The following is a 72,089-nucleotide window of genomic DNA, read 5'->3' on the forward strand; positions in this document are numbered from 1 at the left end:
CCCTTGATCAGAATGGATGCGCTTGGGACACCCGTACACCTGTATGAAGTGTTTGCAGATTGCGTGAGCAGCAGACTCGGCAGTCTGGTCCCGCGTGGGCGTTACTGCGGCAAATTTAGTAAAGTGGTCTATCATCATTAAACAATGCTCATAGCCTTGGTGTGCTGGTCCAATTGTCAAGTAATATACTGCCAGTAGGTCCATGGGGCCAGAAGACCCCACCGTCTCTGTGGGAGCTCTTTGTTCTGGTGGTTTGACCAGCTCACAACTTCTGCATTGCTGACATACTTTCTCCACAATGTTCCTTAAGTGGGGATGATAAAATAGGCGCTGTAACCACTGGAAAGTTTTTTCTGACCCAAAGTGTGCTCCTTTCTCATGTGCTTCCTTAGCCACATGGTCTATCAAGGACGAGGGAATCACCGTCTGCCATACAAGACTGAGTTCTGTTTGCAGGAATACCTTCCGGTACAGGATACCATCCCACAACTGGAGCCTCTCCCACTGGCGTAGCATCTTCAGTACTTCAGGTGACATGGACCTCCTCTCGTGCCGATTGGGCATTTGTTCAGACACGACCCACCTTCTCAACTGAGCTAGCTCTGGATCCTCCTGCTGCAACCGGACCCACTCATCGCCGGGCTGCTCCAGCAAATTCACACAGGCCTCTTCCTGTTCAATTTCCCACACCGCTGCCACTGTCCTGGCAGTCTCTCCAAAACCTGGAACCTCCACATCTTCCAGTTCTTCATCCTGGCTGGGTGCTGGTTTGCGATAGCTTACTCGGGAGAGGGCATCCGCATGAACATTGTCAGCTCCTCTTTTATACGAAATTCTGTATCGGAACTTGGCCATTCGGGCTACCCAACGTTGTTCTAGGTAACCTAACTTGGCATTCTCGAGATGGGCCAACGGATTGTTATCAGTGCGTACATGACCTTCTGAGCCAGCCAGATATTCCACGAACTTCTCAGTCATTGCCCATACCAGCACCAACAACTCCAGGTTAAATGAACTGTAGTTTTCTGGATTCCTTTCCGAGTCATGCAAAGACCGACTGGCGTATGCGATGACACGCTCTTTCCCATCCTGCATCTGCGATAGTATGGACCCGAGGCCCTGCAGGCTCCCATCAGTGTGCAAGATGAACGGTTGTGTGAAGTCAGTGTAGGCCAGCACGGGGGCCTCCGTCAAAGCCTTCTTCAAAGCCAAGAATGCCTCCTCCTGATGCTTCCCCCACTGTATGTTCCTGTTTTTGGCGCAAGAGGGCACTCCCCTCAACAACTCCTTGAGTGGATTAGCAAGGCGGGTAAAGTCTTTTACGAAGCATCTGAAGTATCCTGTGAGTCCCAGGAACGCACGCACATCTTTCACAGTTTTTGGAGTTGGCCACTCTTGTACCGCAGCAATCTTCTCCTGGGAAGGCCTCACCCCCTCAGCGGAGACGTGTCCCAAGTATTCAATCTCGGTACAGAAGAGGTGACATTTCTGGGGTTTCACTTTCAAGCCATACTTCTGTAGCCGACTCAGAACTTGCTCTAGTCTCTGCAGATGCTCCTCAAAGGTGGGGGCAAAGACGATATCATCCAAGTAGATCAAAGTGGCTTCAAAGTTCAGGTCTCCCAGACATCTCTCCATGAGTTGCTGAAATGTTCCTGGGGCGTTTGCTAGGCCGAAGGCATCCGGATGGTCGAACTCACAAAGTCCTATCGGAAGGATGAAAGCCGTCTTGGCTCGGTCTTGCTCAGACATGGGCACCTGGCAGTAGCCGCTGGCCAAGTCTAACGTGGAGAAATATCTGGCATTCCCTAGTGCCGTCAGGGACTCCTCTATCCTGGGCAGTGGGTACGAGTCCCACACTGTGCAGGCGTTGAGCCGGCGATAGTCCACACAGAACCACAAGAACCCGTCTTTCTTTCTCACCAAGACTATAAGGGCAGCCCACGGGCTCTGACTCTCGCGTATAACTCCCTTCTTCAACATGTGTGACAGCATTCCCTTCACCTCCTGGTACATCTGTGGGGGTATTTGGTGGTACCGTTCCCGGATTGGTGCCGCATCCCCAGTGGGTATCTCGTGGGTGATGGCCGTGGTACGTCCAAAGTCATCTTCATCTTTGGCAAATCATGCAGAAATTTCCCCAATACGGCTTCCACCTGAGGTACCAGCTGCGGAGTAAGTTCTGAGAGCTCCGCCCTCATGCGTTCCAGTATCTGGCGCCCTTCTTGCAGTAATCTGGGGTCCGGAGCTGCCTCTGCTTTGACGGTCACCAGCCACGGATCTTCTGGCCTTGCTGTCAGCTGTACCGCCTCAGTTGGGACCAACTCGTCTGGGAGGCCCAGGACTTGAGCAACTTCTCTTCTAGGGGGCAAAGTTGTATCTGTCTCCCCCAAATTTATGCAGCGCACAAGGACAGTTCCATCCTGCATGGTAGCCAGGGACCGTGCGACCAATATTCCTGACGGCAGCTGGTCGGCTCTTCTGGGCTCAATTTGGACTTCGACCCCTTCCAGCGGGATGCCAGCTCATATAGGTAGGGGAAGCACCATCTGCCCAGGGGGCAACACTCGATTGACTGAGGCGGGGGCGATGACTTTGCCGAGTTCCTTTCCATCGCGGTATGCTTCCCGGACCTTGGCAGTCCGTATCAGTTGTTGAAAGACCCTTCTCTTGGGGGTTTGGTCTCTCCATTTTTGCAGGATCTGTTCTGGGGGCGCGTTGAAAACCAGGCTTCCGAGGTCTTTTAACATATTCATTCCCAGGGTCACGGTATGGTCTTTAGCTACCTCTCCATCCACCAGTACCACTCCTCTTCTCCTGAGATCTTTCCCGCAGACCTCTATGTTCAACCATACCACCCCTGTGACCGGGATGGGCAAGTGATTGGCCGCCATAAGTTTGATCACAGGGCCCCATTTGGGCCGTAGCGCCTCTGTGAAGTGACGGCGGAAATATCTCTCAGGCATGGTGGTCACTTGTGAGCTGGTGTCTATCAAGCACCGCACTGCTCTTCAATTGATTTCTGCTAAGACCAGAGGGCACGTGGAAACAAGGCTGTGGGGACTTATACTACTCCTCCTCTGTTCTTCACACTCTGAGCTGTGCCCCTCAAGCTCAGAGCCACCTAGTTTAAAGGAGGGCGCGGAGATGGTCGGCTCCGCTGGTGACACCATCAAGCAATGTGGCCGGATTCTCCACATTCTCCTCCTGGTAGTTTCACCCTCCCTTCGGGGGGCAGCTTCTCTGTCTCGCACCAGAGGGCTGGGCCCTTCTGCCAGAGTTCTTCTGGAGGCTGCCATTTCTTCATGGACCTGTCTAATCTTTATTCTCAGGTCCTCCACCCACTGGGGAATATTGCCTGCGGTGGTGGTTACCTCCCCACTCTGCACCTTTCCCACCAGCCCCGTCACTCCCTGTTCTTGTTCTCACACACATGCCTCACTGCCAACCTCAGAGAAAGTCATGTCTGGCTTTACTCACATGTGCTCTCGCAGTGCCTGTTTCATCATTGCGTCACGCAGTCCTGTCACCAGCTGATCTCTGAGCACCACATAGCAGTGTGAAGCTCTTGTAGGGCGTTCATGAATTGGGTCACGGTCTCCCCCTCCCATTGTACCTGGTGAAACAGTTGCATGCGAAGTTCCCCTACGTCAGTGGGGTCCCCATGCGTCTCCTCAAGTATGCGCAGCACTTTGTCCAGGGTATCTCTCTCCCGAGGGGACCTATGCATGACAAAATCCTGCGCCTCCCCCTCCAGGGCAATCAATGCAATTTCTGCCTCCAGGGCTGGTGTCATGGGATGCATCCGCATCATTCCCCGGATATGCTCTGTCCAACTCCACAGCATTACATTGTTCCCAGTGAACCTTGGCAAATTATTCAACATGGCTCCCAGGGAAATGCTAGACCTGGGAACTTCCCCAGCTGCTTGGTCTGCCCTGTCCGCGCTACCGTGTGACATCCTGCCGACTACGCCAAATGTAATAGTATGTAGGTACTGAGTATGTCACCACGGATCAGACAGACCAACAGTTGAGGGGTTTAATAACAGGAATCAGGTTCTCCTCGCAGGGAGGAAGCAATGGAAAATAACTAGTAATTAAACAGTGCAAAAATATGGATTCAAACATTGTAACAGAAGTAAGCAAGATTTCTTGAGAAAAGAACACTTATCAGTCAGATGAGGACTTGCTTGAGCGGTCGTCTTCTCCAATGTAGGCGCCGAGAAACAGTGGCACTTGTCGTCGCTCTGTTGTCCGTGGGCTGAGTAGTCTCTAGGAGCCTGCTGCCTGGGGTTTCGGGAGTTAATGTGGTATGCACAGGCTCTGAGTCTTTAGCTTTAACAGCACAGCCAGGAATCAGGGGCTCTGCACTGTTAAGTCTCTGTACCAGGAATCAGGGGCTCGGCACTGTTAAGTCACTGTACCAGGAATCACAGTCTCTGTACTGATACCGCGGGGACCAAGGGGTCGCAGTCTCTGCACGGGCTAATGTCTCTACACGGGTCTCAAAGCACCCCTCTCCAGTCACAGCAGAGTCCGCTTTCATGTACTCACAAGCTGCAGTCTTTCTGGGCAATCTCCCTGTATTTGTCCTCAGACCGGGAGCTCTCTCTCTCTTCCGGAGCGCAGCTGCACCCTGCTCTGACCGCTGCTCATGCTGCTCTCTGCCTTGCGCGCGTGCCTTTCCCGCTCTCTGCCCGGCTTCCTTCCTGTCCCAGTCTCCAAGTCTGCCCCCTGGGGAACCTGCAGCACAGCTCAATGGTTTCAGGCACAGAGCCGAGAAGGTAACCTCCCCCTGACTCTCCTTGTGTTTCACCTCCTTACAAACAATCCTTGTAACCTAAAGTCTAAATTTATGAGAGGTGGACCTGGATCTGTAAGGAAAACATGGTTCATCCATCTGGGCAATCAGATCCGCTAAATTGGGTCTAACAACCAATGTGGTGACCGATATCGCAGCCAGATCTCTCCCACATCCGGTTTATCACATTTATAGTCTAGATTTGTTATGTTGTTCTCTGTAAATCTGATGAAATGTACAAATGTTAAAACTTGTTACATCTGTTATATATCGGCACTAACTCTCTAAGCGCAAGGGAAGGGCGATCCTCCAGCCATGCTTTCCTAGAGGTTTCCACCACAGGGTTTTTTTCCTCTCCTGAGTGCTGGAGGGTGACTCTTCGTGAGTCCGGGGTTGTGCCATTTTTGGTGTCATGTGAATGTAAATAAAATTGAGAACGTTTGACACCTAATTACAATGCTTCGTGTATTTATTTTGTGTGCGTCTGTGTGATTCATTTTGTTTGGGAGTCGGGGTCCATCACATGTCACTGGGTCATAAAGCCGGACATCTGCCAGCCACAGTTTTGCGCCAGGTCTTGCTCCTTCTCTGCTGAATATCATCGAGCACAGAAGACAAGCAAGTGTGCACTCATCATTGGAATAAGGACTTATATTACAGCAGGATTACAAGCAGCTTCCTCGCCTCATTTACACAGTGAGTATTTTGGCCAGTATTTTACATCAGTATTTGTCAGCTAAAAAAGCAGACAGGAGCAAACACTGAGAAAAATAATAACTGAATGACTTTCACCTCTTCTGTGTTTTGGATCCACTCCTGGAGTCTGTTAACAAATACTGATGCAAAATATCGCCATGTATAAGTGCTGTAAATCCTTACTGACTTCATCATTACATCGATGACAGCGCTGCAGTCAGTAACTTAGCTCAGTGACTCTGCTTGAGTTGACATCATAAGCTGCTGAGTAGTGTTGAGCATTCCGATACCGCAAGTATCGGGTATCGGCCGATACTTGCGGGTATCGGAATTCGGATACCGAGATCCGATACTTTTGTGATATCAGGAATCGGTATCGGGATTAATATCAATGTGTAAAATAAAGAATTAAAATAAAAAATATTGCTATAGTCACCTCTCCGACGCAGCCTGGACCTTACCGAGGGAACCGGGAGCCTTCTTTGCTTAAAATGCGCGCGTTTACTGCCTTCCGTGACGTCACGGCTTCTGATTGGTCGCGTGCCGCCCATGTGACGGCGACGCGACCAATCACAACAAGCCGTGACGTAATTTCAAGTCCTGAATGCCTAATTCTAGGCATTCAGGATTTGAAAATTACGTCACGGCTTGTGATTGGTCGCGTGCCACCCATGTGACCGCGACGCGACCAATCACAAGCCGTGACGTAATTTTCAAATCCTGAATGCCTAGAATTAGGCATTCAGGACTTGAAATTACGTCACGGCTTGTTGTGATTGGTCGCGTCGCCGTCACATGGGCGGCACGCGACCAATCAGAAGCCGTGACGTCACGGAAGGCAGTAAATGCGCGCATTTTAAGCAAAGAAGGCTCCCGGTTCCCTCGGTAAGGTCCAGGCTGCGTCGGAGAGGTGAGTATAGCAATATTTTTTATTTTAATTCTTTATTTTACACAGTAATATGGATCCCAGGGCCTGAAGGAGAGTTTCCTCTCCTTCAGACCCTGGGAACCATCAGGGATACCGTCCGATACTTGAGTCCCATTGACTTGTATTGGTATCGGGTATCGGTATCGGATTAGATCCGATACTTTGCCGGTATCGGCCGATACTTTCCGATACCGATACTTTCAAGTATCGGACGGTATCGCTCAACACTACTGCTGAGCTCACTAATTGTCTGCAGCACTGTCAAGGTGAAGTCAGCGCTGAAGACAATAACAGATACCATGGGTGGCACCAGAGATTCAGCCCTGGAGCAGAGGGGAGTGTGTAAAGTACAGGGGAACAGAGATTTCACTTTCTGAATACCCTTCATAAAAAACGACACATTTCGAACCAGGACTAAGAACGTTGTAAAGTTTGAAACGCGTTGATTCTTATAGAAAGTGGTCACTTCAACCTTTTGCAAAGTTTGCATATTTTTTCCACTTTTTTAATGGATTAAATTAAAAAATTATGTTTTGGAAGCTGGATCCTTTACCATTCTTGGACTTGTTTACTTTTTTAATACTAAAAAAATTGAGGTGTGCTGAATTTTTGAAATCTTGCGAATTATATGTGTTTTATTTGTGGGATTTCCCCATACACTTTAATGAGATGCCGAATATTCGCATAGAAAAAAATCATATGGGCTTTTATTACATTTCAGCAGCAAAAGAATGGATGTAATCCACATGCACACATAACATTATCAATAAAGCATTATCAAAGCTCACAGCAAACAGGAAGTTTACAAAACAAAGTAATTTTAATTAAAAAATTATAAATTGGCGAACGCTTTCTGAATAAGTTCGCTCATCTCTAATGATGACACCAAAAAAATGGGACAATGCATATGGTCATTAATTTGCTTTGAGCAGCATATGGTTGACAAACAACGTTGACCTCTTTCAGGTAAGCCTTATAATTGAAAACCAAAAGTTGCCAAGACAATGAATACATTACTTCAGGCTTTTTCAGTTTGGGGATGGCTCAAATACTCCCTGAAAGTTCCACCTACCAAGACCTTACTTATCATTTTTATAAGTCTCCTGGTGGTACTGCTTGGAGGCATGATGAAGACATCTGAAGATGTTTGCCCTTATAGCAGAATTTGGGTTGGGTGTGTTAAGTTGACTGCTGTCTGGTTGCAACTAATGATGTCACAAAAGCAAATCACCTTTCACATTGTGGCCATTTCCCCCAGAACAAAAGTGGGGCAGTAGCTGTGGGTAGACCAGTTGCATTCAAACAATTCAATGAGGGGCGCCTCTGCTTCTTTGGTTTATGCAAATATAAGCATGAGTGTTCTGCCTCTGGCGCAGCACATGTAGTGATTAGATGTGTCTGACGATCATCAAAGTTGTGAATGAAACAAGATGCTCAAGTTCAACAAGTGGTGTTAATAGCCCCGATGGGGCCAAGGTTAGATCTTTACCCAAATTACATTTGGATTGACTTTTGTTTTTTTATACATTTCCTATTTACTACAGTTTACTAGTTCCCCCTTTTTTGAAAACTTGCAATCTTGCATATGCAAAAAACTATTGCAGCTTCCCTATTTTTGCTGCAGTAAAGATTTGGCATCAGGTGCTTGCCAACCTTAAAATCTGTTTCTGGTCAGACAACCTAAGTTTGGTGCAATATATTAACATTTGGTTTTAGGCCCTACTATGGCACTTAATCTTGTGTCGTCTGGAGAATAATATCTGGCTCTGTGCTCGATATGTTCCTGGGGGTTCCATCCAAAGGGCGCAAAGGAAAAATGCCAACATGAAAATTGCCTACAAGGATAGTTGCTCACACGGAAAACTGCCCAAATGGACAAAATAACAACATTTTATTAAAACAGTTTATTAACTGTTTCACAACATTCGCCGTACATGTGTGGCGCATGTCGGAAGCTTGTATATGGAGTGAGCTCCTGCAGTGAGCCTTGCCACGTACCAGGCAGGGGATAGCTGTGTATTAAAGGCAGGATCTGTCAACAACCATTAGCCTGATAATACAGTGGTGTCAATACAAAGGCATTTAACACACCCTGACGTGCACAAGTGCATCATGTTCTCCACCCATCAGTGCCCATGATGTGATCGCAGGTTACCGAAGGGTTGTCATGACAGCCGGAGGTCAGCTAATGACCCCGTGCCTGTCATTACGGAGCTCCTTTGAAACCAGGCTTCAAAGGAGACCATGATTTTATCTTCAAGTCCCCTAAGAGGACTAACAATAACAGTAAAAAGTGAAAAAAAAATGTTTTTAAAAAATATGAAAAAAACAAACGAAAACTTTAGGCTGTGTGCACATGCAGCGCCCCAGAGTCCTGGTCGTGCAGTATTGACGCTCTGCCACTAAGGGGAGTGATGGTACGTCTGATTGTACTAAAAGAGTTCACCTGACCAGGTTTCAAAGTCACACATTACACTTCACACTCCAGCCACCAGGGGGAGCAAAAGGTTCTATTTACTAGGCCACTCCTCACACTCTGGTAAAACTGGGGGTTGGATAGGAAGTTAGAGAGAAGCTCACTGGGTCTTGCCCAGGTAGCATCTAGTGAGAGGAGAGCGTTGCTTGGGAAGAGTCAGGGAGGTCCCTGTCAGGGGTGGGATCCTGACAGTGGCCTAGCAAGAGACAGATCGTTACGGAGCCGCGCCTGCACCTCATTGCGGCGGCATCCTAAGAAAGGACAAGATGCGGAGTATATTGTGGAGAAGTGAGAAACGAGATCACAGCACTAGGAGATAATACCGGGAGGAGTCGTGCCCTAAGATCGTGGCAACATCCTTCTGAGGCGCGTAGCCGGCGGCCGGAACGCCGAGGAAGTAACAGGCTCTATGCATTACTTTGAACTATGGCAGGGCAGTTAACTCTAGGTTGGCTGTCTCACCTTTTCACCTAAGCAGACAACGGAGGCAATTGTGGGAGAGGGGCGTCTCTAGGGTCCCTATAAAATAACTCCAGGCCTACCCCATCATACGGGTGCGTCCTAGCCATACCAACTGGGGGACGGAGAGAGAACATCAGAAACAGATACAAGAGTTGTGAGGACTATCCCGTGGTGCTCAGCAGGGAGGTACTACAACACACAGGCGCAAGTAGGAAGGCTATCGATTTCCACCTGTAAAGGGAACTCTGGATGTGCCTTCGGACCGGCCAGTCTCTGCTTGCCCTGTTAGCAGTGCTCTGGATTGTGGATGCCGAAGTCTACAGTAAAAGGTAGAGACTGCAACCCCGTGTCCTCGTCATTTACTGCGATCTACACCATCACCATCTACACCTCGTGGGAAGCCCTGGGGACATACTTCACCTGTGGGAAGTTACACCATCTAGCTGCCATTCCATCACCCCAGCGGACCCCTAGCAGCGTCGGTCATCCTGACCGAATACCACCGGTGGCGTCACGAACACTTGACAAACTCTCACCTACATTTTTAATTGGGCGCCCCTTAGCAGGGTCACGGACCGGGTCAGGCCACCGTGACAACCCCAGAACCGAGACCGAGGGACCCGGTACCGAGTACCCCACTGCCCTGCGTTTGGGGGCCGCGCCACACACGTTGCGTTTTTTTCACGTTTTTTCGCTATAAAAATGCGATAAAAAATGCATACATATGCATCCTATCATTTAGAATGCATTCTGCAATTTTTGTGCACATGATGCGCTTTTTTCCCAAAAAAAAACTTATCGCGGTAAAAAACGCAGCATGTTCATTAATTTTGCAATTTTTTTGCGCTTTTCCCGATATATAATGCATTGGGAAAGCTCCAGGAAAAAAAAACGTGGAAAAAACGTGCAAAAAACACGGTAAAAAAGCGAAAAAAAAAAACCATGCGGTTTTCTTGCAGAAAATGTCCGTCTTTCTTCAGGAATTTTCTGCAAGAAATTCTTATGTGTGCACATACCCTTAAAGTTCAAAACACTACCCTACTTACCAAATTGATGAGGGAAGGAGCACTCCTTCTCCCATCATTCCCCTGTCAGCGTTTGACGTCGCAGATGCCAACACTGACAGCGGGCGTGATGATGTCACCGCCCAGCACCCACTATCAGGACAAGAGCGGGAGCAGGGAGCACCGCTGGAACAAGGAGGAAGAGAGGTGAGTATTTATTTATTGTGTTTTTTTAAGGGGATGGTGCCTTGTACTACAGGATCTGCCTATGGGGGGTGCAGCCTTATACTTCAGGTTCTGCCTTAGGGGGGTGGTGCCTTATACTACAGGATCTGCCTATGGGGGGCTGCCTTATACACTACAGGATCTGCCTATGGGGGTGCTGCCTTATACACTACAGGATCTGCAGATGAGAGGGTGCTGCCTTATACACAACAGGATCTGCCTATGGGGGGCTGCCTTATATACTACAGGATCTACCTATGGGGGGTGCTGCCTTTTACACTACAGGATCTGCCTATGGGGGAGTGCTGCCTTATACTACAGTGTCTGCCTATGGGGGAGTGCTGCCTTATACACTACAGGATCCGCCTTTGGGGGGGTGCTGCCTTATACTACAGGATCTGCCTATTGGGGGGTGCTGCCTTATACACTACAGGATCTGCCTATGAGGGGATGCTGCTTAATACTACAGAGTCTGCCTATAGGGGTACTGTCTTGTACTATATTGAGGACTATCTGGCACATTATACTATATGGATGTTATCTATGGGCCATCATACAGTGTGGGGATTACAGAGAAGGGGACATCATGCAATGTTGGAGCCATCATACAGTTTGGAGTCTACTAAGGGGTCAGTATACTGTGTGGGTGGTACTATACACTGAGGGAGCATCATACTGTGTATACAGGAGCTGTACAGGGGGAGACTTGGGACATTATTAAATGTAAAGTGGGCACTTATTGTTATAGGGGAACTCGGGTTACTGTGACTATCAAAGGGGCACACAGGGCAATATTACTGGGGCAAAATATGGGCACTGTTTTCTAGGACACTTGCACCAAGCATTGCTATATTATAGAGGGGTGCTTTAGAATTTACACAGCAGGTGCAGTAAAAAAAACACATATAAAAATATGTGAGGTATTAGTTTATATTTTGGCCAAAATACGCAATCTCATAACCCACGGCACGGGTCCCCATGCGTACGAGTCCTGCTCTAACCAATACTAGCACAAAAACAGGATTCAGAGATCCTCCAAAAATTCAGAAAAATAGCAAAAAAAGCAGAGATGCCTACCTGCCTAGGCCTCCGAACAAATGCACTATATTTTTATGTGTGTTTTTTGCATTTTTTCGGGGTGCAGTTGGGCCCATTCTGTCTTGTAAACTGTGGTGTCTGTTTACATGGGATGCATCTTAATAGTGCTGGGCAGCCCGCCTGAGCTAATAGAAGGGCGTCACAAATAGGCTGTTAACCTGGATGCTGTGCACTCCCATTTGTGTGAACAGCGCCACATACAAGTCTCTTATGTGAAGTCATATGCCAAGCAGCCACCCCCTCCATTAACTTGGTAGGCTGTGAGTGGCTGCCTCATTGGTATTTCTGCACCTGTGTTGCCGCCATCTTAACCACATGGGTCCACTGCATCCTGATAGTGCATTTGTTTGGAGGCCTAGGCAGGTAAGCATCTCTGCCTTTTTTTGCTAATTTCCAGATGATGAATGACCAACCTAATGGCAGAAATATCCACAGATTGGATGTTCTTGGAGAGGGATCAGGAGTTTGAGCTTACGCTGTAGGCAAACCTTAGTCCCCCACTATCCTAGTATAGACAAATGTGGGAATAACTTATGCCTCCTGAAACCGGCTAAGCTGATGAATCTAATGGGATCCCACTTGAGTTGAAAATAGTGAGTTAAAAATAGTTTGGTCTGAAATAGATGCAGAGGTGGTAGAATGGGCACTCTGGGGTTGTGTTAAAACACCGCCAACTAAAAGCAGATAATAGACAGTTATTAAGACTTGATGGAGTTCACCATACAGACACTGGCTTTGGTATATTGGTCTTCAGTATGACCCGGAGCAGGCTGTCTTTTCGTTGGGTGAGGATCAGTGCCCAGTCTAGTTTTATCTGGCATGTTCCTTGGCATTCAGTAACAGAGATAGGTGTGATCACAAGAGTGAACTTGGACACTGGGAGTGATGTCAGCATAACTCTTCAGGCTGGGTGTTTTGTGATATGTTGAATATTGTTTGTTATCAATAATAATTAGTAAGGCTAGGACCGATCTCCATCTAATAAGAAAAAATATATAAGGTATCTTGTGTCATTATTTCCAAGGGAATGGGGCAAAAAAGTCTATTATTCATGTGTCTTGACAGTCTGGATGGCACTGCAGGGGTTAATGAAACTTCCCCAGACTGTAGAGCACTCTTCCCCATCCCAGCTTTGTGGTATTCTCCGATCCCTCCGGTTTTTGTAATGTCAGTTTAGCTGAAGGGGCTTCTTTCTTCTTTTCTGGCCAATGGGAAAAGTGCTGGTCCTCCTGAATAAGTAATTCCCCCTGTGTGGGGAATTCCCCCTCTTCCCCCCGGTAACGGGTCCCAGTGGCATGTTTTGCTGCCTTACCTTCTCTGATTATTTGATGTTTTTACTTTTTGGTACTGTTTTAATTGCTCAGTATTGTTGATTGTTTTGTTTGACAATCACAAAAGCAGTCTGGCACACCAGAAGCGGTGTCGGTGTAACGCTTCGGACTGGGTGTTTTGGGTTATGGTGAATATTATTTATTATCATTATTGCAAACGTTGTTGTGACCAATCTCCACCCAATAAAAGTAATTCTATGACATCTTGCGTCGTTATTTCCTGTTCAAATAATTTTTATTATAACTTTGAAATTTAATATTAGCATGTGGAAATAATCATATAGTCAGCTCGCAAGGGAATAGGGGTAAGGAGAGGGAGGGAGGTAGGGGGGATGGGTTTGGGGAAAGGTAACCTGTGATCATACTTATTCAAATAATTTTATTATATCTTTGAAATTTAATATTAGCATGTGGAGTCAGCTCACAAGGGAATAGGGGAAGGAGAGGGAGGGAGGTAGGGGGGTGGGTTTGGGGAAAGGTAAGAACAACATTGTGGACACGCTGTCCATTTTAAACAAAATTTGATAATGATTAACAATTGTTTAACAGATTAACATATAGTAACTAGTGTTGAGCATTCCGATACCGCAAGTATCGGGTATCGGCCGATACTTGCGGGTATCGGAATTCCGATACCGAGATCCGATACTTTTGTGGTATCGGGTATCGGTATCGAAACAACATTAATGTAAAAATGTGTAAAAGAGAGAATTAAAATAAAAAATATTGCTATACTCACCTCTCCGACGCAGCCTGGACCTCACCGAGGGAACCGGCAGCGTTGTTTGCTTAAAATTTGCGCGTTTACTTCCTTACGTGAAGTCCCGGCTTGTGATTGGTCGCGTGCCGCCCATGTGGCCGCGACGCGACCAATCACAGCAAGCCGTGACGTAATTTCAGGTCCTTCAGGATTTTAAAATTACGTTCTGGCTTATGATTGGTCGCGTCGTGGTCACATGGGCGACGCGACCAATCACAAGCCGTGACATCACAGGAGGCTGGACACGCGCGTGGAGCGCCCCCACACCGCCGCAGGGCCGAGGGGTACCCGGAGCCGGGCCTCTAGGTCTCAGTCCTGGGGTTGTCACGGTGGCTAGACCCGGTCCGTGGCCCTGTCTGTCAGTGGGGGACGTCCGGTGCAATGAGTGGTGTTGTAACGGTGCAGTTGTGGGGTGCAGGTCGCGGTAAATAACGAGGACACCAGGTTGCAGTCTCTTTACCTCTTTACTGGAGATCTCTGAGTCCTCAGTCCAGAATACGGTTCACCAGGCTGCGCAAGTCCGGCCGGTCCAATGGCACTTCCAGAGTTCTCTTCACAGGTGGAAATCGGTGCCTTCCTTCTTAGCGCTATGTGTTGTAGTCCTCCCCTGCTGTGCTTACGGAAAGTACCCCACAACTGTTGTGTCTGTTTCTTAAGTTCCCTCACAACTCGATTAAATGATGTTCTTCTAATCGTCCGTCCCTCCCTGATGTTACGGTTAGAACGGCACCCGTTTGTCGGGTAGGCCTGGAGTTCTTCCGGGACCCTAGAGACGCCCCTCTCCCGCAATTGCCTCCCAAGACTTCATAGGTGATATGTGGTAGACAGCCCGCCTTAAACTGACTGTCCTGCCGCTGTTTGGAGTATTGCTTGAAGCTGAATGTTATTCTACTCCCTCGGCGTTCCGGCCACCGGTAGTGCGCCTCAGTAGGGTGTTGCTTCGGTCTTACAGCACGACCCCTACTGGAATTCTCCTATTGCTTGATCTCGTTTCTCACTCAGCACAATCTATCTCGCTTCTAGTCCTTTCTTAGGGCACCGCCGCTATTCTGAGCAGGCACGGTCCCGTTACGTTCTTTCCAATGCCAAGCCTCTGCCAGGATCCCACCCCTGGCAGAGACCCTACTGTCTCTTCCTCCACAACACCCTCTGCCACTGAGTGTTGCTTCGTCCAATCCAGTCAGCTTTCTGATCTAACTTCCTGCCTGACCCCCGGTTTACCCACTATGGTGGGGAGTGGCCTAATGAATAGCACCCTTAGCTCCCCCCGGAGGCCCTGCTGTGAAATGTATTGGTGTCTGTGATACCTGATCAGATGAACTCCTTCAGTGCCATCGAACGCACCATGGCTCCCCATAGTGGCGGAGCCACAGTACTGCAACGACCAGGACTCTGGGGCGCTGCACGCGCATTTTAAAATGCGCGCGTGTCCTGCCTCCCGTGACGTCCCGGCTTGTGATTGGTCGCGTCGCCCATGTGGCCGCGACGCGACCAATCACAGCAAGCCGTGACGTAATTTTAGGTCCTTCAGGATTTTAAAATTACGTTCTGGCTTATGATTGGTCGCGACGCGATGCGACCAATCACAAGCCGTGACGTCACGGGAGGCTGGACACGCGCGCATTTTAAAATGTGCGCGTGTCCAGCCTCCCGTGACGTCACGGCTTGTGATTGGTCGCGTCGCCCATGTGACCGCGACGCGACCAATCACAAGCCAGAACATAATTTTTAAATCCTGAAGGAACTAAAATTACGTCACGGCTTGCTGTGATTGGTCGCGTCGCGGCCACATGGGCGGCACGCGACCAATCACAAGCCGGGACTTCACGTAAGGAAGTAAACGCGCGAATTTTAAGCAAACAACGCTGCCGGTTCCCTCGGTGAGGTCCAGGCTGCGTCGGAGAGGTGAGTATAGCAATATTTTTTATTTTAATTCTTTCTTTTACACATTAATATGGATCCCAGGGCCTGAAAGAGAGTTTCCTCTCCTTCAGACCCTGGGAACCATCAGGGATACCGTCCGATACTTGAGTCCCATTGACTTGTATTGGTATCGGGTATCGGTATCGGATTGGATCCGATACTTTGCCGGTATCGGCCGATACTTTCCGATACCGATACTTTCAAGTATCGGACGGTATCGCTCAACACTAATAGTAACATATAATAGCATATAATAATAGCATATAGCATATAATAAATCGTAATATCCTCACAGGTATGTAGAAGCCATCATCTTTCCTTTAATGCGATAGGTTGGAGTTTACCTCAACCCATTTCTTCCATTTCCTATCATGTTTCGTATAGTAATTATTTGCTATTGCGAAGTTTTCTTCGTATGTCTTGTGTAAGTTAATTTGGTCTATAATTTCAGTAAAAGCCGGTAAAATCGGATTCTTCCAATGGAAAGCTATGATTTGTTTGACCACAAGGCAGATATGGATGATAAGAGATCTCACATTTGTGTCTATTTTTTCCCAGTTCAGGGACAACAAGGCCATTGCAGGGGTAACTATAATATTACCTGTTAATAATTTGTTAATTAATTTTATAGCTTGCCTCCATAAGGGTTTTACCCGGGGGCATGACCAAAACACATGTAGCAAACTTCCACGCTCTCCACATTCTCTCCAGCACAATGGAGATCCTCCTGACGGCAGATGAGAAAGGCGAGCCGGAGTATACTACCATCTTGTTATTATTTTATAGTAGGCCTCTTTCAGTGTCATGCAGATGTTTGATGCATAAGTAAAGTGGATTGCATTTTCCCACTGTTCTGGAGTGAACGTTACATTCAGATCCCCTTCCCATTTTATCATATGAGCTAACTTATTAAATTGTGTGTCATTGTTAAACCACCGATATATTTGCTTGTTGCTCCAAAATAAATTGTGTGTGGGGTTTTTTAGTAAATTAATAGTTGCTTCAGATATTTTTGGTTTGTTTGTAATGAATTTTTGAGCTTGGTCCTTTAGTACCATGTAAGGGAAAAAGGCTGAGGAGGGTATTTTAAATTTTTGTTTAATAGAGCTGAAGGTGAGAAATTTAACCCCATCATGGATATCATTTAATTTTTGAATCCCATTGTCTCTCCATATGGGGAGGGGTTAATATTTTGGGTAAGCATGATAATCTCTATAGGGGTATTTTGGAGGAGGACTTTCCTGTTGGAGCCTCTCTTTCGTTTGGACAACTTATTCCAGGCATATATAATGGGAGAAAAGATAGGGTGATGGGCGTAGGCCTTATAAGGTCTGTTGAGAATATGGTCAAAAACCAATTCTTTGGGAGATTTCCTATGGTTAAGTTCAATTTCAAGGTCAAGCCAATTCGGAGGATCTTCTTTCATGACCCAATACTGGCTTTGTTTTATTAAATTCGATAGATATAAAGCTGTAATGTTTGGTAAGCCTATGCCCCCAAATTCCTTGCATTTATATAGAATGTTTGTGGAAATGCGGGCCCTTTTTTTATTCCAAATAAACGTATTTATTGTTGATTGGAAGCTAGTCAGGTAGGAAGTGTTGATTTTTAGGGGAAGTGTTCTCAGTATATAAGAGATTTTTGGGACGATAAAAATTTTAGTTGCCAATACTCTGCCCCACCATGAGAGGTCTTTAGTACCGAGGAAACCTAGGTCTTTGTTTATATTTTCCAAGAGTTTGTTCAAGTTTTTCTTCATTAATGTGTCTAAGTTTTTTGAAATGATTGTACCTAGATAGTCTAGGTCTCCTTCCGACCAACTGAATGAAACTATATCTTTTATTTTCTTTGTTTCTAATTCCATCAAGTAAAATGGCAATATTTTGGATTTATTTTCGTTTATCTTAAAAAAGGTAATAGTTGAAAAAAATTGAAGGGTTTTTTGTAGCTCTGAAACTGATTCATAGGGGTCCGTCAGGGTAAACATCATGTCGTCGGCAAAGAGCCCTATCTTATAATGGCGTGTTCGCGTTTGTAGACCTTTTATGGAATTATTTTGCCTAATTGATTGCGCCAGTGGTTCCATTGATAAAATAAAAAGCAGCGGAGATAAAGGCACCCTTGTCGTGTACCATTTGAAATGTTAAATGGTGTAGAGGAGTAATTGTTTGCATAAATTTTGGCTGTTGGTTTTGAATAGAGTGCCATTACGCTGTTGATACATTTTTCATTAATCCCAAATTTTTGAAGTACTGATGTTAAAGAAAGCCAATTTAATCGGTCAAAAGCCTTTTCGGCATCTAGAGTAATAATTACAGATGGCACTTTTGAGGAATGAATCAATTTAATTGAGTTGATAAGTCTTCTAGTACCATCTGGCGCTTGACGACCTGTTATAAAACCCATTTGGTCCCCATGAACCAATAACGGCAACTAGGATTTGAGCCTATTTGCAATTAGCTTGGAGTAAATTTTCAGATCTGTATTGATTAAGGAAATTGGCCTGTAATTATTAACAAGGGTTAAGTCCGAATTGTGTTTGGGAATTAAAATAATTGTCGATTCTAACATTTCTGCTGGGAATTTACCTGAGGAACTAGCTATATTAAAAAGGTTTTGTAGATGTGGGGAGAGTAATTTGGTGAAGGTTTTATAATATTCGTTTCCGAAACCATCTGGGCCTGGCGATTTAAAGTCCTTGAGTTGGAGGATAGTTTTTTCGATTTCTTCTTGGGAGAATGGGGAAGTTAGGTTTCCTAAATCATTGTGGGTCAATTTTGGAAGGCTAATTGAGGTCAAGAATTTTTCAATGTCAGAAATATTGGGAAGTGGGGTGGAGGGTTGGGAATGTAAATTATACAATTTGCTGTAATAATCTGCGAAGGCTATATCTTGCTTGTTATTTCCTAGAGAAATGGGGCAAAGGTGTCTATGATTGATTTTGACATTCTTCAATTCACATGAATAAAGATTAAATACACAGGACGCAATAGTACCTTGCAGAAAAGAAAAGATTTATTGACCACCATAAAAACCAGAGAAACACCTTGTGTCTTTGAATGGGAGGAGACACATGTAAGGGTTGGTAAAGAGGTATATGGGGAAGATGGAGCTTAAAATGAGCTGTATCACAAGAATATGACTGGGTTCTGTTCAGGCTTAGCGGACTTTGGTAGTAGCTGTAAAAAGAAGAATCTTGGTGTTATTATTTACTAATACATATATTCACAGTTTATATTTTTTGGCTTAATCAATCGGGCATAATTTAGACACTATATGAGTATAATAAAAAGGGCATTTAACCAAAAGGGCAATCATGCTGACTACAGAGCCCACTAAAATAGGGGTAAAATCAGGTCAGTTCCTCTTCTATCCTCAATGGGCAGTGGAAATCAAAATGTAGGGTAGAGAAAGTACCAAGCAAACTTTCCTTGACTTTGAGGGATGTATTACTATGATTTAGTTTAGAGACAGGCTGCCTTTTTTTTTGCTTTAAGGCATCCTCTACTGGTTAGGCACCCCAATATTGGACCTCATGTGACAGTCTTTTTGTGAAATATCCCTGTGCTATTTACTTAAACCTTTACTTTTCACATAGAAAACTTAGAGGTTCTTTGTGTTCATAACCAGCAACACTCTCGTCTGGGGCTATATCTCACATCGTGACTCAGCCCAGTTCACTGGAACAAAGCTAGGCTTAAATACCAGGCACAGCTCATGGGCAAAAGTTGTGTTGTTTCTGGAAAAATAAGTAGACCCTTTTCATACATTGGACAACCCTTAAAGGGATCATATATTATTAAAACTGATATAAAACATCATCTTCATTGTTACTATCTATATACACCAACAAGCCATAACATTTAATATTATAAAGCAATATGTATGATTCCTCTTCTGCCACCAGAAAGACTCCAGCCCATTGAGACATGGACTCCACAAGATTGATATATTGTTTAAAATTTTATGATACTTACATGAAGTGGAAGAGGTTGTAGTTGATGAAGAGGTTCCAGTTGATGAAGAGGTTCCAGTTGATGAAGAGGTTGCAGTTGATGAAGAGGTTGTAGTTGATTTAGATCCGCCAGCTGCAGGAAGCCTGGAAAACAGACATGGAGTTAACTTAATGGACCAGTAAAACCAGCATACAGTAAATATATACATGACGTCAATGTGATTTCTATAGAAAATCTTCATATTGGTACTAAATGATGACTGAAGAGGTAATAATTGAGTTTCTTGGCTTATAATAGAAGGGACATCTTAGAAAAATGTTTGATGGGGATTGTTGATGGTCACAGATGCTAATGTAGGGATGACCCACATTAACACAGATTATGTGAAATTACACATTTCCTCCATGTGCCATAAAATCCTTAAAATGTGGTATTGCTATACATAAATGGCCATGCATTACCATTAGATTGTCTTCTGAAGGACTTCTAACATGATCCCCACTCATGTAAGCTGCAAGCATCGGTGGCATTAGTTCTTAATTCTGCCTAACTTATGTTGACAATATGGTGGCCAGTATACAATAAAACATTAATGAGTTGCCAATATAAGAAAACTATTGTTATCCTCTCAGACTCACTTGCTGTCTTGTCCATCCAAAAGTTCTCTGTATTTGGAAATCTCCTGTTCTAGACGGGTCTTGATATCCAAAAGCATCTTGTATTCACTGCTCTGGAGTTCCAGCTGATTTCTGATGTCTTGAAGTTCACACTGGATTTTGGCTATAACTTCTTGAAGTTGTGACAACTGTGCACAATAGCGTCCTTCTGTTTCCGCCAAGGAGGACTCTAGAGCTGATTTCTGCACATGACAAATATGGTTTATTAGCATTCTTGTCAAACAGAAGGCATTACTATTACAAATCACATTTTTTATTAATTGTAGACATGAACCAACATAGCCTCCTTTAAAGGTTCCTCTGTAATAGCTAAGAGAGTCACCGTTACTTCCTCAGAATTAAACAGTAACCTTCCACACCCTTCATAGCCTAGAGGCCCTCATACAGATTCGATTAAACCTGGCCAAACCCATCTATTTCGGCAGAACCCTTAATATGTATAGTGTCCTGCCAACTCTCTGTGGAAAGATGATCAAGGAATAGAGGTAAGTTGAATTAAAATACCTGACCTCTGGTTTTCCCAGGGAACAAGTCAGTGACAGAGTTACGTGACAGTGGCTTAAGGTTTCCATACACATTAGATGAATGTTGGACAAATCCACCTATTTCAGAAGGACCAGCCAACAATGTGATATGTATGAGGGTCTCACATAGGAATTTCAATGGCCTATCCTATTGTTTTAAGGGAGCAGTAGCTTTCTCCTCTCACCCCATTGAATACATATGAATACTTGGCCAAGTCAAATGCTCAAGTGTATGAGAAAGTGGGGAGGGATACCTATTTGTCCCAAAAAAATTCTGATAATACTATTTAGAAGATAGCTCTAAATAAATACTATAAAATCCCATAAGTCAATAAATGAATGCATTTATGTAGGGGAGCATACCAACAGTCACTAACAATTCATTATAGAGATGTAGGGAGGAAACAATACATCACAAAGCTATGTTATACAGAAGACAACGGCAATAATACTTAGAAGTTAGATTCCAACTTTCTATCATAGCATTCCAGAATTCAGTATATTCCAAGATTTTTGGGGGGAGGTATGCCTATAAATCTCTAACAAAATGTGTGACTTTTTTACTAATCAGCATTCCTAGCACCTCCTGACTTTGCAGGTTTGCACCCTAAATGTTTGCTATGGTGTTCCCAACCCTATAGTATCCCTAATTTAAGCATACAAAACAATTAATTAACCCAAACATTATCACAGTATACTACAAAATACTCCACAATCGCAGCTAAATTACATCCTATTGATGTTGTGAAGAAGCACTATACAAAACTCGGAGTTTGGCAGATGATCTCACTACAATTTGTTTTATATAGATTTTTGAAAAAATATATCTCATAAGTGAAATAAAATCATTTGACGATAATTGGACCCTATGAAGTATCGCTTTTGCGGGACTTTTACCTTGCTCTTTATTGCTGCAATGCATGGAAGGAGTGGTAACAAAAAGAGAAGTGGTGATGGAAGGCATAATGAGACTGTTATCATAAATGTAGCAATCGAACATTCGGATTAGTCCAGAGCTTGCACACTTCTTCATTATTTTGGGACATTTTATGGCTCTGTTCACTTACCATACTGAGCTGCGACTGCAATTCTATCTCCAAACTCTGTAGTGTGTGTTTCAGGTTTGTGATTTCAGACTTAGAAGTTTGGACCTCTTGACTTCCACTAACAACCTGTACTTGCAGTTCCTTGGTCTACAACATACAAAAACATTAAGGAATTTTATTAGTGACATGACAATCACCTGTAAGATAAACAGAAGTATAGGAAATTGTGATAAAATACTTGAAAATTCTGAAGTCACTACCTGACAAAAACAAATTAAATATGAAAATTTTATTAGCTACCTTAAATGACTTCAAATTGAAATTGTAACATACATATTTGAATATTGTAATTATAAGGTTTTTCTTACAAGTAAATCAGAAAATAAAACAAATGTCATCTAATTTCCGCTCCACTGTGTAGTAAGACTTGAAGGCCACACAAAGTCGATGAATTACACTTCAAGCTCACCTGAGCCTGGAACTGTGCTTCAGCTTCTTGTTGGTATTTGGCAGCCATCTTCTCATATTCACTTCTCATGTCACCCAGAATCTTACTTAAATCAATACCAGGTGCTGCGTTCATCTCGACATTGACATTTCCACTGACTTGGCCTTGCATTCCCTTCATCTCCTGAAAAATAATTTAGTAAATTCCATAATTTGACATATTGAGTTCCAGAATCACTATTTACCAATGTCTTGATATCTCACCTCCTCATGGTTCTTCTTCAGGTAGGCCAGTTCTTCAGTAAGGCTTTCAATCTGACTCTCAAGGTCAGCCTTGGACAAGGTCAGCTCATCAAGGACCCTACGAAGGCCATTAATATCAGCTTCCACACTCTGGCGGAGAGCCAGTTCGTTCTCATACCTGAAAATAAATATGCATTGTAGAGAATGAGAAGATATAACTATTTTTGGAATATAGTCATAAACTATTTGATCAGAGCTGAACATGTATTTTTTAAATAAATATTATGTAGATTTATTACTTGAATTTACTAGTTAGTTTTTTCTTTATGTCTACTATATACTATTAATCTTCCACCATATTGTAAGGACACAAGTGACAACTGAAGTTGTCAATTCTGGAAACACGAACCATTACTCTATAGAGGTTGTGCTCATGTTTGAAAGGTTAGGTAACCAATAATGCTATTTTTTTTTTACCACCAAGCTAAATACGCCCACACATCTGCCTAGTTAGATCTTGAAGTTATGTAAACTGGCTAGGAATAAGTGACCAATACTTACTTAAGTCTGAAGTCATCTGTGGTGAGTCTTGTGTTGTCGATGGCCAAGATCACTTTGTGATTATCAATTTGGGCAGCGAGGATCTGTAGATTGTCAAATAATAAAAAGGCTGTGACATATTGCGCCAATATAGTATTACTGAGGTTAGAAATTAAAGAAACAAGAGCATGACTTTAATATAATTCTATCTGAATAAGGTGGAAGATGTCTTCCATTCACCATGCAATGCACCCATTCAGATACAGGCTCAAGAAACTGCTATATGATTATAGGATATGTTGGTAATTTGTTCAACAGACAATTAACTTATTCATATCCATAATTGCGTGCAATAGAAGGAGTATTGTTGTATCAACTACAGGTAAATCAGTAAAATCAAATAATGTCATTAATAAAGTCATTCTTGGAGTAATTCAGTTCTCAGGAAGCTAACATATCCAAAATGACTGTAAGTGCTATATTGTTTTACTGCCTTCAGGAAATGAGTAAAGGATTGTCACACGACCAGTCTAATTTTGTTCTATGACATACAAATATCCGGAACCCTAGGTATTTTATTTCATATAATATATGTTTTATACCTAAATAAAAAGTATTTGTATATTATAATTCTAGCTCTTCGTAAGCAGTTTATGTTCCCAAATATGCATCCATCCAGCATAGTACAAGGGATATATACCCCACTATGCTGGATAATTACTATGGAAGCAATAACTACATTTTACTTTACCCCAGAGATTGAGTTTGCTATCCTAGCCCTCTCTCGTCAAAGGAAGTACCTTGCTGATGCCCCCTGATACCAGGAACTTGAGACAAAAGCCCCTCTATAACATGTAATGCATACATTATACTTAATTAGATTATATACAAATTTTATGATTTCACTATAATGTGAATTGGGGCTTCAGATTCTGGATCTTGGCCCTAGGTGAAGGATAGCCTATCTATGGCTCTGTCAATTTGCTCCTTTTGAACCCATGAATACATTGTGGACAACCCCATTCCTCCTTCTTATTGGTCACATGAACCTGAGCAAGCTCCTCCTCTCCTCATACAAAGTAAGGGTCAGACTGATTTAAAGGTCACCAAGGCTCTTCAGGAGTGCCGCGTTGAACTGTCACAATGAAGGAATCCATTGCCTCTGCATATTGCAATTGACAAATTGCAAGGCTATCACACTACATGGTAATAAGGTGTGTCTGCTACTGCACCCCTCAAGGCACAGTTTCCAAACATAATAATTTGTTCAAGGTCCCAAATCATGTCTGCCAAATTAGGCTCTGTTCCATCTTGTTACCAATTAACTGCAGGTCATATCTAGATGTGAACTCTATTTTAACATTCCAGTAATTTTAGCACTTGAACTTCATCGAGAGTTTATCAAATTATACTTGTGATTTGACCACAGACCAGTATGTGAGAAGCAAATGAAAATGTCTGTAGAAGTTCATACAACAAAAAGATTTTTGTATTGCCTTTGAATATGCAGTAGAGATATAATTGCTTAAAGAACATTGAATTTTTGACTACAATATTAATCTAACATTAACACCTATAATACCAGTGCTAACGGTGTTAATAAGTGAGTGCATAAAAAATATTTTAAAAAATAATCACAATTGCAAGGAATTTTTTTTAAATTAATTTCTGCTGTGCTGGAGGTCACCTACAAAACAATAAAATCTAAGGGGTTAGGTATTTTAAGGAGAACTGGAAGACCTACCTTAGCACGAAGATCTTCGATGGTCTTAAAGTATTGGCTGTAGTCTGCTTCCTTTTTAACAGGGCTCTGCTTATCATACCATTCTCGAATCTTCTTCTCAAGTTCTGCATTAGAGTCTTCCAAAGCACGCACCTTGTCCAGATAGTTGGCCAAACGATCATTCAGGTTCTGCATAGTCATCTTTTCATTACCAGATAGTAGTCCCTCTCCAAGTCCACCTCCCTGGTTAAAGCCACCACCAAATCCAGATCCACCACCAAATCCAGCTCCACCAGCAAAGCCGGATCCACCACCATAGCCAGCTGCACCACCATAGCCAGCTGCACCACCATAGCCAGCTGCACCACCATAGCCAGCTCCACCACCAAATCCAGCTCCACCACCAAATCCAGCTCCTGCTCCTCCACCAAAACCACCATCAAAACCAGCACCTAAGTTGCCGGCACCATAATCTCCAACCTGGCAGAAACCTGCATTTCCACCAAAATTTCCACCATAATTTCCTCCTGCTCCAGTAGGAGCATATTTAGAAAAAGACACAGAATTCCTTGCACCAACTCCCCTTCCACCAGCTACAGACCCAGTTGATGCCCTATAGGAAGAGGATGAAGAGTGATAAGCCATGTCTACAAGAAGTAGATGATCCCAAGTCAATGAGCTAGTGATTAACACAGCCTGTTCTAGTACTGTAGGAGCATGTTGTGAACCCCAACTAGTCTCCTTATAAATTCTTTTCAATGGGTGTCACCTTTCAGAATCTAATTAGTATTCACTACGTATCTGCCAGGAGTGAAATACATGCCAATAAGAAATTGATTGCACTCAAGTTTTTTTCAGCATTATTTTCCTTCTTGGATATAGTTGACACACAACTTTCACAGTCAATGTTTTTTTTTTTCTTTTGTTTATCTTCACAAACCTATAATTTAGTCTGGGAGTATTCCTACAGGTGCGTGTCACACAATGACATCTCACTGAACTTTTCAGAGGGATCAATCCACCCACATCACTAATTCAGCAGAGAGCGGGATAACCTCATGCAATGTACATAGATATACGGTACCTCTTAGCAGAATACATGCTGTGTACATTTTTAGGGTAGGTACAGCTTTATTGAGCATATACTAGGGACATGATTGAAGTGCACCAGTACATGTAGAAAAGAGGTCTAAATTTGTTATCTCTACCACTTATCCAAAATAATTGCCTCTATTTCTAGAGGACCAATGAATGCTTCATTTCACTTGTGGATGTGCTGCTGGAGAACTTAAGACCTGCTCAGTAAAGGTGATCATTTGAGGGCTCCTTCCAACAATACAAAAAAGTCCACAGCAGACAACCTCTATTGGTTCTGTATACCAACCACACATAGTTGAGAGCAACTACTTTAATTCCCAAACTTATCATTTTTCATGAGAATAAAGCGGAAGAATTTGAATAGATCCAATGACATCACTGAGGAATAAAATGAATGAAACAATGAGGAGCCAATGGATTTACCAGGGATCAGTCATATAAATGAGTTCCTTTGTACCTAGATGATGTAACTGTTCCTCCTATGTTTGATTTTTGTATAATGATGAATTAGGTTGTCTACTGCTAGAAGACCACTGTCATCAAAACAATGAGCTCATATACAGTTGTTGTACAATGGCCTCTTATAGTCGCTGTCCATATGTCCTATATTTGTCTGTTAGAGCTTTCTTTCACACACATTAATATGCAACCACAGTGTCCCCCCCAAAAAATAATGCCTTCCACACAGTATTATGCCTCCACAGCCTCTTCCACAAAGTATGATGCCCTGCAATGCCTTCTTTCCTCTCCCCATGACACCCCTGCACTTCACAGGTAAACTAAAAGAATCTACAGCATTCCCCTATCCCCATTCCCATGATGAGAGGAGCTGATTTCCATTCTGCTGAGCCTGTGACCCAGTGCAAAAAGCAAGGTCCAATTACTCATCGCACCTTCTGTGTAGAGCTTCAGATGCCACAGGTGTATAGTGGATCCGGGAGGTAAACGATCCCTGCTCAACCATTATATTCAACTATATATCGGTATCCTGAAGACATAGATACAGCTGAAAGTGGGAAATGCGAGGCAACGCCTGGGACAGCACCCCAAATCTGTGACTGTCCTTCTGAATAACGGACAGCTGGGAGGCATATCAGTGGGCTCCAGTTCAGCCATTAGCTCTCTTGCTCCTATATCATACATGGATCTCTTCACATAATCCTGAGGGAGGACGCAACGGGGGAATTTTCTAAAGTCACTTTTTCCTTTAGTGACTTCATTGCCATTATTTGCGCCAAATTTATCAAATTGTTGTATGAGGTTTGATAAATTTGGCATATTTTAAGATACTACACTTCTGTCTAAAAATGTTACTACTTTAAAGTGAGTTTGCCACTTTTTTGTAAGTTTTTATAAAAGTCATACCGTAGTTCATAATACTGGCTAAAATTGTACTTGCGTAGGTAACTATGTTAACTTTTGAAAAGTGGTGTAGTGCACTTTTAAATCACAATAAGTCATAAACTTTCTTGCAAAAGTGGTGTGCACCAAAATTTGACACTTCTTGACAGCAGAAAATGTAAAAATAAAAGCCAAACATGCCCCTCTGGCCAAGAGACAACTCCAGCAGAGCAGGGCATCTACTGATCCTTAATTGGCTATAGTCGGATTATAAGAATGAATGAGACTTACAGTCTCATAGTTGCCTTCTGGCTGTTACTAAGTGTCATAATCAGATAATTTCCTTCTTTCATCTCCTCTTACATTACATTCTTTATAAATTAGAGGATGCACATGGATAATGAGCAGTGAAAGCTCTGGTTTTCCTACTGAATAAAACATGGAAGAATTTAATATCGTAGGTCCTGTCCCCAGAATCCTTTGAATCTGCAAACATAAGTATGATGACACAGCATTTATACTTAATTATCCTGCCATAGATTTAAGAGGCCCAGAGACATAGGTTATTATCTTTATGTTGACTTTTGAGTTCATGTGTTTTTTCTTTGGTTGGTCAAGAAAAAGACTTTTGTTCTTGCGAGCAGGAATGTTGACTTTCAGTTGATGTTTGTTGTAACTTATTGTCTGCTATCTTTGAAAGGCAGGGATTTTTGCTAAATATGTTGATCATTTTGTGGGTTTTGAGGCTTGTTGACCTACAAAACAGAGAAGGATGAATTATGCAGATTGATTAAATACTCAAACAATGTGAGTTAATCTCATCACACCTTCCCTATGACTCCTAGATGATGGCTTGAAGGACAACAGGTGTGAACTCTGTAACAAAAGAGACTTGACAGAACAACAGCCAGGACATTATGACTTTATAAAGGAATACTCTAAAAGGACAACATGGATCCATCAAGATGGACACAGACTTGACATTCTACAGGATGTCAGTTTAGGGAACTACAGCCCCATCTGAAAGAATACAGATCTGTTTCATTAATCATTACTGAACCCATGGATAAATTTGGGAAGCCAGGATTTGGACCCACCGGTCACTTGGCTCCATGGAGAAGTTTAGAGAAGCCAGGTTGTGACCCTCCGGTCACCTGGCATCACACCTCAATGGACAGTGAGCTTCCTAAGTTTGATGTTACCCCCTCTCTGTGGGGGCCTGCCAAAAGCGGGACGCCACTGGTGGGGGTAGTCGATCCTGAAAGTTCAGAAGTCGCAGCTGCTTTAATCCTGGTGAGTCAGCGGAAGGGTGAGACTTTGTAATTTTGCACCATATTGAGTATTTTGCTGGGACTGTTCTATGTATTATCATTGGTTTTGTGGTTCAATAAAGTATTGCCATACTGTTTTACCCTCACCCTGTGTTGTCTGAGTAGTATTATGCCCATGATAAAAGAAGAGAGGTCATTCATTGTGATGAGCCCTGGGATCCTGTTAGATAAATTGCCTCATACTCTATTCAATTTCAAGCAGCTCTCCCTAATTCTTTCAATGTTCAGTGAAAAACTGACCACACGACCATAACTATGAAAATTGCATATGAAGAAGTGGCAATGTGATGTCTGCTGAACCTGCAAGTAGAGCTGAATCCTGACAGTGACTATACTACAAGCTGTTAGGATTGGCTACAGGGCTTAATTTTATAATTATAGTGCTTGTCCAGGTTTGAGATGAAAGTCTGCAGTCACTCTAGGTGACTGCAGGTTTCTGAATTCTCACAGCACATGCACTGCACACTTTTAGGATTCTCCTTTCCTGGTGGCAAGAGTAGCCAGGCCACAAATTTCTAGTCTGCATGCGACTACATGTATGCAAATCACCAGCAACAGAGAATGCTGACTGCATGCAGTGTACACTGTAAGAATTCAGAAGTCTGCAGTCACATAGAATGACTGCAGACTTATCACAAACCTGGACAACCCCTTTAATGCTCCTAGCACAAATAACAATATGAGAATTGGTCAATATCACAAATAACATTTACCTCCATGTACCTGATAGATCATGTTGTCTCTGGAGTCGTTCTCTTTCTTTTCTCCATCTTGTCCAGACTCCATCATGACTTTTCTCATCTACAGCTCGTCACTGAAGATTTCCATCTTCTCCAGTCTTGTTAAGCACATCCCCACAGGATGATCTTAAAGATAGCAGTGTCATTTTAATGCTCCAGAATAACAATTTTCTCCCTACACTGAGCCCCTGAATAATTGCCCTTCACTATATTACTTGCACAAAATATGACCCAAACTCTCCCTCTTATGATACATACCCTTTACACTGCCCTCTCCTTTCCATACTAGGCACCATCATTACACTGTCCTCTCAAACTGAGTCCCCCCCTATAGGGCCCAGTCTTTATACTGTACCCCTCCATCATTCTCTGCCTCCTTGGCATACTGTCTCCTCCTGGCTGTTCTTTAGCATTGGGATGCTACGCCCCAACTACTCAGTCTTTATTTTGTGCCCATTCACTTTTATCCCCCACACTGTCTCCTCACACTATTCTCCTTAAGTCTCCTCACACATTTTTCCCTCCCTCCTTATACTGTCTCCTCTCACATCCCCCTGTTCACCATACTGTCTCCTCATATATTTACCCTCTCACTCTATACTGCCTGCTCACACATCCCCGCCGACTCCCCATACTGTGTCTGCACACATCCCATCATCCTCACTCCCCATGCTGTGTCCACATACATTTTTCCTCTCCCTACTCATACTGTGTCCGCATACATTCCCCCTTCCCTCCCCATACTGCATTCGCGCCCATCCTCCCAATCACGCCATATTATGCCACACCCATCCACCCACTCACCATGCTGTGCCTGCATCCATCCCCCAATATTGTTTAGTCATATATGCCCCCTTCTCCCCACTTGCTCTTCATTTTGTATCTTTACATTTCTCCATCTGCCCCTATTGTGTCTGCACCTTTCCCTTCCTTGCTCCTCAAACTGTGTCCTCAAATCTTCCCCATCCATTACGCTAAACCTCCCCACATTAAATCTCCCCACACACTAAATACCCACATCTTCACACTAAATCTCCCCACACACATTAAATACCCCGATCGCCACACACATTAAATACCCCCATCCCCACACCAAACCTCCCCACACCCATTAAATATACCCATCCTCACACCAAATCTCCCCACACATTAAATACCCCCTTACCCACACCAAATTATCCTACACACATTAAATTCCACCATCCCAACACTAAATCTCCCCACACATATTAAATACCCCCATCCACACACCAAATCTCCCTCCATGCACTGAATCTTCAGTGTCTTCAGCTCCACTGGAGCACTTATCACCAATGGGCGCCTCTGCAGCCCCGGCGAGTGACGTCAGCAGCGTGATCACATAACTTGATCACTCTGCTGTCATCGCTCTGAGACAGCAGTAAGAGCTCCAATTGTTCTGCGTCTGTAAGATGTGAGTACAATTGATCTCTGGGAGCTGGCGTGTTGCAGCTTCTGTAAGCCGGAATTGTTGACTCTCAGTCCGGGGGGCGACAGAATGCAGCTGCCGGGGCAAACACTTTGGACCGCCACATTAGGCCGCCCGACTGCACCCCCCTGCTAGCGGCACCCAGGGGACATGCCCCAGCTGCCCCCCCTGGATATGCCATGAGGCCGTAAGTATGATAATCCCATATGAGTGGTCTGGTTATATAATGTCTGCTGGAACCAGCAAGCAGAACCAAATCCTGACAGGGAGTTTATAACACTCTGTTAGGTTTTTCCATTCTGCAGTGTATATTTTTACAGTTATGTTCCAAAGATAAATACTGATGTAGTAATCCTTAACTTATCAGATAGCACAATACTTTATTAACATAGTAATGTATAACATTATCTGACAAGTTATGGATTGCTAGATGTGTACATAATCAGAAACTTACAATTTCCAATATGTCTTTAACAATGGTAAGCACTTACTGAGTGTTCTTGTTACCAGTAGAGATGGGTGAATCTGAACAATAAAGTTTGGCATCTGTACCGAACACCTACTATTCAGGCATGGACACCGAACACGGACTTCACCAAGAAGTCGGTATTACTGTTTGGGTTCGACCCCTCAAACACCAGGCATTTGTCACGCTGTCGTGTGCATGACAATAAATAACATCACTTCTGATCGGCGGTAAAATCATCACCGCTGATCAGGCAGCCACGGTTCCCACGTTGTCAAATGACTGAGTGAGGCTGCAGCTGTGATTGGGGGTATAACGTTTACCTCCGATCATTTGTGTTGGCTGATGGGACTACTGCTCCCATCAGCCAATGCCTGCAGCCGCTAATAATAGTGAGAGCAGGAGGGCAAGTGTGAAGAGCCTTGCAAAGCGCTAGAATTGGTGCAGCTAAAAGATGCACCATTTCTGGGTGTCTGCAAGCTATTTTTAGACTGAGGGGTAAACAATATCCATGGCATCTTACCAGCCTGAGAATACCAGCCCCCCCAGCTGTCTGCTTTAGCTTGGCTGGTTGTCTAAAATGGGGGGGACCCCCACACAATTTTTTAAAATAGTTTATTTAAATAATATAAAAAAATCGGAGTGGGGACCCCTCTACTCTAGAAAACCAGACTTGCTGAAGCTGACAGCTGAGGGTTGCAGCCCCCAGCTGTGAGTTTTGCCTGGCTGGCTTTCAAAAATACAGGGGAACCCACGTTGTTTTTTTTTTTTTAATTATTTAGCTACAGGGCAGGCGTCAGTTGATGAATACTCCATCAGCCACGCCTGCTCACTGTTATTAGCAACAGCAGGCAGCAGGAGAAGTAGTCCCATCAGCTGACACCAGTGATCGGAGGAAAACTTTTTACCTCTGATGACAGCTGTGCGCTCACGCTGTCTTTTTACAGCGTGGGACCTCGGCTGTCTGACTGGCGGTGATTATTTTACTGCCGATCACAAGCAGTGTTAGTCGTGTTGTCATGCACATGGCAGCATGAAAAACACTGGATGTTCAGGCCTCCATTCAAGGGAATGGGGCCCGGGTCTGAGCACTGTTCTGGCACCCGAACCCAAACTTTGTGTATCTGTTTGGCCAAACCAGCCGGACCCGAACATCCAGGTGTCCGCCCATCTCTAGTTACCAGCCATCAGCAGACTGCAGAACATGCAAAACCACAGTATTGATGAGACGTAGCCAGTGTCACAGAGAACGTTTATATCAAGTACCTATAGGGTGGCATCTTCCCTGATTCTCTTTCTTTTCTTCTCCATCTTGCCCAGATGCCAGGATGACTCTTCACATCCATAGCTCGTCTCTGCAGACTTTTCTGTTCTCCAAACTTCTGCAGCACTTTCCGACACATAGCCCTAAATACAAACACTGTCCCACCACACTGCCTCCCTCTACATCGCCTATACACACAAACTCTATAATGTGCCCTCTCACACTTTTCACCCTTATAGAGTTCCCTCACACTTTTCTACCCCATTCCATCCCTTCATACATTTTTCCCCTCACACTGTCCCCCTACACCGCGTCCTCTCTACATTGCCCCATCACTCTGCCAGTCTCTACATTGTGCCCCTTCACATTTTCTGCCCCATACTGTCCTCTCACACCAAAATGGAGATCACATAAAGTAACAGAGCGGAGTTACCGAATGCTGAGGCACATAATGCATAAAATTCGCAAATACTCTGCTAACTCAATAATTGCAGAATCCAAAGTCTCCTCTGGTATTAACATCAGTACATAAACTGTGCGCTATGAGCTTCAAAAGCCTAACACCACCAAACACAATGTCAAACATTGGATGGAGTGGTGTTAAGCATAACGCTACTGGACTGTGGAGCATTGGAAACATGTTCTGTTGAGTGAAAAATCAGCCTTCTTTGTCTCACAGTTTGATGGATGATCCATCAGTGTAACTTCCCCCGCAGGTGTAATTTGTAGGTGTCCCAAAGGGACATTTTCATGGCATTCATCAAGGTCCTGTACGTCCAGCATGAATGGTGTGACGTGCACGCAAAAGTCTTTAACCATGGAGATGCAAAGTTGGTCATTGGATTGCTCAACCTCTGTGGCCAACCTTGCTAGATGAGTGGTTAGATGCCCTAGTGTGGCACCCCAGGAGTCCTGGTACCACAGTGGTGTTGCCTTCCTCTCGGGGAGGGTGATGCCATGCCTGGAAGTGAGGAGGATCCATTTAACAGGTAACTCATACATGCAACATGTTCTGACTCCACGCCAGAAGGGGGAGCTCTAGACCCAAAATCAGGGGAACTTCCCTATATATGTTCTGGCTTGGAGGAGGAGTTAGGGAAGTCTGTAGGAAAGCGTGAGGGAGAAGGAGCACAGGAGAAGTGAGGAGCTGGAGGGGAGATGCTACTGAGCTCCCTCCACGCTGAAGCGCAGGAACCGGACACTGGGAGTCCGATGCTATGTGGGACTGTATGCCCCACAGCAGAAACCAAAGGGCAAGAGATTTAAAGTTGCACCTGAAAGCACATCAACATATAGAGCCCGGAGTCACCGCAGTAGAGACACCTGTGAAAAGGCTCGCGTTGCCTGCCATGTGGGTACTGTCCTAGGACAAAGAGAGAGAGGACCTTGTGAGAAGCCTCAGGCAGCAAGGGACACATAGTACAGTACAGTAAGGAAGGCTTCGAACCCCACCTGGTTAAAGGGACTCTTAATCTCTTCCAGGCTGCCCGGACCTAACCGTCACCTGTGATTCGCACCCTGGACTGTGGCTGTATACTACCAGTAAAAGGTGAAGCGACTGCAACCTTGTGTCCTCCAATTCATTCCGGCACTACACTATGTGTCATCTTTACCCACTACACCGGGAGCCCTGGGGATCAAGCTTCACCTGTGGGAAGCCATACTATCCATGCTGCAGTACCAACATCCCAGTGGACCCCCTTTTACCAGTATCGGTCATCCCTGACCGAATACCACAGGTGATGTCACAAACATTCTTTATTCAAAACAACCCCCTTAAAGACTTTCCCTTTAACTTGGACGCCCAGGGCCACAGACTGGGTAGCTGCCACTGTGACTACCCATTTAATGACCACCGGACCCGGCCAGAGTACCCCAGGGTCCTAGCGAGCGCTCCACTAGCACCTGAGGTTTTTGAAGAAATTTTACCATTGACTGCATATCAGTAGTTTGTTGACACTGTACAGTTGTGTTATTAGGCTACTATGTGCTGCATATATGGTTCTTTCATCCGGTCACTGTTTGTTAATATTATTTTATATCAGGTAGAAGACATTATATTATTTTAGCGGGGTAAGGTTTCACTAATATTTAGGTAGCATACTGTAGGACATATTCATCCGATACAGTTTGGTATGTTTTTTTGTACTCTGTATTACCATGAATGGGGAGAGGGTGTTAAAATGGCATCATTCAAGGCACGGCCAATGCTGTGAGCATTCAGTGTGCCAAGTACCTTCTTTACTTGATGACCAATGACATCCCTTTATTTTCGTTGCTTTGTTTACTCAAGAACCTAAGTACAGTAAATGGTTTAGGCATCTTCATTGGGTGGGTCCATAGAATTCTTTCTCTCTCAGCCCATCCTAAACCCTGGCTCTCCTTAATTTAACATGCACTGTGGTCGGACTGCTGTCAATGAGGCTATTGTGCTGCAATTGTATTTAGTCTAGATGATATAATGGCTGCAGAACTTGCTGTGCAATGACAAATCTCATAGTAATAGTAAGTGATAGGCAGATCCTAAGGGCATTGGGTTAGTTTGTGAAAGTACAAGGCATACAGGGAGGCTTACATGTCCATCAAAAATTGGCTGTGAATGAATCACTGAAAAAGAAAAGTACATATCAGGCAATGAGCAGACAGCATTCACCTTGAATGCAAGGCAACACAGGAGGCAACCATGACCAAACAGCAAGACCACCACCTCACACTCCTAGTCACATAAATCCAACAGTAAGACACTAATGAAGGTAATATCAGTTTCCCACTGTTCCATTTTCTGGAGACCAAGGTTTCAGTCACACTGCCCCCAGAACAGCAGCTTTAGTTATGATAACTCCAACACCACTAGGGCACCTATCTTCTTCTTTCAGAAGCGTGTAGTATGGAATACCCAACAAAAGTGGTCCAAACTTGGTTAATACTGCAACCAACAGAATTGTTATCTCTATTGTCATCAGGAAATTCTACTACCATTCTACTACTTTATTAGGGATCTTGCAATAATATCTATTCCCACTTGATTGCAGAAAATTTAGCCCAACCACATTTTGTCTCACTCACAGCACACATGTTAACGATTAAACACTATACTGTAGAATATTATCTACCCAATCAGTTCCCACAGACCATAAATAATGTGGTAGCCTTGATTGTGATTAGAGATGAGTGAACTTGCTCGGAAAATATTCGACAATCTCAAATTCGGCACATAGCTAATTTGGATGCGTGTTCGATTTCATGGGCAGTCGACAAAATTTGGTCACAGTTCGGTAAAAAATTGCATTTCCACTAATGCTTTTGTTATTACTTTGGCTAGGAAAGTGGTACTGTATGATGAGTGGGAGATGTGCTTGATGAGGTGAGGCGTTGTGGAGTCTTTTTTCCCCTTAACTTTATGTGTGCTGTCTCCGGCAGCCAATCAGGGCGCAGAAACCATCCGCAACGTCATGACTCAAGGTCTTCAGTGATTGGCTGCTGAAATCACATGTCCCTGGCCATATAAAAAGCGGACGTCTTGTTTTGCTTGTGCCATTTTCTCAGTGCCACAGTGCAGAGAAGCCACTCCTGATATGGCATTACACAGCCTATCATCCGTAAATTACTATTTGCCTTCAAGGCAATAAATAATAAACTATAAATACACAAGACACGTTTACTAATTTTATTAAAATTTCATACATAACTCAATAACTTTATAAGCCATACCACAGCTTAGCCAAAGCTAAAACCCGTTTACCATTTACGAACATGCTGTCCATTCAGTTCCCTGAATGACTTACCCACAGACCCTTGACGAAATAGAAGTAATGGAGGGAGGGCAGGGAAGCATTCCAGGTATGGCAGTGATGAGGAATGACAACTCCCCTCATCACTGCCCCCTCTTTATCCCTCCAGCCCATACTTTGTTTATTTTAGTCTGTCCTATCAGCACACATCATTGGGGAGAAAGCAACACTTCACCCAGCGATGTGCTGCTGACTGGACAGGCCCACCACCAATCAGTGGACACAAAAAATAATAAAAAATATTGGGAAAAAAGTGGCGGGAAAACCTTTCCCATTGAAGATTAACCCCTTTAGGGAAGCCAAACCTAAGACCTGGTCATGCCATGCATTACCCCCCTTCTAAGGGTCTGGGGCACCATGGCAATACACAGCCTATCATCCGTAAATTACTATTTGCCTTCAAGGCAATAAATAATAATATAGTAAAATGCACTGGACACATTGACTATTTGAAGACTTGTGTCACAGGTTCCTTCTCCGGTACCACACAATCAACAGAGCCAGTAAAAAGTGAACAATCGCAAGACCTTTATTTAGGCAAACGTATGAAAGGTCCATATACGATCCACCACACAAAGGATAAAATATTCCAGAACATGAATGCAGTTCAGTTACAGAATAAAAGTCCAACAATCCAGCACAGAGCATAGGTCAACATGTCATTAGCATATTAGCAAACAACATTATTCACTGACTCTGTGGAGAGATAACAATACAGAACTGTGGGGAGAATATCAGATGGCAAATAACAACTCATCCTACAAGAGAACACCATGAAAATAAGTAAAATATAAATATACACAAAAATGATACCCACATAACATATCACACCATCACAACTTGGCCAAGGCCTTTATTACAATTTCATACATAACTCAATAACTATATAAACCATACCGCAGCTTAGCCAAAACTCAAGCCCGTTTACCATTTACCAACATGCTGTCCATTAAGTTCGCTGAATGACTTACCCAACGGCCACCTCGCCTAAAATACATTAGGCGAGAGTGGCCCCGCCCCATCAAGGGCCAATTCAACCATTGCCTGCAGGTTAAGATTAAAATTATCATTACCTATTTCAGATAGGTGAACCAAATCATTCCGAGAAAGGCCTCGTATGCCACCCTACAAGTCAACGTGCCTGAAAGAAAAATCGCCAATACATGGCATGAATTTGCACATAGCTCTGTTCAACTTTTTATGGATTTTCTCCTAAAATCTTAAATCAACAGATGCCACCCATAGTAATCTCAGGACAATCTCAAAAAATATGAAAGTAATGCCAGGAAACATGCTTTTCAATTCTACCAAACTTTTCTTCATCTGGGATAATAAATCGATAGTGCCGATATTTCCAACGTTGTTTCCTCCTAAATGGATAATGATAATGTCGGGTAACGGAGCCCTGCTGCACATATGACTCACTTGGTCCAATAAGCCGATCCATCTCTGTCTTCTAATACCTATCCAAAAAACCCTTATTAAGTCGGACGACATAGATAAGTTAAAACCATAGCAACGCTGCTGAGCTCTCCATTCAGCCCAGTGAACGAAAGAATGACCCAGGATCCATACTGTAACACCAATAAAAACTACAAACAAAAGTTAATAGAATAGTATTTACGAATGTATAATTGATAACATTTTGAATTCCATCTCCCCAGTTTGTTAATCATAGTCTCATTGAGGCCAATTCTGGCTGCCTCCGTCGCCACTCTAGTTCTGATAAACACTTTTTGAAAATACTCCTGAACTGGAATTGCGTAAGAGGCTTACCAGAATGATGAATGATGAATTTATCCATATCAGCAGGGCGCACACTAGTAAATTATCTGCACAAAAAAAAACAGGACAAATTGATTTCTCGGAAAAACACATCAACTTCAAACTATTGCGCTTCCCCTTCTGGTCATTTTGGATCTGGCTATAAACAAGATCAATGATCCGTTTCCCACGGTGATATGGTTAAAAGATAGACATTCCAAAACATTCTGCCCATTGGGCAAAGTCTCCCCGACTCTTAGTGCTCCAAAAAACATTAGGGATGCTGCTGTGGAAAACAATAAGGATTCAAAGCTGTCAAAGCAACACACATTAGAGATACATAAATCTTTAACCCCTAAGTGACAGAGACAATTTTGTGCTTAATGACCAAGCCAATTTTTACAATTCTGAAAACTGTCACTTTATGTGGTTATAACTCTTCAACAGATCCCACTGATTCTGAGACCGTTTTTTCATGACATATTGTACTTCATGTTACTGGTAAAATTTCTTTGATAAGACTTGCATTTATTTATGAAAAAAACAGAAATGTGCCCAAAATTTTGAAAAGTTTGCAATTTTCAAACTTTGAATTTTTATGCCCTTAAATCAGAGAGTGGTGGCACACAAAATACTTAATAAATAACATTTCCCATATGTCTACTTTACATAAGCAGAATTTTGGTAACAAAACTTTTTTTGTTAGGAAGTTATAAGGGTTAAAAGTTGACCAGCGATTTCTCATTTTTCCAACAAAATTTGCAAAACCATTTTTTTTAGTGACCACCTCACATTTGAAGAGACTTTGAGGGGTCAATATAACAGAAAATACCCAAAAGTGACACCATTCTAAAAACTGCACGTTTTAGTTCATTAACCCTTCATGTGCTTCACGAGAACTAAAGTAATGTGGAAGGAAAAATGAACATTTAACTTTTTTCACAAAAAATTTACTTTGGAACCATTTTTTTTTATTTTCACAAGGGTATCAGGAGAAAATGGACCACAAAATTTGTTGTGCAATTTCTCCTGAGTATGCCAATATGTGGGGAAAAGCCACTGTTTGGGTGCATGGCAGGACTCAGAAGGGAGAGAGTACCATGTGACTTTTTGAACGCAAAATGGGCTGGAATCAATGGTGGCACCATGTCGCGTTTGGAGACCCCCTGATGTACCTAAGCTGTGGAAACCCCCAAATTCTAACTCTAACCCTAACGCCAACACACCCCTAACCCTAATCCCAGCCTTAACCATAGCCCTAACCACAAACCTAACCCCAACACACCCCTAACCCTAATTCCATCACTAACCATAACGCTAAGCACAAACCTAACTCTAACACACTCCTACCTTAATCCCAAACCTAACTGTAATCCTAACCCTAACCCTAGCCCTAACCCGAACTCTAACCCCAGCCCTAACAATAGCCCTAACAATAGCACTAACCCTAACCCTGGTCCTAGCATAACTCACTTTAGCCCAACCCTAACCCTAACTTTAACCCAACTCTAACCCTAATGGAAAAATGGAAATAAATTTATATTTGTATTTTATTTTTTTTTCCCTAACTAAGGGGGTGATAAAGGGGAGTTTTATTTACTATTTTTAATATTTTGATCACTGTGATAAGGTCTATCACAGTGATCAAAATGAACCAATAGGAAAAATTTCCTGTTGTTGCCGGGTGCCTGCTGGCCTGGGGGACTTCATGGTGGGATGCCTGGACACCAGAGGTATGGGGGGGGGGTGATCGGGGGACCCTATTTCTCTCTCCTCTGATGTGCGACCACAGGCTGCTAAATAACCTTTCCAAGTCGAACTGGCAACCAACCGTAGATCCATTAGTATGACCAGGTTAGCCTCCATAGGTAATCCTAGGTGCATTACTTTACATTTATCTACATTAAATCTCATTTGTTAAGTGTTTGCCCATTCAATCATGTTATTCAGATTGTTTTTGCAATATTGTAATATTGCTGCAAGTGAACTTGTCAGGTAGTTAGATAGCATCCTGTCCTATGTGAAATCGATCTTCCAGGATCTAATTAGATTGTGCAAAAACCATGTGGCAGTCTCAGGAGGCCCCATTTGCTAATCCAAATAATTTGTGATAAAAGTGTGTTTCAGTGACAAATCAGAAGGCCAGATTTCCACATAAAAATCGATAGACCTAATATTGAGATGCAGCCAGGAGGCCCAATTAGCTATTCTAAATCGTTTGTGATAAAACTGTGTGTTCAGAGACAAATCAGAAGGCCAGATTTCCACTTAAAAATCATTAGGCCTAATATTGTAGTGCCGCCAGGATGCCTAATTAGCTAATCCAATTTGTTTGTGATAAAACTATGTTTCAGAGGCAAATCAGAAGCCAGATTTCCACTTAAAAATCATTAGGCCTAATACTGGGGTGCAGTGAGGCAGCCTAATTAGCTAATCCAAATCGTTTGTAATAAAACTGTGTGTTCAGAGACAAATCAGAAGGCCAGATTTCCACTTAAAAATCATTAAGCCCAATATAGGGGTGCAGCCAGGAAGCCTAGTTAGCTATTCCAATTAGCTTATGATAAAACTGTGTTTCAGAGACAAATCAGAAGCCAGATTTCCACTTAAAAATCATTAGGCCTAATATTGGGGTGCAGCGAGGTGGCCTAATTAGCTAATCCAAATCGTTTGTGTATAAACTGTGTTTCAGTGACAAATCAGAAGGACAAATTTCTACTTAAAAATCGTTAGGCCTAATATTGGAAAGCAGCCAGGAGGCCCAATTAGCTATACCAAATAGTGTGTGATAAAACTGTTTCAGAGAAAAATCAGAAGGCCAGATTTCCACTTACAAATCGTTAGGTACAATAGTGTTGTTCAGGCACACTATCTAAGAAAATAAATAGTGGTTGTTCATTTAGTGACAGGTGACTGACAGCTGTGGGCCTAAAGGTACCATCACACTCAGCGACGCTGCAGCGATATAGACAACGAGCCGATCGCTGTAGCGTCGCTGTTTAGGTCGCTGTAGAGATGTCAAACACAGCAGCTCCACAACGATGCAGGAGCGATCCTGTGACGTAGCGGTGACTCACTTATCGTTCTCACAGGTCGTTAGCTCCATGTTTAACATTGCTGACATCGTTGCTTTTGCTGTCAAACACTACGATACACGCCGATCTGACAACCAAATAAAGTTCTGGCCTTCTAGCTCCGACCAGCGATATCACAGCGGGATCCAGATCGCTGCTGCATGTCAAACACAACGAGATCACTATCCAGGATGCTGCAACGTCACGGATCGTTGTCGTTCTCATTGTAAAGTTGTTTAGTGTGAAGGTACCTTAAGATTGTGAAACAGCAGGGTACAAGAGGGGAAGTCTACATACAACGTGAATGGGGAAAAAGCGAGGATGTGGTGGAACGGGGAACAGGCTTGGTGTTCGACGTGTACGTGGATTAGGTGTTAATGCTAATGAAAGCTCAACTGAACAAACACTGTCTCTTCCTATGCAAAGACCAATGACAACATCTGTTACTGGACGGGTTACTCTACTACCCTTCTTTGGCAGCCGCACAGCAGTACACCTTGTAGACAAGGGCCAGAAAGAGCATGTGCTCCAGTGGATGGCAAGCACTACATCAAGTGGCCTCTCCTCCTCTTCTTCCACCTTAACATCATACACAGTACAATCCTCAAAGGTGGAACCCCAATAACCCTTGTTTCCCCCATGTCACAAATTTCCAAACATCCCACTGACAGAGGGGAACCACAGATGGGCCATTCTGCAGAGCTATTCACACATTCTATTCCATGGTCATCAGAGGTCTGCTCTGAAAATTCACAGAGGAGGAAAGCATTTGCACCGATGCCCAAAATATTTTCATCTTTGATCCAGAGCTGGACGAAATAGTGTCCAAGAAAAATCCAGACCCTCGTCACCAGATATTAACCACTGGTGGAGGAGGTGATCCTGATGAGATTTAGATATCAGAGGCGCATGCAGACTATACTGTGGTATCAGGGCAGGAAGAGGAGGAGAATGACTTTCAGGGTAATACCAGTTGGTGTGAACCCATAGGCATGCAGCTGAGTAGCTCAGAAGGTGGAGGAGGAGGTCACGTTGCATATTTATTAATGACCTTGTAGGGGGCATTCAGAGCAGAATTTCAATATTTGCAGATGACACTAAACTCTGCAGGGTAATCAATACAGAGGAGGACAATTTTATATTACAGGATGATTTATGTAAACTAGAAGCTTGGGCTGATAAATGGCAAATGAGTAGTGTTGAGCATTCCGATACTGCAAGTATCTGGTATCGGCCGATACTTGCGGTATCGGAATTCCGATACCGAGTTCCAATATTTACCGCATATCGGATACCGGAATCGGAAGTTCCCATAATTCAAACTGCACGAATTCAGCCAATGAGGAATGATTACAAGTGTGGGCACATCCTGTTCAGCATGGTGGGCATGTAACTACTGGCAAGGCTGTGATTGGCTGCTGAAATGATGTCATAATGCACTATAAAAAACGCTGCCGCCCTTTCTGGCTCACTCTGCTGTGAATTCAGTTAGGCATAGGATGCTGTGTTCTGACTGAGGGCCAGTTGAGATAGCGATTTGCTTCATTGTGCTTTTCCCAGGCTAATTTAGCAACCGCTGTGTGTTCACCTTGCTTTTGCCTTGCAGCGCTGTTTTCACAGCGATCTGCAAGGTCTCTGTGTGTGTGTGTGTGTGTGTGTGTGTGTGTGTGTGTGAGTGCAGCCCACTCTGTAGTCTGTGTGCAGCCATAGCCAGTTGTATTCAGCTCAGGGTCGTTCACTGCCTCATACTGTTCTATCCATTGTCCTTTTTTGCTAATAGTGCAGCCTGCTGCACATTTTTTCAAATATTTCCTATTAGTGGCTTTCCACACGTATCCAGCTAAATTGTGGAAAACACTACATAAGATAATCTAGAGAAGGTTTTTTGGGCCTTGCAGCACCGTTTACGGCTGTCTGCACGGTCTCCGTGTGAGTGCAGCTCGCCCTGTAGTCTGTGTTCAGCCACAGCCGATTGTATCCAGCTCAGGGTGCGTCACTGCCTCATACCGTAAAATACATTGTCCTTTTTTGCAAATAGTGCAGCCTGCTGCACATTTTTTCAAATAATTCCTATTAGTAGCTTTCCACCCGTATCCAGCTAAATTGTGGAAAAACACTACATAGGATAACCTAGAGGAGGTTTTTTGGGCCTTGCAGCGCCGTTTATGGCTGTCTGCACAGTCTCCTTGTGAGCGCAGCTCGCCCTGTAGTCGGTTCTGCCAAAAAATAAATAAATAAATAATAAAGTTCACCAAACACACCACTTTACAGTTGTGTAGGCCACATTAGCTCATATTAAAGTCTAGTCCACACTTTAGAAAATTAGTGTTTCTTATACCTGTTAGGAGCTGTTCAGGAATAAGCACACTAAGCCCTTAGTACTTTTCTGCTTATCTTTATCAGTCAACCAAGATGAAGAAGGCAGGGAGTAAGGCACGTGGGCGTGGGCGCGGAGCAGGGAGAGGACGTGGGGATTCTGTGCCTGCTGCGGGCACCAGTGACTCATCATCACCCAGTTTCAGCAGGGAACAGTCCTTCATGCGCAGCTTAGTCGGAGAGCGCCGTACACCGCTGCTGCGTGAAGACCAAATTGAAGCCATTGTCGGATGGATGGCAGCTAACGCATCGACTTCAATTAGTGCCACTTCCTCTCAGGCACAGAGCACTGGAGAGCACCCATCTGTCTCTTCACCACCTGCCAAATTGCCCAGGCAGACAGAGAGCCCAGGACAGGAGCCGTCTCTACTTCTGTTCTCTGAATCTCTTGGCTTGGAAACAGGGGGCCAGCCAAGCAGCATTGGAGAAATGGAAGAAGAGGCAGTGTGCAGTGATGCGCAACAGCTTTGTCTCTCTGACTCTGAAGAGGCGGGTGAGCCAGTGCCTCCGGTCACCACACCGCAGTACGCATCTGATGATGACACTCAGGTGCCACTTTCTGGTGCGTGCTGTGCTGCCGAGACTACCCAGGAGGAGCAGTTGGTAGCAGAGGGTAGTGCAGATGATGAGGTCCTTGACCCATCACGGCGTGAGGAACAGGAAGGTGGTGTCACGAGGAGACTAGGTGGGCAAGAGCTAATAACCCGGGCCCCTGCAATTTCCCTCAGACTAGGGAAATCCTGACTGACCCTCTACGTAGAGTTACACTGATGGTGTGCATGTCTAGGCCTCAACCCTCACCCTGTCTCCTGTTTCAACCCTAGGCTGAAACCACCGCCCACCACCCAGTGAAAAGATACTAGCTCTCCACTCCAGACCGAGATAACAACGCACAAGACAGAAGCTATAATCGGCGACGCCCAATGTTCAGGAGAACTATTTAAAGGCAATGGGCATGGCCCAGCTTCCAATCCGAGCATCAGGTATATTAACCCCGGACCAGCTAGATAAAATCTAGCCGACGCCAATGAGCACATAGTGGTCAAAAGCGGAATTACCGCTGTCTGTCGAACGACCTGGTCAGAACAGCGTCCGACATGACAGTACCCCGCCTTCTACGAGGGACCCCAGGGCCCTCACGGCTTATAGGACCCAGCTTGTCCGGATGGCGATGGTGAAAAAACCTGACCAGCCGATCCGCATGAATGTCCAAGGCTGGTACCCAGGACCTCTCCTCAGGCCCATAACCACGCCATTGTACCAAGTACTGTAAAGTGCGGTGCACTACACGAGAGTCAACTACCTTGGAGACTTCAAATTCCAAATTACCATCCACCAAGACTGGAGGTGGCATTGGCCCGCGTCCACAGAACCCACCACCTTCTTTAAAAGAGACCTGTGGAACACGTTGTGTATCTTATACACCGTAGGAAGCTCCAATCGGTATGCTACTGGGTTAATGACGGCGGTGACCCTAAATGGACCAATAAACCGTGGACCCAATTTAAGGGATGGTATTTTGAGTCTTATGTTTTATGTGGATAACCACACCCAGTCATCCACACTCAGGTCCGGACCTGGCACACGCCTACTGTCAGCCACACGTTTGTACCTAGCACCCACACTCAACAGGCGCTGTTTAACTCTCCTCCAGACTGATGACAATTGTGCTCCTAACTGGTCCTCCTCCGGAACGCCGGAAGAGCCCCTCTGACTCAAAGTACAAAATTGAGGATGTAGCCCGTAAACACAAAAAAACGGAGACTCCCCAGACGACTCCTGGCGGTGATTATTGATGGCAAACTCAGCCAAAGGAAGAAAGGTAGACCACTCCTCCTGATTATCAGAGACAAAGCAGCGTAAGTACTGTTCCAAATTTTGGTACATACGCTCAGTCTGACCATTTGACTGAGGATGAAATGCCGAAGAATGAGACAACTTGATCCCCAGCCGTGAGCAAAATGCTTTCCAAAATTTTGCCACAAACTGAGTACGCCTATCAGACACGATGTCAGATGGAACCCCGTGAAGTCTGACCATCTCCTGCACAAATACCTGAGCCAGAGTCTTAGCGTTAGGCAACGAAGGCAAAGACACAAAGTGCAACATTTTTGAAAACCGATCAACAATCATCAAGATGACCGTGTTCCCAGCTGAGGAGGGCAAATCAGTGATGAAATCCATGGAGATTTCCGTCCATGGCTTACTAGGTACCTCAAGAGGAAGTAGTGTGCCAACAGGATGGGAGCGGGGCGTCTTAGCCCTAGCGCACGTGGTACATGCTGACACGTATGAGACCACGTCCTGTCGGATCTTGGGCCACCAAAACCAACTCCAAGGTACCTCTAACCCCTGGGTGGCCAGCCAGGACAGCATCATGATGCTCCGCCAAAACCTTTAAGCGGAGATGAAGCGGTACAAAAGATTTGTTGATGGGAAGCTCAGATGGTACCTCCTCCTGAGCCTCGGCAATCTTAGCCTCAACCTCGGTAGTGAGAGCCGAAACCACAACACCCTTTTGGAGGATGGGTACTGGATCCTCCCGAGGTTCTCCCCCCGGAAAACACCTGGACAGAGCATCCGCCTTAGTGTTTTTAGACCCCGGTCTGTAAGAGACAACAAAATTGAACTGCGTGAAAAACAATGCCCAGCGAGCCTGCCTGGGGGACAGACGCTTGGCTGACTCCAAATACAGCAGATTCTTATGATCAGTAATAACAGTAACCTGATGTACCGACCCCTCCAAGAAGTGTCGCCATTCCTCAAAGGCCAACTTGATTGCCAACAACTCCCTGTTGCCGATATCGTAGTTACGTTCGGCAGACGACAGTTTCTTGGAGAAATAGGCGCATGGAAGCAAATCACTCAAAGATGAGCCTTGTGATAGTACCGCCCCCACACCAACCTCAGACGCATCGACTTCCACAACAAAAGGTTTTGATACGTCTGGCTGCACAAGAATGGGGGCTGAAACAAAACTGTTCTTAAGAAATTCAAATGCGCACACAGCAGCCTCAGGCCAAACGGAGAAATTGGTACCCTTTTTAGTCATGTCAGTTAGCGGTTTAGCAATGATGGAAAAATCCTTGATAAATTTCCTATAGTAGTTAGAAAACCCAAGGAACCGCTGAAGTGCTTTCAGGTTATCAGGCCGTTCCCAATGCAGCACCGCTTGCACCTTAGCGGCGTCCATTTTAAAACCAGAAGCCGACACAATATAACCCAAGAAAGGCAACTCTTGAACAGAAAATACACATTTCTCAAGTTTAGCATACAGCTTATTCTCTCTGAGAAGCTGTAACACCTGCCTGACATGATCTAAATGAGTATCACGGTTGCAAGAATATATGAGAATGTCATCTAGGTACACGATCACGAATTTCCCCAAAACATGCGAAAACACAACATTAATGAAATGTTGGAACACTGCAGGTGCGTTAGTCAACCCAAATGGCATCACCAAATTTTCAAAATGACCCTCAGGGGTATTAAAAGCCGTCTTCCACTCATCACCTTGACGGACTCTTATGAGGTTGTACGCCCCCCTGAGGTCAAGCTTGGTAAACCACTTAGCACCTGCCACCTAGTTGAACAAATCTGGTATTAGTGGCATAGGGTATGGATCACGAACCGTAATCTGGTTCAATTCCCTGAAATCCAAACACGGGTGTAATCCGCCATCTTTCTTCTTCACGAAGAAGAACCCTGCTGCCACAGACGAGGATGAAGGCCTGATGTGCCCTTTGCTCAAACTTTCAGCAATGTAATCCTTTAATGCTTGTCTCTCCGGACCGGAGATGTTAAACATCCTTGCTTTAGGCAATTTGGCCCCTGGTTTAAATCTGATAGTACAGTCATAGGGGTGATGTGGCGGCAACTCTGAACAACCCTTCTCAGAGAACACATCCACAAAATCCAGAAGTGACTCTGGAACGCTTGAAGTCACAGCAGACACACATGTGGCCAGGCAATTCTGGCAGAATTCGCTCCACTGAATTATGTCCTGAGTTTTCCAGTCAATTACCGGGTTGTGCATAGACAACCATGGAAAACTCAAAACCACCTGAGCAGGAAGATTCCTGAGCACCTTACATGTAACCTGTTCGGAATGTAGAACCCCAATGTGGAGTTTCACCTCAGCCACAAATTCAGTAATCTCCCCCTGTGAGAGAGGAGCAGCATTGATGGTGACCACGCGGATAGGATGAGGCCGTTTTTCAATCCTAAAACCTGCTGTGGGCGCAAACTCCTCATCAATGAGATTTGTGGCTGAACCACTATCCACAAACACAGTAATTGGCAGCTCACTGCCAGCGATTATAACCTTAGCAGGGAGCATGCATTGAGAAACCACCATGGAGGATATACATAAGCTCAGATTGGTCTCCTCCACACCCTCTGAGCTTAGAAGTTTTCCGCCGTTGCGTTTTTCTTAGACAGTAGAGGACAGATGTTAATAAAATGACCAGTCTTACCGCAGTAAAAACAGGCTCCCTGCTTCCTGAGCTCAGGGGCTCGACGCTTCACATGTGACACCCCTGCGATTTGCATAGGCTCCGTGGGCTCACCTGCAGAAGCCACACGTGAACCTAAATCCTCTCCCATAGGCGGTGTCTCATGCTCCCCCTGACGCAAACGGCGATCAATGCGGATAACCGGACTCATAGCGGAAACTAGAGAAGTAGGAGTCTCGTACATCAGAAGGGCTTTTTTAATCCTTCCAGAAACCCCATGAATAAGCTGACTCCGCAGTGCTGAATCATTCCACTGTGTATCGATCGCCCAGCGACGAAATTCAGAACAGTAATCCTCTGCAACTCGCTAGAGCCATTCTGTCTGGCTCATCGTAAATATTTCCAAGAAAGGAAAAAAAACTCTCCACAGAGTCAAATGCAGCAGAATCAGATGGCAAAGAAAACGCCCATGCTTGGGGATCCCCGCTTAACAATGACAACACCAGGCCCACATGCTGAGCCTCATTACCTGAGGAGATCGGGTGCATACGGAAATATAGCTTGCAAGCTTCACGAAAAGAAACAAATTTACTGCGTTCCCCAGCAAATTTTTCAGGCAAAGGAAACTTGGGATAGCGCCTCCAACTGGCGGGTTATGGAAGTCATGGGATCCATGACAAAACAAAAAAAAGGAAACCCCTTTTTTTTGTTTTAAAGGCCGATTATAATGTCACGGGGATACTAGATGGGCAAGAGCTAATAACCCGGGCCCCTACAATTTCCCTCAGACTAGGGAAATCCTGACTGACCCTCTACCTAGAGTTTACACTTATTGTGTGCATGTCTAGGCCTCGACCCTCGCCCTGTCTCCTGTTTCAACCCTAGGCTGAAACCACCGCCCACCACCCAGTGAAAAGATAATACACCAATACCCACAGTTAGAACAGACAAGGATAACGGAAAATATACACCACGCCGCAGTCACTCAGGAATGCACTATAAATGCGCAGGGCAAAATAAATACAAATATAGGAAGGAGAAAATAAGACAAAGGAAAATACACCACCAGCAACGATACTCCAACTACTAGCTCTCCACTCCAGACCGAGATAACAACGCACAAGACAGAAGCTATAATCGGCGACGCCCAATGTTCAGGAGAACTATTTAAAGGCAATGGGCATGGCCCAGCTTCCAATCCGAGCATCAGGTAAATTAACCCCGGACCAGCTAGATAAAATCTAGCCGACGCCAATGAGCACATAGTGGTCAAAAGCGGAATTACCGCTGCCTGTCGAAAGACCTGGTCTGAACAGCGTCCGACATGACAGGTGGTGGGAGCAGCTCTGAGGAAGAGATTCCCCGAACGGGCCAAAGAGGGAGAGAGAGGGGGAAGACTGCGGAGCCTGTAGCCTCCACTTCGGCACCCGTTAGGAGCATGTCTCTTCCAAAAGCCAAAAAGGGCTCTCCCAAGACTTGCAGTGCCTGGTCCTTTTTTGACACAGTTGCAGATGACATTTGCTTTGTCAAATGCAAGGTGTGTCATCAGAAAATCAAAAGAGGGAGAAATGTCGGCAACCTCAATACCTCAAATATGTGGAAACATGTGAGGACCAGGCACGAGGTGGAGTTACAAAAACACACTGAAGACCTAGGCCAACCAACAGCAGCAGCTACCACCTCTTCAGCTCGTGTTGCCTCTTCCTCCAGCTCACACACAGCTGGTTCGGCTTCCTCCCAGGATAGCCATGGAAGAACCTCTGGCACAGTTGTCCAGAGACCCACTGTAATTCCACCCGCAGCACCACGTTCCCAGTCATCCTCACACTCCCAGCCCAGTCTACAGCCATCGATAGTACAGGCATGGGAGAAAAGGTGGCCATTCTCGGCAAACCACCCCTGAGCACAGGCTCTGAATGCTGGCATTGCAAAACTACTGTCCCTTGAAATGCTCTCATTCAGGCTGGTGGAGACTGACAGCTTCCGTGACTTGATGGCATTGGCAGTCCCACAGTACAATGTGCCCAGCCACTTTTATTTCAGCAGGCAAGCCGTCCCTGCCCTGCACAAGCATGTGGAGGGACACATAAAACACGCGCTACTGAACGCCGTCAGTAGCAAGGTCCACCTCACCACCGATGCATGGACCAGTCACCATGGGCAGGGGCGATACCTTTCCCTCACTGCCCATTGGGTTAATGTTGTTGAGCCGGGTACAGATCGTGCGAGTGGCGCAGGACGTGTCCTGCCCACTCCAAGGATTGCAGGAATCCAGTCTGTACGCATTGACTCCTCCTCATACACAAGTTCCTCAGAATCATCGCTGCAGGAGCTGTCACAGTCCACCTCCACATGGACCCGTGAATGTTTACCTGTTTCGACCGACATGAGAACAGCTGTGGCCAAACGTCAACAGGCCATCTTGAAATTAATTTATTTGGGGAATCGAAGCCACACAGCGCAGGAGCTCTGGAATGCCATCAAGCAGGAGAGCGGCGTGTGGTTTGTGCCAGCGAATCTCCAGCCAGGCATGGTAGTGTGTGACAATGGACGAAATCTGGTGGCAGCTCTGGGCCTCGGCAACCTCACTCACATCCCATGTCTGGCACATGTGCTCAACTTGGTCGTGCAGAGTTTTTTGAGGGACTATCCGGATCTTGATGCACTGCTGCACAAGGTCCGCCTAGAGTGTGCCCACTTGCGGCGTTCCAGCATGGCAAGTTCGCGCATTGCAGCTCTGCAGCGCTGATTCCGCCTTCCGGAACATCGCATCATATGTGACCTACCTACCAGGTGGAATTCCACGTTACATATGTTGGAGCCGTTGTGTGAGCAGCAGCAAGCAGTAATGGAGTACCAGCTGCATCAGGCGCAAAGAAGTCGCACTCCGCGCCATTCAGACTTCACAACCACAGAGTGGGCCACTATGAAGGACGTCTGCCAGGTTTTGCGTCCCTTCGATTATTCCCCGCGGATGGTGAGTGCAGATGATGCACTAGTCAGCCTGACTGTCCCCCTTATCTGCCTGCTTCAACAAACACTGCAAGCACAAAGGGATGATGTTGTGGAAGAGGTGGAGGATGAGGAGTCACCATTTCCATCAGCTTCTGGACAGTCAGCGCCACGTGGTTCCTCACAAAGGCGTAGGCAGGGGACACTTTGTGAGGAAGATGAGGAGGAGTTAATGGAGGAGGAAGACATCCGTCCAGAGGAGGGAGTTACACAATTGTCCAGTAGTCAGTGTGTACAGCGAGGGTGGGGTGATGAAGAGCGGGCAGAGATCACGCCTCAAGCAGGGGACAGTGTTTCTTGGCCAGTTGGCAGTCTGCAGCACATGGTTGATTACATGCTGCAGTGCCTGAGAAACGACCGCCGCATTGCCCACATTCTCAACATGGCTGATTATTGGGTGTACACACTCCTCGATCCTAGCTACTGGGACAACGTACAAAGCCTCATCACACCGTTGAACCGGGAGCATAAAATGCGGGAGTACCAAGACACACTGGTGAATTCCATCATCTTCTCCAGTCCAACTGAGAGCAGTGCTGCTAGTGCGTTACAAAGCAGCTCAGTGCGTCGAGGCAGTGGAGGAGGCTCTGCACAAAGAGGAGGCAGAAGCAGTGCCTCTGCCCAAGGCAAGACCAGTATGGCCCAACTGTGGCACAGTTTTGTGTGCCCGCCACAAATGTCTACACCATCACTGGCGGCTCCAGTCAGCAGGAGGCAACGGATGGTTACATGTCTTGCCCTCTTACTGTACTCCCAGACGGCTCTTCCCCTTTCAAGTTTTGGGTCTCTAAGCTGGATAGATGGCCAGAGCTAAGCCAGTATGCATTGGAGGTGCTGGCTTGCCCTGCGGCTAGTGTATTATCGGAACGCGTCTTTAGTGCTGCAGGTGGTGTACTAACAGACCGTCGCATGCTACTATCCTCCGATAATGTTGACCGGCTTATTTTTCTGAAAATGAACCAGGCCTGGATCTCGCAGGAATTTGCCACTCCTCTTCCTGATTAAATAATTGGGTGTCTACAGTATCCAGGTCTCCTGTTGTGTTCATCTTTCCACCACCTGAACTTTAATTCCTGGGCTCCAACACCGCCAGTTTAGGCTCAGAAGTGCCGTCTGCACAGTAAAAACATACGACCCAGTGTTATTGGGTTTCAGTAACGTCAGCTGATCCCCAGCTGTGTAGCCGGCAATGTGTCCTGCGACCGCCGCGCTGACACAACAACTGAAGTGTAAGGGAACCTGTCCCCCCCCCCAGGCGTTTGTTACTGAAAGAGCCACCTTGTGCAGCAGTAATGCTGCACAAGGGAAAGGTAGCTGTTTTAGTTTAGCTCCTTGCACACGCAGAACTTAACAATTATAAAATGTGTCCAATGATACCGTACAACCGTCCCGGAGGTGGGACTTTCTTTCGTAATGGGACGGAGCACAGCCGTCATTACTACCCCCTTGGTGCCGTGCGCCACCTCCTCAGCGTTGTTTGAATCTGTCTCGGAGCCTGCGCTGTTAGGTTATCCCTTGGCCATGCATGCTTAGCGCTGCCCGTCTTCTGACATCATTTGGTTGCAGGCAGGCTGCGCCTGTGCGGCTGCGCTGGCCGAGATCCCGCCTCGCAGTGTCTTCTGATTTAATCACACTGCGTGCCTGGGATCCATGGGCATGCGGAGTGCATATCTTCACCTCAGGCTCTCACTCATCTCCCTCCACCTTATTCAGACTGTGCGCCATCAGCTGATCCCTAATAGCATGCCACGGCCGTGACGCCGCACAGTCTGAAGAAGCCGGAAGGAGGGGAGTGAGAGGCGAGGATATGCACTGCGCATGCCCATGGATCCCAGGCCCGCAGTGGGATTACATTAGACGACACTGCGAGGTGGGATCTCGGCCAGCGCGGCCGCACAGGCGCTGCAAGCCTGACACCTAAATGAGGTCAGAAGACGGGCAGCGCTAAGTGTGCATGGCCAAGGGATAACATAACAGCGCAGGTTCCGGGACAGATTAAAACAACGCTGAGGAGGCAGCGTACGACACCATGGGGGTAGGAATGACAGCTGTGCTGCGTCCCATTCCGAAGGAAAGTCCCACCTCCGGGACGGTCTCACGGTATCAGGGGACACATTTTATAAGTGTTTACTTCTGTGTTTGCAAGGAGCATAATTAAAAGAGCCACCTTTTCCTTTTGCATCCTTAGTGCTGCACAAGATGGCTCTTTCAGCTACAAAAACCTTGGGGGGGTTTTAAGGTTCCCTGTTGTGAATTTGGATTCTGGGCTCCCCCGGTGGCTACTGGTGGAATTGAACTTGTGACATCATCTTCCCTGTTCACCTGTTCTGATTAGATCTGGGTGTCGCTATATAACCTGGCTTCTCTGTTAGATGCTTGCCGGTCAACAATGTTATCAGAAGCCTCTCTGTGCTTGTTCCTGCTCCCAGACATCTACTAGATAAGTTGGACATTCGTCCATGTTTTGTTTTTGTATTTTGGTTCCAGTTCACAGCTGCAGTTTCGTTACTGTGTCTGGAAAGCTCTTGTTGATCAGGAATTGCCACTCTGGTATTATGAGTTAATGCCAGAGTCCTAAAGTAATTTCTGGATGTGTTTTGTTAGGGTTTTCTACTGACCATGAAAGTATGCTTTCTGTCTTCTGCTATCTAGAAAGCGGACCTCAAATTTGCTAAAACTATTTTCCTGCTGCGTTTGTTGTTTCATCTCATATCACCGCCAATATATGTGGGGGGCTTCTGTCTCCTTTTGGGCATTTCTCTAGAGGTGAGTCAGGTCTTATATTTCCCTCTGCTAGCATTATTTAGTTCTCCGGCCGGCGCTGGGCATATAGGGATAAAAAGTAGGACATGCTACCTGGCTACTTCTAGATGATGCGGTAGGTTTAGTTCATGGTCAGTACAGTTACATCTTCCAAGAGCTTGTTCCTATAGAGGCTTATGCTAGTTCTCTGGCCATGGAGATCATGACAGTTTGACCGGCCAACTAAAGGGTTAAAATCCTTGGCTGAGAAAGGAGAGAAATAAGAAGTCTGCTGAGAGTTTTTTTTTTTTTTTTTCCTCTGTGCTCTTAATTGGATCACTTGCCAGTCTGTCTATGCTGCAGTCTTTCTTTTTTTTCTCTCTCCTTATAATCTTTGAATGGCTTTGTGTTCACCTGTTAATAATGGATCTTCAGAGTGTAACTGCAGGTTTGAATAATCTCACCACGAAAGTACAAAATTTGCAAGATTTTATTATTCATGCTCCGGTATCTGAGCCGAGAATTCCTTTGCCGGAATTCTTCTCAGGGAATAGATCTAGCTTTCAGAATTTTAGAAATAATTGTAAGCTATTTTTGTCCCTGAAATCTCGTTCTGCTGGAGACTCTGCAAGCAGGTTGGGATTGTGATTTCCTTGCTCCGCGGCGACCCTCAAGACTGGGCTTTTGCATTGGCACCAGGGGATCCTGCGTTGCGCAATGTGGATGCGTTTTTTTTGGCCTTGGGCTTGCTGTATGAGGAACCTCATTTGGAACTTCAGGCAGAAAAAACTTTGATGTCCCTATCGCAGGGGCAAGATGAAGCTGAAATTTACTGCCAAAGATTCCGTAAATGGTCTGTGCTTACTCAGTGGAATGAGTGTGCCTTGGCGGCTACTTTCAGAGAGGGTCTCTCTGATGCCATTAAGGATGTTATGGTGGGGTTCCCTGTGCCTGCAGGTCTGAATGAGTCCATGACAATGGCCATTCAGATCGATAGGCGTCTGCGGGAGCGCAAACCTGTGCACCATCTGGCGGTATCCACTGAGAAGACGCCAGAAAGCATGCAGTGTGATAGAATTCTGTCCAGAAGCGAGCGGCAGAATTTTAGACGGAAAAATGGGTTGTGTTTCTATTGTGGGGATTCTACTCATGTTATATCAGCGTGCTCTAAGCGTACTAAAAAGCTTGATAAATCCGTTTCCATTGGCACTTTACAGTCTAAATTTATTTTGTCTGTGACCCTGATTTGCTCTTTGTCATCTATTACTACTGACGCCTATATCGACTCTGGCGCCGCTTTGAGTCTTATGGATTGGTCCTTTGCCAATCGTTGTGGGTATGATTTAGAGCCTTTGGAAACTCTTATTCCTCTGAAGGGGATTGACTCCACCCCATTGGCTAATAATAAACCACAATACTGGACACAAGTGACTATGTGTATTAATCCGGATCACCAGGAGACTATTCGTTTTCTAGTGCTGTATAATCTACATGAGGATTTGGTGCTGGGATTGCCATGGCTGCAGTCTCACAACCCAGTCCTTGACTGGAGAGCTATGTCTGTGTTGAGCTGGGGATGTAAGGGGACTCATGGGGACGTACCTTTGGTGTCCATTTCATCATCTATTCCCTCTGAAATCCCTGAGTTCCTGTCTGATTATCGTGACGTCTTTGAAGAACCCAAGCTGGGTTCACTACCTCCGCACCGTGAGTGCGATTGTGCTATAGATTTAATTCCGGGTAGTAAATACCCAAAGGGTCGTTTATTTAATCTGTCTGTGCCTGAACATACTGCTATGCGAGAATATATAAAGGAGTCCTTGGAAAAGGGACATATTCGTCCATCGTCATCTCCCTTAGGAGCCGGTTTTTTCTTTGTGTCAAAAAAAGACGGCTCTTTGAGACCATGTATTGATTATCGGCTTTTGAATAAAATCACGGTTAAATATCAATACCCATTGCCGTTGCTGACTGATTTGTTTGCTCGCATAAAGGGGGCCAAGTGGTTCTCTAAGATTGATCTCCGTGGGGCGTATAATTTGGTGCGGATCAGGCAGGGGGATGAGTGGAAAACCGCATTTAATACGCCCGAGGGCCACTTTGAGTATTTGGTGATGCCTTTTGGTCTTTCTAATGCCCCTTCAGTCTTCCAGTCCTTTATGCATGATATTTTCCGCGATTTTTTGGATAAATTTATGATAGTGTATCTGGATGATATTCTGATTTTTTCGGATGACTGGGACTCTCATGTCCGGCAAGTTAAGAGGGTTTTTCAGGTTTTGCGGTCTAATTCTCTGTGTGTCAAGGGTTCTAAGTGCGTTTTTGGGGTTCAGAGAATTTCCTTTTTGGGATATATTTTTTCTCCCTCTTCCATTGAGATGGATCCTGTCAAGGTTCAAGCTATTTGTGATTGGACGCAGCCCTCTTCTCTTAAAAGTCTTCAGAAATTTTTGGGCTTTGCCAACTTTTATCGTCGATTTATTTCTGGTTTTTCGGATGTCGTTAAGCCATTGACCGATTTGACTAGACAGGGTGCTGATGTTGCTAATTGGTCCCCTGATGCTGTGGAGGCCTTTCAGGAGCTTAAGCGCCGTTTTTCTTCTGCCCCTGTGTTGCGTCAGCCTGATGTGACTCTTCCTTTTCAGGTTGAGGTCGACGCTTCTGAGATCGGAGCTGGGGCAGTGTTGTCGCAGAAAAGTTCTGACTGCGCCGTGATGAGGCCTTGTGCCTTCTTTTCCCGTAAATTTTCGCCCGCTGAGCGGAATTATGATGTTGGGAATCGGGAGCTTTTGGCCATGAAGTGGGCGTTTGAGGAGTGGCGCCATTGGCTCGAGGGGGCCAGACATCAGGTGGTGGTATTGACTGACCACAAAAATTTGATTTATCTTGAGACCGCCAGGCGCCTGAATCCTAGACAGGCGCGCTGGTCATTATTTTTTTCTCGGTTTAATTTTGTGGTATCGTACCTACCAGGTTCTAAGAATGTTAAGGCGGATGCCCTTTCTAGGAGTTTTGAGCCTGATTCACCTGGCAACTCTGACCCCACAGGTATTCTTAAGGAGGGAGTTATCTTGTCAGCTGTTTCTCCAGACCTGCGGCGGGCCTTGCAGGAGTTTCAGGCGGATAGACCGGATCGTTGTCCGCCTGATAGGCTGTTTGTTCCTGATGATTGGACCAGTAAAGTCATCTCTGAGGTGCATTCTTCTGCGTTGGCAGGTCATCCTGGAATTTTTGGTACCAGGGATTTGGTGGCAAGATCCTTCTGGTGGCCTTCCCTGTCACGAGATGTGCGAGGCTTTGTGCAGTCTTGTGACGTTTGTGCTCGGGCCAAGCCTTGTTGTTCTCGGGCTAGTGGATTATTGTTGCCCTTGCCTATTCCCAAGAGGCCTTGGACACACATCTCGATGGATTTTATTTCAGATCTGCCTGTTTCTCAGAAGATGTCTGTCATCTGGGTGGTGTGTGACCGTTTTTCTAAGATGGTTCATTTGGTTCCCCTGCCCAAATTGCCTTCTTCTTCCGAGTTGGTGCCCCTGTTTTTTCAAAATGTTGTTCGTTTGCATGGTATTCCTGAGAATATCGTTTCTGACAGAGGAACCCAATTTGTGTCTAGATTTTGGCGGGCATTTTGTGCTAGGATGGGCATAGATTTGTCTTTTTCGTCTGCTTTTCACCCTCAGACTAATGGCCAGACCGAGCGGACTAATCAGACCCTGGAGACATATCTGAGGTGTTTTGTGTCTGCTGACCAGGATGATTGGGTTGCTTTTTTGCCATTGGCGGAGTTCGCCCTCAATAATCGGGCCAGCTCTGCCACCTTGGTTTCCCCGTTTTTCTGTAATTCGGGGTTCCATCCTCGATTTTCCTCCGGTCAGATGGAATCCTCGGATTGTCCTGGAGTGGATGCGGTGGTGGAGAGATTGCATCATATCTGGGGGCAGGTGATGGACAATTTAAAGTTGTCCCAGGAGAAGACTCAGCTTTTTGCCAACCGTCACCGTCGTGTTGGTCCTCGGCTTTGTGTTGGAGATTTGGTGTGGTTGTCTTCTCGTTTTGTCCCTATGAGGGTCTCATCTCCTAAGTTTAAGCCTCGGTTCATCGGTCCGTATAAAATATTGGAGATTCTTAACCCTGTTTCCTTCCGTTTGGACCTCCCTGCATCCTTTTCTATTCATAACGTTTTTCATCGGTCGTTATTGCGCAGGTATGAGGCACCGGTTGTGCCTTCCGTTGAGCCTCCTGCTCCGGTGTTGGTTGAGGGTGAGTTGGAGTACGTTGTGGAAAAAATCCTAGACTCCCGTGTTTCCAGACGGAGACTCCAGTATCTGGTCAAGTGGAAGGGATACGGCCAGGAGGATAATTCTTGGGTGAATGCATCTGATGTTCATGCCTATGATCTGGTTCGTGCCTTTCATAGGGCCCATCCTGATCGCCCTGGTGGTTCTGGTGAGGGTTCGGTGCCCCCTCCTTGAGGGGGGGGTACTGTTGTGAATTTGGATTCTGGGCTCCCCCGGTGGCTACTGGTGGAATTGAACTTGTGACATCATCTTCCCTGTTCACCTGTTCTGATTAGATCTGGGTGTCGCTATATAACCTGGCTTCTCTGTTAGATGCTTGCCGGTCAACAATGTTATCAGAAGCCTCTCTGTGCTTGTTCCTGCTCCCAGACATCTACTAGATAAGTTGGACATTCGTCCATGTTTTGTTTTTGTATTTTGGTTCCAGTTCACAGCTGCAGTTTCGTTACTGTGTCTGGAAAGCTCTTGTTGATCAGGAATTGCCACTCTGGTATTATGAGTTAATGCCAGAGTCCTAAAGTAATTTCTGGATGTGTTTTGTTAGGGTTTTCTACTGACCATGAAAGTATGCTTTCTGTCTTCTGCTATCTAGAAAGCGGACCTCAAATTTGCTAAAACTATTTTCCTGCTGCGTTTGTTGTTTCATCTCATATCACCGCCAATATATGTGGGGGGCTTCTGTCTCCTTTTGGGCATTTCTCTAGAGGTGAGTCAGGTCTTATATTTCCCTCTGCTAGCATTATTTAGTTCTCCGGCCGGCGCTGGGCATATAGGGATAAAAAGTAGGACATGCTACCTGGCTACTTCTAGATGATGCGGTAGGTTTAGTTCATGGTCAGTACAGTTACATCTTCCAAGAGCTTGTTCCTATAGAGGCTTATGCTAGTTCTCTGGCCATGGAGATCATGACAGTTCCCTTTCAACTTGCTCTAATCAGGCTTCGGCCTACACTCTGTTCCTCTGCTCCTCCTGCTGTCCCTGGGCTTCAACACCGCTAGTTGCTGTCCGGAAGTGCTGTCTGCACAGTCAACAGTCGCTCCTCTGTTATTGGGGTTCAGTAACTCCAGCTGTTCCCCAGCTGTGTGTGGCAATATCTCCAATCTGCTCCTCCTGCTGTCCCTGGGCTTCAACACCGCCAGTTGCTGTCCGGAAGTGCTGTCTGCACAGTCAACAGTCGCTCCTCTGTTATTGGGGTTCAGAAACGCCAGCTGTTCCCCAGCTGTGTGTGCGGCAATACCTCCAATCTGCTCCTCCTGCTGTCCCTGGGCTCCAACACCGCCAGTTGGTGACTGGAAGTGCTGTCCGCACAGTCAACAGTCGCTCCTCTGTTATTGGGGTTCAGTAACGCCAGCTGTTCCCCAGCTGTGTGTGTGGCAATACCTCCAATCTGCTCCTCCTGCTGTCCCTGGGCTCCAATACCGCCAGTTGGTGCCTGGAAGTGCTGGCTGCACAGTTAACACTTGCTGCCAAGTTACTGGGGTTCAGTAACGTCAGCTGCTCCCCTGCTGTGTATCTTGCAAAATAAATCTGCTCCACCTGCTGTCCCTGGGCTCTAACACCGCCAGTTGGTGCCTGGAAGTGCTGTCCGCACAGTCAACAGTCGCTCCTCTGTTATTGGGGTTCAGTAACGTCAGCTGTTCCCCAGCTGTGTGTGCGGCAATACCTCCAATCTGCTCCTCCTGCTGTCCCTGGGCTCTAACATCGCCAGTTGGTGCCTGGAAGTGCTGTCCGCACAGTCAACAGTCACTCCTCTGTTATTGGGGTTCAGTAACGCCAGCTGTTCCCCAGCTGTGTGTGCGGCAATACCTCCAATCTGCTCCTCCTGCTGTCACTGGGCTCCAACACCGCCAGTTGGTGACTGGAAGTGCTGTCCGCACAGTCAACAGTCGCTCCTCTTTTATTGGGGTTCAGTAACGTCAGCTGTTCCCCAGCTGCGTGTGCGGCAATACCTCCAATCTGCTCCTCCTGCTGTCCCTGGGCTCCAACACTGCTGGTTGCTGCCCAGAAGTGCTGTTTGCACAGAGCCAAACAGCTCGCAAATGTGTTAGTGGGGTTCAGCAACGCCTGCTGCTCCCCTGCTGTGTATCCGGCAACGTGTCATGCGACCGCCAAGCTGGCACAACTACTTAAATTTAAAGAAACCTGTCCCCCCCCCCAGGCGTTTGTTACTGAAAGAGCCACCTTGTGCAGCAGTAATGCTGCACAAGGAAAAGGTGCCTCTTTTTGTTGTGCTCCTTGCAGACGCTGAACTAGACACTTATGAAATGTGTCTCCTCACACCGTACAACTGTCCCGGAGGTGGGACTTTCCTTTGTAATGTGACACAGCACAGCCGTCATTCCTACCCCCTTGGCGCCGTGCGCCGCCTCCTCAGCGTTGTTTGATTCTGTCCCGGAGCCTGCGCTGTTATGTTATCCCTTGGCCAGGCGCAGTTAGCGCTACCCGTCTTCTGACATCATTTGATGTCAGGCTGGCTGCGCCTGTGCGGTCGCGCTGGCCGAGATCCCGCCTCGCAGTGTCTTCTGATTTAATCACACTGCGGGCCTGGGATCCATGGGCATGCGCAGTGCATATCTTCACCTCAGGCTCTCACTCATCTCCCTCTGCCTTCTTCAGACTGTGCGCCGTCAGCTGATCCCTAATAGCATGCCACAGCCGTGACGCCGCACAGTCTGAAGAAGCCGGAGGGAGGGGAGTGAGAGGCGAGGATATGCACTGCACATGCCCATGGATCCCAGGCCCCAGTGGGATTACATTAGACGACATTGCGAGGCGGGATCTCGGGCAGCGCGGCCGCACAGGCGCAGCCAGCCTGACACCAAATGATGTCAGAAGACGGGCAGCGCTAACTGCGCCTGGCCAAGGGATAACATAACAGCGCAGGCTCCGGGACAGAATCAATCAACGCTGAGGAGGCGGCGCACGGCGCCAAGGGGGTAGGAATGATGGCTGTGCTGCGTCACATTACAAAGGAAAGTCCCACCTCCGGGACGGTTTTACGGTGTGAGGGGACACATTTCATAAGTGTCTAGTTCAGCATTTGCAAGGAGCATAATTAAAAGAGCCAGCTTTTCCTTTTGCAGCATTAGTGCTGTACAAGATGGCTCTTTCAGCAACAAACGCCTGGGTTGGGTTAAAGGTTTCCTTTCAACTTGCTCCAGTGCAGGCTTCAGCCTACACTCTGCTCCTCTGCTCCTCCTGCAGAACCTGGGCTCTAACAGTTGGTGCCCGGAAGTGCTGGCTGCACAGAGAAAAACACCCGCCAATGTGTCAGTGGGGTTCAGCAACGCCAGCTGTTCCCCCGCTGTGTAGCCGGCAATGTGTCCTGCAAACGCCACGCAGACACAACTGACCTAAAACTGCCGCCAGTGCAGGCTTCGGCCTACACTCTGCTCCCTCTGCTCCTCCTGCTGACCCTGGGCTCTAACACCGCCAGTTGGTGCACGGAAGTGCTAGCTGCACAGAGAAAAACACCCGCCAATGTGTCAGTGGGGTTCAGCAACGCCAGCTGTTCCCCTGCTGTGTAGCCGGCAACGTGTCCTGCAAACGCCACGCAGACACAACTGACCTAAAACTGCCGCCAGTGCAGGCTTCGGCCTACACTCTGCTCCTTCTGCTCCTCCTGCTGACCCTGGGCTCTAACACCGCCAGTTGGTGCCCGGAAGTGCTAGCTGCACAGAGAAAAACACCCGCCAATGTGTCAGTGGGGTTCAGCAACGCCAGCTGTTCCCCTGCTGTGTAGCCGGGATCATGTCCTGCAAACGCCACGCAGACACAAGAACTGAACTTGAAGGGAACTTGTCCCCCCCCAGGCGTTTGTATGTATTACAGCCACCTTGTACAGCAGTAATGCTGCATTTGTACAAGGTGGCTCATTAAGTTATTCTCCTTGCAACACGTATAAAATGTGTCCCCTGAGACCATTAAAACGTTCCTCAGGTGTGACTTTCCTTTGTAATGACACGCAGCAACCCCCTTGGTAGCGCTGCCCATCTTCTGACATCATTGTTTGGCTGGCTGCGCCTCTGCGGCCGCCCTGCCCGACACAACTCCCCTAGGTGTCTTATTTATTTTGACTGTGAGGGTGTGATTAATGGGCATGAGCAGTGCAGATCTTCGCCTGTCACTCATCTCCTTCCGCCTTCTTCAGACTGTGCGGCTTCATGGCCGTGGCATGCGATAAGTAATGTTGAGCGATACCGTCCGATACTTGAAAGTATCGGTATCGGAAAGTATCGGCCGATACCGGCAAAGTATCGGATCTAATCCGATACCGATACCCGATACCAATACAAGTCAATGGGACACCAAGTATCGGACGGTATCCTGTATGGTTCCCAGGGTCTGAAGGAGAGGAAACTCTCCTTCAGGCCCTGGGATCCATATCAATGTGTAAAAGAAAGAATTAAAATAAAAAATAGGGATATACTCACCCTCTGACGCGCCCTGGACTTTACCGCCGTAACCGGGAGCCGTTGTACCTAAGAATGCGCGCTTGAAGGGCCTTAGATGACGTCACGGCGCTCTGATTGGTCCGTAGCGGTCGCGTGACCGCTACGCGACCAATCACAAAGCCGTGACTTCACCTAAGGTCTTTCAAGCGCTTGAAATACCTTAGAAGACGTCCGCAGCTTCTGATTGGTCGCGTAGCGGTCGCGTGACCGCTACGCGACCAATCACAAAGCTGTGACGTCACCTAAGGTCTTTCAAGCGCTTGAAAGACCTTAGGTGACGTCACAGCTTTGTGATTGGTCGCGTAGCGGTCACGCGACCGCTACGGACCAATCAGAGTGCCGTGACGTCATCTAAGGCCCTTCAAGCGCGCATTCTTAGGTACAACGGCTCCCGGTTACGGCGGTAAAGTCCAGGGGCCGCCGGAGAGGTGAGTATATCCCTATTTTTTATTTTAATTCTTTCTTTTACACATTGATATTAATCCCGATACCGATTCCCGATACCACAAAAGTATCGGATCTCGGTATCGGAATTCCGATACCGCAAGTATCGGCCGATACCCGATACTTGCGGTATCGGAATGCTCAACACTAGCGATAAGGGATCAGCTGACGCCGCACAGTCTGAAGCAGGTGTAAGGACCCGAGTGAGAGGCGAACATATGTACTGCGCAAGGCCATGAATCCCAGCCCCAAAGTGTGAATAAATGAAAAGACACTGCGGGGCTGGGATTCATGGACATCGCGAACCGCACCAGCCGACATCAAATGATGTCAGAAGACGGGCAGTGCTAACAGCGCATGGCCAAGGGATAACACAACAGCGCAGACTCCTGTACAGCAAAAAGCGACGCTCAGGAGGCTGCGCCCAGCACCAAGGTGGTATTTTTGACAGCTGTGCTGCGTCTCATTAAGAAGGAAACTCCCGCCTCCAAGACAGTCTGACTGTATAAGGGGCTAAATGTTATACGTGTTTCATTCAGCGTGTGCAAGGAACAAAATTAAAAGAGCAACCTTTGACTTGTGCAGCATTACTGCTGCACAAGGTGGCTCTTCTAGTTTGTAACACCTGAGGGGGGGTTAAAGGTTACCTTTAAAATTGGTTCAATTAGGCTTCGGCCTACACTCTACTCCTCCTGCAGACCCTGGGCTCTAACACCGCCAGTTGGTGCCCGGAAGGGCTGGCTGCACAGAGCAAAACACCCGCCAATGTGTCAGTGGGGTTCAGCAACGCCAGCTGTTCCCCTGCTGTGTAGCCGGCATCGTGTCCTGCAAACACCACGCAGACACAAAGCTGCCGCCAGTGCAGATTTCGGCCTACACTCTGCTCCTCTGCTCCTCCTGCTGACCCTGGTGTTGTGATTCGGTTCGTGGGCTCCCCCGGTGGTCTCTTGTGGTACTGGTGTCCTGCAAGCTTTGCCTTCTCAGTTCACCTGTTCCTATCAGGATGTGGGAGTATCCTATTTAACCTTGCTCCTCAGTCATTGTAATGCTGGCCATCAATGTATCCAGAGTGATTCTGTTGCATGTTCCTGCTCCCAGTTTTCTGCTCAGCTAAGTTGGACACTTTAGTCCTTAAGCCTATTTTTGTATGTTTTGTCCAGTTTGCACTTATGTGAATCTCTGCAGTTGGAAGCTCTTGTTGGGCTGAAATTACCACTCCAGTGGCATGAGTTGTCACATGAGTTAAGGTAATTTCAGGATGGTGTTTTGAAGGGTTTTGCAGCTGACCGCGAAGTCCTCTGTTGTATCTTTCTGCTATTTAGTTAGCGGGCCTCTCTGTGCTAAATCTGCTTTCATACTACGTGTGTCTTTTCATCTGCTCTCACCGTTATTATATGTGGGGGGCTGCTATCTCCTGTGGGGACATTCTCTGGAGGCAAGCCAGGACTGTGTTTTCTTCTACCAGGGGTAGTTAGTTCTCCGGCTGGCGCGCGGCATCTAGTGACAACGCAGGAATGCCCCCTGGCTACTTCTAGTGTGGTGTGTAGGTTTAGCATCGCGGTCAGCTCTATTTTCCATCACCCGAGAGCTTGTCCGTTTATTCTATGCTTCTGATGTTTCCTTGCCATTGGAAACCATAACAGTATGGCCAGCCAAAATGTTTAATCTATAGGCTGAAGCAGGAGAGAAAAGGAACTGTGTGAAACTTTTTTTTTTTCCTCTGAAGTTGCACTCCTGCTCTAATTGCAGTCTCCTGTTTTCCTCTCCTCTTAACCCCTGAATGGCTCAGACTTTATCTGTTGAAATATGGATCCCCAGAGTCTGGCTACCAATTTGTATAATCTTGCCTCTAAAGTTCAGAATATACAAGATTTTTTGTTACATGCTCCTCGGTCTGAACCTAAAATTCCTATACCGGAGTTTTTTTCTGGAGATCGATCTTGTTTTCTAAATTTTAAATACAATTGTAAATTGTTTCTTTCGCTGAGATCTCATTCTGCTGGAGATCCTGCCCAGCAAGTAAAAATTGTTATTTCTTTACTGCGGGGTGACCCCCAAAATTGGGCATTTTCATTGGCACCAGGGGATCCTGCGTTGCTCAATGTGGATGCGTTTTTTCTGGCTTTGGGGTTGCTTTATGAGGAACCAAATTTGGAGATTCAGGCTGAGAAAGCCCTAATAGCCCTCTCTCAGGGGCAAGATGAAGCCGAAATATATTGCCAAAAATTTCGAAAATGGTCTGTGCTTACTCAGTGGAATGAGTGCGCTCTGGCGGCAATTTTCAGAGAAGGTCTCTCTGATGCTGTAAAAGACATCATGGTGGGGTTTCCTGCGCCTACTGGTCTGAATGAGTCCATGACAATGGCAATTCAGATTGATCGGCGTTTACGGGAACGCAAACCTGTGCACCAGTTGGCAGTGTCTTCTGAAGAGGCACCACAGAGTATGCAATGTGATAGCTTTCTGTCCAGAAGCGAACGACAGATTTATAGGCGCAAAAATCATTTGTGCTTCTATTGTGGAAATTCTACTCATGTTATATCAGCATGCTCTAAACGAACAAAGAAGGTTGATAAATCCTCTGCTATTGGCACTTTGCAGTCCAAGTTTATTTTGTCTGTAACTCTAATTTGTTCGTTATCTTCTATTGTTGCGGATGCGTATGTGGATTCTGGCGCCGCTTTGAGTCTTATGGATTGGTCCTTTGCCAGGCGCTGTGGGTTTGATCTAGAGCCTCTGGAAGTTCCTATACCTTTAAAGGGTATTGATTCTACACCATTGGCTAGTAATAAACCACAATACTGGACACAAGTGACTATGCGTATGACTCCAGACCATCAAGAGGTGATTCGCTTCCTTGTACTGTATAATCTACATGATGTGTTGGTGCTGGGATTGCCATGGTTGCAAACTCATAACCCAGTCCTTGACTGGAAAACAATGTCTGTACTAAGCTGGGGATGTCAGGGAAATCATGGGGACACATCTTTGGTCTCCATTGCTTCATCTATTCCCTCTGAAATTCCTGAGTTTTTGTCTGATTATCGTGAGGTTTTTGAGGAATCTACTCTTAATTCTCTTCCTCCTCACAGAGATTGCGATTGCGCCATAGATTTGATCCCTGGCAGTAAATTTCCTAAGGGTCGTCTATTCAATCTGTCTGTACCTGAACATGCTGCCACCTGAACATGCTGCCATGCGAGAGTATATTAGGGAGTCCTTGGAAAAGGGACATATTCGTCCTTCTTCGTCTCCTCTTGGAGCGGGGTTCTTTTTCGTAGCTAAAAGCGATGGTTCTTTGAGACCTTGTATTGATTATAGACTCTTGAATAAGATCACAGTCAAGTATCAGTATCCTTTGCCATTGCTGACAGATTTATTTGCTCGCATTGAGGGGGCGAAGTGGTTCTCTAAGATTGATCTTCGCGGTGCGTATAATTTGGTGCGAATTAAGCAGGGGGATGAGTGGAAAACCGCATTTAATATGCCCGAGGGCCATTTTGAGTATTTGGTGATGCCTTTTGGTCTGTCAAATGCCCCTTCGGTCTTTCAGTCTTTTATGCACAATATTTTCCGTGAATATCTGGATAAATTTATGATTGTGTATTTGGACGATATCTTGATTTTTTCGGATGACTGGGAATCTCATGTTCAACAAGTTAGGAGGGTTTTTCAGGTTTTGCGGACCAATTCTTTGTTTGTTAAAGGTTCAAAGTGTGTTTTTGGGGTTCAGAAGATTTCTTTTTTGGGGTACATTTTTTCCCCCTCTTCTATTGAGATGGATCCTGTGAAGGTTCGGGCTATTTGTGACTGGACGCAACCGACTTCTCTTAAGGGCCTTCAGAAATTTTTGGGCTTTGCTAACTTTTATCGTCGATTCATAACTGTTTTTTCTAGCGTTGTCAGGCCTTTGACTGATTTGACTAAAAAGGGTGCTGATGTTGCAGATTGGTCTCCTGCTGCTGTGGAGGCCTTTCGGGAGCTTAAGCGCCGTTTTTCTTCTGCTCCGGTGTTGTGCCAGCCTGATGTTTCTCTTCCTTTTCAGGTGGAAGTTGATGCTTCCGAGATCGGAGCGGGGGCGGTTTTGTCGCAGAAAAGTTCAGATTGTTCAGTGATGAGACCTTGTGCGTTCTTTTCTCGAAAATTTTCGCCCGCCGAGCGAAATTATGACGTCGGTAATCGGGAGCTTTTGGCGATGAAGTGGGCATTCGAGGAGTGGCGTCATTGGCTTGAGGGTGCTAAACATCAGGTGGTGGTCTTGACTGATCACAAAAATTTGATTTATCTTGAATCGGCCAGACGTCTGAATCCTAGACAGGCGCGCTGGTCGTTGTTTTTCTCCCGGTTTAATTTTGTGGTTTCGTATCTGCCAGGTACTAAGAATGTGAAGGCGGATGCCCTTTCTAGGAGTTTTGAACCTGATTCCCCTGGTGATTCTAAACCTACGGGTATACTTAAGGATGGGGTGATATTGTCTGCTGTCTTCCCAGACCTGCGACGTGCTTTACAAGAGTTTCAGGCGGATCAGCCTGATCGTTGTCCGCCTGGTAGATTGTTTGTGCCGGATGAGTGGACCAATAGAGTCATCTCGGAGGTTCATTCTTCTGCGTTGGCAGGTCATCCGGGAATTTTTGGTACCAGAGATTTGGTGGCTAGGTCCTTCTGGTGGCCTTCCCTGTCTCGGGACGTGCGTACTTTTGTGCAGTCTTGCGATGTTTGTGCTCGGGCCAAGCCTTGTTGTTCTCGGGCTAGTGGGTTGTTGTTGCCCTTGCCTGTTCCTAAGAGGCCTTGGACACACATCTCTATGGATTTTATTTCTGATCTCCCTGTTTCTCAGAAGATGTCCGTCATTTGGGTGGTGTGTGACCGCTTTTCTAAGATGGTTCATTTGGTGCCCTTGCCCAAGCTGCCTTCCTCATCTGAGTTGGTGCCCCTGTTTTTTCAGAATGTGGTTCGGCTGCATGGTATTCCGGAGAATATCGTTTCCGACAGGGGATCCCAGTTTGTGTCCAGATTTTGGCGGGCGTTTTGTGCCAGGATGGGCATTGATTTGTCTTTTTCGTCTGCATTTCATCCCCAGACAAATGGCCAGACGGAACGTACTAATCAGACCTTGGAGACTTATTTGAGGTGTTTCGTGTCTGCTGATCAGGATGACTGGGTCTCCTTTTTGCCGTTGGCTGAGTTTGCCCTTAATAATCGGGCCAGTTCTGCCACTTTGGTCTCCCCTTTCTTTTGCAATTCAGGGTTCCATCCTCGTTTTTCATCTGGTCAGGTGGAGTCTTCGGATTGTCCTGGAGTGGATACCATGGTGGATAGGTTGCATCGTATTTGGGGGCAGGTGGTGGACAATTTGGAGTTGTCCCAGGAGAGGACTCAACGTTTTGCTAATCGCCATCGTCGTGTTGGTCCTCGTCTTCGTATTGGGGACTTGGTGTGGTTGTCCTCCCGTTTTGTCCCTATGAGGGTCTCTTCTCCTAAGTTTAAGCCTCGGTTCATCGGTCCTTATAAGATTTTGGAAATTCTTAACCCTGTGTCTTTTCGTTTGGACCTCCCAGCATCCTTTGCTATCCATAATGTCTTCCATCGGTCATTATTGCGGAGGTATGAGGTACCACTTGTGCCTTCTGTTGAGCCTCCTGCTCCTGTGCTGGTTGAGGGTGAATTGGAGTACGTGGTGGAGAAAATCTTGGACTCCCGTGTTTCCAGACGGAGACTTCAATATCTGGTGAAATGGAAGGGCTACGGTCAAGAGGATAATTCTTGGGTTACAGCTTCTGATGTTCATGCTTCTGATTTGGTCCGTGCCTTTCATAGGGCTCATCCAGATCGCCCTGGTGGTTCTTGTGAGGGTTCGGTGCCCCCTCCTTAAGGGGGGGGTACTGTTGTGATTCGGTTCGTGGGCTCCCCCGGTGGTCTCTTGTGGTACTGGTGTCCTGCAAGCTTTGCCTTCTCAGTTCACCTGTTCCTATCAGGATGTGGGAGTATCCTATTTAACCTTGCTCCTCAGTCATTCTAATGCTGGCCATCAATGTATCCAGAGTGATTCTGTTGCATGTTCCTGCTCCCAGTTTTCTGCTCAGCTAAGTTGGACACTTTAGTCCTTAAGCCTATTTTTGTATGTTTTGTCCAGTTTGCACTTATGTGAATCTCTGCAGCTGGAAGCTCTTGTTGGGCTGAAATTACCACTCCAGTGGCATGAGTTGTCACATGAGTTAAGGTAATTTCAGGATGGTGTTTTGAAGGGTTTTGCAGCTGACCGCGAAGTCCTCTGTTGTATCTTTCTGCTATTTAGTTAGCGGGCCTCTCTGTGCTAAATCTGCTTTCATACTACTTGTGTCTTTTCATCTGCTCTCACCGTTATTATATGTGGGGGGCTGCTATCTCCTGTGGGGACATTCTCTGGAGGCAAGCCAGGACTGTGTTTTCTTCTACCAGGGGTAGTTAGTTCTCCGGCTGGCGCGCGGCATCTAGTGACAACGCAGGAATGCCCCCTGGCTACTTCTAGTGTGGTGTGTAGGTTTAGCATCGCGGTCAGCTCTAGTTTCCATCACCCGAGAGCTTGTCCGTTTATTCTATGCTTCTGATGTTTCCTTGCCATTGGAAACCATAACACCCTGGGCTCTAACACCACCAGTTGGTGCCCGGAAGGGCTGGCTGCACAGAGAAAAACACCCGCCAATGTTTCAGTGGGGTTCAGCAACGCCAGCTGTTCCCCTGCTGTGTAGCCGGCAACGTGTCCTGCAAACGCCACGCAGACACAACTGACTTAAAACTGCCGCCAGTGCAGGCTTCGGCCTACACTCTGCTCCCTCTGCTCCTCCTGGTGACCCTGGGCTCTAAAACCGCCAGTTGGTGCCCGGAAGTGCTAGCTGCACAGATAAAAACACCCGCCAATGTGTCAATGGGGTTCAACAACGCCAGCTGTTCCCCTGCTGTTTAGCTGGCATCGTGTCCTGCAAACGCCACGCCACGCAGACACAAGAACTGAAATTGAAGGGAACCTGTCCCCCCCAGGCGTTTGTATGTATTACAGCCACCTTGTACAGCAGTAATGCTGCATTTGTACAAGGTGGCTCATTAAGTTATTCTCCTTGCACACGTCGAACTCAACACGTATAAAATGTGTCCCCTGAGACCATTAAAACGTCCCTCAGGTGTGACTTTCCTTTGTAATGACACGCAGCAACCCCCTTGGTAGCGGTGCCCGTCTTCTGACATCATTGTTTGGCTTGCTGCGCCTCTGCGGCCGCCCTGCCCGACACAACGCCCCTCGGTGTCTTATTTATTTAGACTGCGAGGGTGTGATTGATGGGCATGAGCAGTGCAGATCTTTGCCTGTCACTCATCTCCTTCCGCCTTCTTCAGACTGTGCGGCTTCATGGCCGTGGCATGCGATAAGGGATCAGCTGACGCCGCACAGTCTGAAGCAGGTGTAAGGACCCGAGTGAGAGGCGAACATATGTACTGCGCAAGGCCATGAATCCCAGCCCCGCAGTGTGAATAAATGAAAAGACACTGCGGGGCTGGGATTCATGGGCATCGCGAACCGCACCGGCCGACATCAAATGATGTCAGAAGACGGGCAGTGCTAACAGCGCATGGCCAAGGGATAACACAACAGCGCAGACTCCTGTACAGTCAATAGCGATGCTCAGGAGGCCGCACCCAGCACCAAGGTGGTATTTTTGACAGCTGTGCTGCGTCTCATTAAGAAGGAAACTCCCGCCTCCAAGACAGTTTGACTGCATAAGGGGCTAAATGTTATACATGTTTCATTCAGCGTGTGCAAGGAACAAAATTAAAAGAGCAACCTTTGACTTGTGCAGCATTACTGCTGCACAAGGTGGCTCTTCTAGTTTGTAACACCTGAGGGGGGGTTAAAGGTTACCTTTAAAATTGGTTCAATTAGGCTTCGGCCTACACTCTGCTCCTCCTGCAGACCCTGGGCTCTAACACCGCCAGTTGGTGCCCGGAAGGGCTGGCTGCACAGAGAAAAACACCCGCCAATGTGTCAGTAGGGTTCAGCAACGCCAGCTGTTCCCCTGCTGTGTAGCCGTCATCTTGTCCTGCAAACACCACGCAGACACAAAGCTGCCGCCAGTGCAGGCTTCGGCCTACACTCAGCTCCCCCTGCTGACCCTTTGCTCCAACACCGCTAGTTGGGGTTCTAGGAAGACAATCTTGAATAGGTCCCCTGTCATGGTTCCCAATGGCAGGGAAACATCAGAACACAAAAATAACGGACGAGCTCTGGGTGATGGAATCTAGAGCTGACCATGAGCTAAATCTACCACACAACTAACAGTAGCCAGGGAGCATACCTACGGCTTCCTAGATGCCACGCGCCAGCCGGAGGACTAACTACGCCTGGTAGAGGAAGGAACAGACCTGGCTTACCTCTAGGGAAATACCCCGAAAGATGATAGCAGCCCCCCACATGTAATAACGGTGAGTTAAGAGGAAAAGACATACACAGTATGAAAGTAGATTTAGCAAAGAGAGGTCCACTTACTAGATAGCAGAAAGATACAAAAGAGGACTTCACGGTCAACTGAAAACCCTTTCAAAAACCATCCTGAAATTACTTTAAGACTCCTGTGTCAACTCATGACACAGGAGTGGCAATTTCAGCCCGCAAGAGCTTCCAGCTACAGAGAATAACAAAAACTGCAAACTGGACAAAAGATACAAAACAAAAGGACAAAGTCCACTTAGCTGATCAGCAGACTAGTAGCAGGAACATGCAACCGAAGGCTCTGGTTACAATGATGACCGGCAAGGAAATGACTGGAGAGCAAGGCTAAATAGGAAACTCCCAAACGCTGATGGAAGCAGGTGAACAGAAGCAGCAAAGTGCAAACAAGTCACCAGTACCACCAGCAACCACCAGGAGAGCGTAAAAAGTGGATACACAACAGTCCCCATCCTGGTTCCAGTACCGTCAGCTGGTTCCGGGTAGAGCCTTTGGCTTAGGTGCCTCCTTCTGGGTATCCGAGTTCCACCAACGTCAGGTGGTCCTTGGTAGTGCTTTTAGGCACAGGTACCTCCTGCTTAGTAACCGGGTTCCAGTAACGTCAGCTGGTCCTCGGTAGTTCCATTGGCTCTTGGACCTTAGGCTACCCATCCGG

General features: G+C 46.0%; 1 protein-coding gene across 1 annotated transcript; it reads right to left on the minus strand.

Annotated features, from left to right (window-relative positions):
* Nucleotides 1-18,699: 18,699 nt before the first annotated feature.
* Nucleotides 18,700-25,589, minus strand: LOC143765612 (keratin, type I cytoskeletal 19-like). Its single transcript, XM_077252456.1, has 8 exons — nucleotides 24,884-25,589; nucleotides 23,161-23,243; nucleotides 22,621-22,777; nucleotides 22,379-22,540; nucleotides 21,931-22,056; nucleotides 20,301-20,521; nucleotides 19,684-19,805; nucleotides 18,700-18,885 (listed from the first exon to the last, which is right to left on the minus strand). The coding sequence occupies exons 1-8, from the start codon at nucleotides 25,505-25,507 to the stop codon at nucleotides 18,866-18,868; spliced, it is 1,515 nt and encodes a 504-aa protein (XP_077108571.1). The 5' UTR covers nucleotides 25,508-25,589; the 3' UTR covers nucleotides 18,700-18,865.
* Nucleotides 25,590-72,089: the final 46,500 nt, after the last annotated feature.

This window comes from Ranitomeya variabilis, chromosome 4 (genome assembly GCF_051348905.1).
Source record: "Ranitomeya variabilis isolate aRanVar5 chromosome 4, aRanVar5.hap1, whole genome shotgun sequence".
Classification (NCBI taxonomy): Eukaryota; Metazoa; Chordata; class Amphibia; order Anura; family Dendrobatidae; genus Ranitomeya; species Ranitomeya variabilis.

Coding starts and splice junctions, on each gene's coding strand:
- LOC143765612 (XM_077252456.1), bottom strand. CDS start 25,507: ATGGCTTATCACTCTTCATCCTCTTCCTATAGGGCATCAACTGGGTCT. Junction 22,057..22,378: donor AAGCACAGTTCCAGGCTCAG/GTGAGCTTGAAG, acceptor TGTATGTTGTAG/ACCAAGGAACTGCAAGTACA. Junction 19,806..20,300: donor TTGGATGGACAAGACAGCAA/GTGAGTCTGAGA, acceptor TCTGTTTTCCAG/GCTTCCTGCAGCTGGCGGAT.